Consider the following 72089-nt stretch of genomic DNA (forward strand, 5'->3'; position numbering starts at 1 on the left):
AAAACAAGAGATGTATTAGATGCCGTATGTATGTATGTATGTATGTATGTATGTATGTATGCATGTAAGTATGATATGCAATGTATGTATTTGCGTATATGGATATTTAGAGGAATACGGTATTTGCACGGTTAGGTGTCTAATAAAAATAAATGAGAAGATAACCTTAGGCCACTTACCGGTGGGGCCAATGCACCCGCTGTCTATGACAGGGAGGCCCCACGCGAGAGTTAATATAAATTATAAAAATAATGTTTTTCTTAAATAAATAAATAAATAGATATATTAGTTAAAATAATTAATTAACATAATTAGAGTATGACACGTGGGTCCCTTGTTGAATTAATCTGATTAATAAATAATTAATCTTAATAAAAACTTGTGCCTATGACCTTCGGGACCCGCTGGTCAGTTGACCGGTCAAAGGTTGATGTCAGCCTCACATCGCGATGATGTCATAATGGGATTTTATTAAATATTTTAAATCTGTTTTTAATTCCTAAATAATTAATAAAACTTTGAAAATTAATATAAAATAATCCGTAAGTCAGATCGAAATATTTTCAACATGAAAGTTGATCAGCAAAGCTAGACGAACCCGGATACAAGGCCCGTTCGTCTGTCACGCGTCCCTAGCATAGCAAACATGGAACTTTTCCATCGTTTCCAGTATAACCGGTAGTAGCCCGAGACCCGGAAAATATCGTCAGGTATTCTTCCGACCCGTCTATGACGGATGTTGCTGCGTTAGTTCATGTCTAGCCTGCATCTTTCCATGTCATGCTTTGTGTTGCCTCGGTGCTATTACTTATTGTTTCTTCCCCCTCTTCTTACCGGTAGACCCCGAGACTGACGCTGCTGCCGGGTACATCTACGACCCTGCCGATCAGTCCTTTGCCGCAGAGCAGCAAGGCAAGCGAATTCCCCTTGATCATTCCTATATCGCCTATGTCTTTCTTCCTACTGCTTGCATTAGTATTTTGCTACTGTTGTAGTTAGCTCCTATATCTGATGCATAGCCTGTTTTTGATGAACTGCTACTTTCAGTCCTGTACCTTTAATATGCTTAGTATAGGTGGAGCAGTCATCCCCTTTGACCCCATAGCTCAGTTTCCCCGCTTGTTTTCAAATCTCGATCACTGATCGACGAGCCAGACCCGACACAGCACGTTCACCCCCTTCGTTGTACGACGCTACAGGGATACTATCGGGTACCGAGGGTGACACCTCGCAAAGTACTCCTGATGATATCTCTGTAGTATAGCTAGTCGGTCGTGGTTATCGAGGGTGATTCCTCTTTCACCATTCCCGATGACGCCTCTGTCGTGCAACCCCGCGAGTGTGGGACCCCCGAGGGTGATTCCTCTAAGCCCACCTTGACAGGTACATCGTTCGGAATCCAACGAGGGTGATACCTCGGATTCCCCGGATGTTACAACCACACAGTTACTCGACCATGTTACTGGGATCTTCGGTGTTTAGTTGTAAGACGGGTGGATTCCCGCGAGACTGTGTTGTTGGCCTAATTAAAATGTTAATGGATTTGGGTATTTGATCTGGGTTGGTCGGAGACCTTTTCGCACTAACCGGCTACGCGGGAAGAATTATGGGTACTCGGCGTCGCGGTATCAGCCGAAGCTTTTCAGATGCCAGCAGTGTAGCGGCGCGCGCCCGAGTGGTCCCGAGATGCATCGCGCTTGTGATTAAGGGATGCTAGGACTGGCGTCGGCCGCCCACGCCACGTGCAGGAGCGTGAAGGGGAACTGGGCCCATGAACCCTTTGTGCTTAGGATATAGACCGGCGGGCTGGCCTCTCTGATTAGTCCTAGGTGGGGCTGCGACGTGTCGATATTCCGAGGCCGGGCAGGACCCAGAAAAGTATGTCCGGCCAGAGTGTTATCGAGCGTGACGGGACATGTGGTGCACCCCTGCAGGGATGAAAATTAACTATTCGGATAGCCGTATCCACGGTTACAGGACGACTTGGAGTTGTGCCCCGATCTTTTACAACTACAATTGTTACTTAACTGGAATTAGTTTGCCTCGGGATTGCTTCCTCGCAGGGAGTCGAGGGAGGATCTTTAGGCGTGACCTCACTTTAATATTGTTGCAACAATATGACTATTAATGTGTTACCCCCCTTGTTCTACTCTCGTCTATTGCTGCAAGACCCTGAAGATGCTAGTCTTCGATAGGACTTGGCCTTCTCTCTCTATTATCGCATTGCTGCAGTCAGTCCACATATAACCCCCTTCTTTGACACTGGTGCATAATTAGAATAGTTCTAATGTAAGACTTGCGAGTACTTTGGATGAGTACTCACCGCTGCTTTGCTCCCCCCTGGTTCCCTTGATCCGTTTGCTGCGACCAGATGATGGAGCCCATGAGATGGAGGTCCCCGCCGCCGACGACTGCTACCCCGACGGTGCCTACTACTACGTGGAGGCCGCTGATGATCAGGAGTAGTTAGGAGGTTCCCAGGAAGGAGGCCTCGCCTCGTTCGATCGTTGTATCTTTTGTGCTAGCCTTCTCTAAGGCACCCCATGTTGTTTTATGTCTGTACTCAGATATTTGTTGCTTCCGCTGACTCGTGTGTTTATCGAGCTTTCGTATTCTAGCCCTCGAGGCCCCTGGCTTGTAATATGAAGCTGATGTTATTTTTTTTTGTGTCTAGTGTTGTGTTGTGATATCCTCCCGTGAGTCCTTGGGTTTGATCGTACGCAATTGCGTGTTTGGTTAGCGTACGATTAAGCCGAGGGCGTCACAGGCAATTTCATGCGTGGCACGTCAGGAGCCGCACGTTCCAGGCTGTCGACCTGGTGCTCCAATTGGATCAACAGAGACCACACAAGTTGGCTCCCGCCTGGGAACGACCGTTCATCATTTCTAAGGTGTTGAACGACAGAGCATATCGACTCTACAACCTCGACAGGGAAATGGACGACCCGCGAGCATGGAATGGAGATCTACTGAAGCGCTTCTACACATAACCGCCGACGGAGACAATGTAAAGAACAAATATCATCGAAGTAATACAAAGCAGATTGATTTCTTGCCAATTCCAAAATTCTTCCGCGTTTGCAGACTCCGGTCTAAAAAACTAACTCCGAGTGCGCACTAAAAGTCACACTCGGGGACTTAGCTGCGACCCAGAGTCGACTAAGTAACAACTCGCTCCGAGTGTGCCCGAAAAGTCACACTCGGAGACTTAGCTGTGACCCAGAGTCGCCTAAGTACAAACTCGCTCCGAGTGTGCACTAAAAGTCACACTTGGGGACTTAGCTGCGACCCAGAGTCGCCTCACTACAAACTCGCTCCAAGTGTGCACTAAAAGTCACACTCGGAGACTTAGCTCCGACCCAGAGTCGCCTAAGTACAAACTCGTTCCGAGTGTGCACTAAAAGTCACACTCGTGGACTTAGCTGCGACCCAGAGTCGCCTAAGTACAAACTCGCTCCGAGTGTGCACTAAAAGTCACACTCGGGGACTTAGCTGCAACCCAAAGTCGCCTAAGTAAAAACTCGCTCAGAGTGTGCACTAAAAGTCACACTCGGGGACTTAACTGCGACCCAGAGTCGCCTAAGTACAAACTCGCTCCGAGTGTGCATTAAAAGTCACACTTGGAGGCTTAGATGCAACCCAGAGTCGCCTAAGTACAAACTCGCTCCGAGTGTGCATTAAAAGTCACACTCGGAGACTTAGCTGCGACCCAGAGTCGCCTAAGTACAAACTCGCTCCAAGTGTGCACTAAAAGTCACACTCGGAGACTAGGCTGCGACCCAGAGTCGCCTAAGTACAAACTCGCGCCAAGTGTGCACTAAAATTCACACTCGGAGACTTAGCTGCGACCCAGAGTCTCCTAAGTACAAACTCACTCCGAGTGTGCATTCAAAGTCACACTCGGAGACTTAGCTGCGACCCAGAATCGCCTAAGTAAACAACTCACTCTGAGTGTGCACGAAAAGTCACACTCGGGGACTTAGCTGCGACTCAGAGTCGCCTAAGCAAAAAGCTTCCTCCAAGTGTATACTCGAGATTCACTCGGAGGCTTAGCAGACCCTCATTGAGGCTCATGTGGATGTGAAGACAACTGACAACTACATGAGTAACAACTCGCTCCGAGTGTGCACGAAAAGTCACACTCGGGGACTTAGCTGCGACCAAGAGACGCCTAAGTAAACAACTCGCTCCGAGTGCGCACTAACAGTCATACAAGGAGACTTAGCTGCGACCCAGAATCGCCTAAGTAAAAAATCGCTACGAGTGTGCACCAAAAGTCACACTCGGAGACTTAGCTGCGAACCAGAGTCGCCTAAGTAAAAAGCTTCCTCCGAGTGGGCACTCGAGATACACTCGGAGGCTTAGCAGACCCTCATTGAGGCTCATGTGGATGTGAAGACAACTGACAACTACATGCTCCGCATGTTTGCCATTGGCTTCACCAAGAGACGCCCAAACAAAAACCACGAGCCAAAATCGTGTAAAAAAAACTCAGCGAAAGAAGAGCAAAAGATCCTATTCGAATTCAAGTTGGATCTATGATCAGTCGGCTCGGTGTGAATCAAGCTTATGCACACCGAACCACGAATGTACCGTCCAACAGCAGTGGCCAACGTTTAATACAGATTCCACTCGGCATACCGAGGTAAATGTGCATTCAGCATAAAGTTTATCAAGCGTCGCAGGGACTGGCAGGCTCCACAAAGGTGTCGAGGTCGATTCCGTCTGCCATCCGAGCAGCCGTGTCGAGGAAGGTCTCCATGAAATCTTTGAATCGAAGCTTCTTGGTGTTGGCGACCTGCAACGTCTTCAGCTTGTCTTCGCGGGCTTCCTTGCAGTGCACTCGGACCACAGACAACGCCACGTTTGCACCACACCGAGCGACAGACTTCTTCCATGCCTGCACTCTGCTTGGGACGTCCTCCAGTCGCGTCATCAACCCCTCTATCTCGTTCCGGGAGTCATCTTCAGGCCACAGCTCCTTGTCGATTCGGCCGACAACTCTTCTCAGGCGACCAATGAAAGGGCCCACCCTGTTCAGGCGAGAATGCGCTCGGAGCATGTCCCGGTTAACTTCATCGCCGAGTGGAACATTCGGAACAAGCGACCGTTCAATTTCGGCCGTTTCAGCCTCAATGTCCCGACAGAAATCTGCAAAGAAAAGACAAGCAGGAAATAAGCGCGGAGTGAACTCCAAAGTCAAAAAGCACTCGGCAAGAACTTACCACCAAGCAGTGCGACCATCTTCTTCGCCCAGTCACTGACGTAGTTCTCCTGCGCTCTGCACCGAGTGTTCATCACCTTCAGCTGGCCCATCCATTCAGAACTCTCCCTCTTCATTTTTTCTACCTCGGCTAGCAGTGCCTTGTTAGCCAACCGAGATTCCTCCAAAGATTTCTCTCGGTCAACAAGAGCCTTCTTCACGCCAGCCATGTCATTTACAGCCACCTCCAAGTCCGCAGCAAGTTGAGTCTTCTTAGCCTTCAGAGCATTGTATGCCGATCCCATTTCACAAGTCCTCTGTCAAAGAGACATAAAGGGAGGATCAGCCACATTCAACAAGGAAAAAGTCTCCACAGATATGACAAAACAATCAAAGCCCAAAATTCTTCAGACCCCTGCCGATGAAAGCAATCGACAGCGGTTTCGGGGACTACACCCAGTGGGTTCACTAAGAGTGACCCCACTGGCATGAAGCTCGAACATGTCGGGCCTATTGAGCTCCATAGAAAACCAACAACAGTATGAGATTACTTTCTCCCGACCCGAGTAACACTACTCTCGGGGACTACACCCAGTGGGTGCACTCGGCATGCCCCCACTGGTACCATTCGGGCAGATCAGCTCTGATCTGTTCAGATTACGGAAAATACATGTAAAGATAACTGCCAGTGCAAGCACTAGGCAGAAGTCTCGGGGACTACACCCACTGGGTTCACTCGGAGTGAACCGACTGCAAAACCAACCTATTGCATCCGAGTACCTCGCTGAAACCCCAGTGGGTACCAAGAGGAATGTAAACACTTACTAGCGCACTTACTCAGATATCGTCCCGAAGCCCCAAGCTCTTCTTGTACAGGGACGCGATGGAGTCATACGCTCCCTTGGCGTCGCCCACCATTAGCTCCACCTGCACCATGGCGTCCTTGGCGGCTCCTACCTTATCTTCCGGGAGGCGTCGGGCATCATATTGAACAGCCGACGGACCCGGCGCGGCAGAAGGCTCCCTGGGCATCCCGAGCTCCGCTCCAGTCGGTTCCGCCGTGAGGGCCACCGTCTCAGTCGGCGGCACGTTCATGGAGGGATTGGCAGCAAGTTGGATAACCCCAGGGACAGGCGCCAAAACTGTCTCCGACCTCCTTTGGTCGTCGTAGTCCAGATGGATCACCTCCGAAGGAAGCCCGACTGAACAAATAAAATTACAGAAAAAGATCAAGATCAAAGACAGCACTCACGAAACAGTAATACAGCTCTCGGAGTCATGACAACGTACCTTTCTGGGACGTGGCGGCGTTATCCGTGTCCATGGGATCATCGTCCTGGTGCGGTAGAGAGGTGGCGGAGGTAGCAGCTCTGTTGAGTGAAATCCACTCGACGGATAAACATGAGTTCCCAAAAAGAGGACTTCAATCGGATACTGAAGGAAGATGAAGGAGTAAAGATACTTACGCTGAGGCGACCGGAACAGCGATCCTCATCCGGGGCAAGGCTTTCCGAGGTTTAGGCCCACTAGGTTTGGCCACCTTGGACGGCTGGTTCATGGGCTCGGCAGAAGCACCCCTGGTTCTCTTCACACTCCAAGCACTCGGAGCCACGGGAGGAGCTGGCGGAGCACTCGGGGCCACGGGAGGAGCTGACGGAGCAGCGAGGTCATGACGGCGCTTAGTCCGGTGCTCAGGCGGTGAGGGTGACGAGCTCTGCTCTCCACTCTCCTCCTCCTCCTCTTCCGTCTCCTCCTCCGTCTCCCCACTGTCAGAGACATATTTGGCGCTATCCGCGCTGCCCTCCTGGCTGCCCTCCTCTTCCTTGGCTGTATTCCCGTTCGAGACTTCAGAATGCCAGTTTGTCCACTCCTGCGCAAAACACAGTCGGCGATGTCAGTCAGCGAGACAAGAAAAGCAATAAAGTTGAGAAGGTTAAAAACACTCGACAACATGTACTCACCTCATTCGGAGGAGGATTTTCGGCGCGGAAGGGCTTCAGCCGCCGGGCTCCCACGGGGTTATCACACCTGCCTGTGATGCTGTGGACCCACGCACTCACAGTCTCCCTGCTCACGTCCTCTGGATGAGACCGAGTGGAATCCGAAGGCCCCGTTTAATGCCACATGGCGTGGTCTCGGGCCTACAGCGGCTGGATGCGCCGACCCAAAAAAGTCTCCAGCAGGTCCATGCCGGTTACTCCCCTCTAGACGACGGCTATCAGCGCATCGACCAAAGGCTGGATCTGGGTTCTTTCTCCCTTAGAGAGCGCAAGCTTCCTGGGAGGGCCCGGACGGTCTAAACTGAAAGGTGGCAACCCACTCGAAGCATTCAGACAAGCAATGTCCTAGCAATAGAACCAGGACGATTCCCAGTTCCTAACTGACTCGGATAGCTGGAGGGAGGGATAGCTACTCTTTGTTTTCTTCTGGAAGCCTAAACCCCCGCAGAGCTGGAGGATGTGCGTCTTATCATCTAACTGGCTAAGCTTCAGTTTGGGATCTAGCAGAGAAGACATATTTAAAGAGCCCCTAGTGGGGAGGACATCCTATGTAGCACTCATAGAGGGTGACGAATGCAGAAAGGTGAGCTATCGCGTTCGGAGGAAAGTGATGGAGCTGCGCCCCGAAGTAATTCATGATACCTCAGAAGAAAGGATGGGGAGGCAAGGAGAAGCCTCTGGCCACATGGCTGAGCAGCAGAACGCGCTCCCCCTCCTTTGGCACCGGCTCCGTCTCCCCTTCCGGCAGCCTCTAGGACTTGTTGGCAACCATGCCGTGCTCCACCATCTCCAGGACGTCGTTCTCCGTCACCGAGGGGGGGAGGAAGTCCCCCTGGATCCAGCCCGCCGGCAGCGCCCGCTGCCGCCTCGAGCTTGCTGGTCTGCCCCTTCGTCATGGCGAGGGCGATGGATCCGCAGAGGAGGAGGGGAAGGAGGTGGCTTGAGGTGTGCAGAGAGCTGCGGGAGGAGTGAGATTAATGGGAGGAGGATGGGCACCACAACAGGAAATCCCGTCGGGGAGGCTTTAATAGGCTTCCGACTGGGTCACTAGCAGGTGGGCCCAGGATCTTATCCCCCAACCGGCCGCTGCAAGATTAGTGGAGAAGATAACATCATGGTAATCGAGGAGGCAAAACCTACTCGATGGCGATGTCGTTATCCCCGCTGAGCGCGCGGCAACTAAAATTTGAGGATCCCGGAAAATCCGGCGCTGTCAGTTTGACCAGTCACGTCGAAAGATTCCGCGGAAGCACTCGGTCCCTGACGGTTCGTTTCACTCGCATATTCACTCGGATCGCTGGCTGAAAGGATAAAATGGATCGAGGCAAACAACACTAAAGTCATCTCGATACCAGTCGGTTCCAAACTCCAGACATCACTTCATCGTTCCAACCCCGATCCATTAGTGGACTAATGATAGGGTTATAGTCCCAGGGTAGGGTCATAGGTCTGCCCTATAGGTCCTACCCAAGGACTACCCTTCATATAAGACAAGGCCCTTAGACAGTTCGGACTGAACTAAGGACGCCCCATCATCCAGTCGGCGACTATCCACTCGGAGCATATCTAACGTACTGATTGGAATCCACTCTGTACATCGTAACCTCCCAGGAGGGCAATGGTCATACGTTTTCATACACCATTATTAGCATTTAAAGCTTACGTTACTTGTAACGTAAGCATTTACTCGACACTATTCCACCCGTGCCCACTAGGCCATTATGAAGGGCAGCGCACTCTATATAAGCCGCCCTTCCCCACCGGTGCAAGGGTTGGCACATGCTGTAATCCTACAATCCACTCGACACAAATCTCCCAAGAGCACTGAGACGTAGGGCTTTTACCTCCACCGCAGAGGGGCCTAAACTCATACATCCTCGCCGTAGCTAAGGCTCTGCCCATACTTTCGTACCCCATACTTCTACTGTCAGACTTATACCCACGACAGTGGTGTCGGGTGTCGGGGGTCGGGAGTCGGGTGTTAGTGGCGTCGGGGGTCGGTGGTCGAGGGTCGGGGGTTGGTGGCGTCGGGCCTTAGGTGTTGGTGGCGTCGGGTGTCGGGGGTCGGGGTCCTTTTGTTTCTTCTTCTCCTCTCTCCTCTTTTTCTTCTTCTTCTTCTTCTTCTTCTTCTTCTTTCTCCTTCTGCTCCTCTTCTTCTTCTTCTTCTTCTTCTTCTTCTTCTTTTCTCTCTTCTTCTTCTTCTTCTTCTTCTTCTTCTTCTTCTTCTTTTTCTTCTTCTTCTTCTTCTTCTTCTTTCTCCTCCTCCTCCTCCTCCTCTTCTAACAATAACCTAATTCACACTAAACTAATAGTAACATAATTAACCTAAACTAACAATAACCTAATTAACGTTAAACTAATAGTAACCTAATTAACCTAAAGTAACATTAACCTAATTAACACTGAGAGTAACCTAAACTAACAGATGCACTGAAATGAAAAAAATAAAAAAAAAGAAAGAAAATGAACTCACCAGGGAAGTTGCCACGGGAGGGGTGTTGCCGCGGGGAGGGGGTGGCCGCAGGGAGGGGTCGCCGCGGGGAGGGGTGTGGTCGCGGGGAGGGGGTGGCCGCGGGGAGGGGCCGTGTGGTCGCGGGGAGGGGGTTGCCGCGGGGAGGGGAGCGCCGCGGGGAGGGGTCGCTGGTGGGAGCAAGGCGGGGCGGCGGCGGTGGCGAGTGACAGTGAGCGCGAGGGGGAGAGAGAGACAATACTGTGGGGGGGGGGAGAGAGACAGTGAGCGCGAGGGGGAGAAGACGACCGTTACATGGTCGACCCCTTTGCCGTCTGCCCCCCGACGGAAAAGGGCCCCACGGCAGACGGCAAAGGCCGACACATGGCAAAGTTAGCCTTCTGTCGGACACGGCAGGCATGGGACCCACCCGTGCTCTTTGCCATCTGCCCTTGGTCCCTTTGCCGTCCGTTGGCAGACGACAAAGGGCCGACACATGGCAAATAGTATTTTTTGCATCACTGAGTCCTTTGTCGTCCGCCTTGTATCAACTGACGGCAAAGAGGTTCTTTGCCATCAGCCAGCAGACGGCAAAGAACCGGATTCCAGTAGTGATAGTCACCCTGTAATGTTGCGACGTTTCATATACAAAAGGCATTCCTCCAGTGTCAGTGATTTACAAGATCTCATCGTCATAGGAATGTATGCTTGACATCCAGAAAACAATAGCAACAAAATGACACGATCATAGGCTACGTTTATAGTTTGGGTCTTGTCCATCACATCATTCTCCTAATGATGTGATCCCGTCATCAAGTGACAACACATGTCTATCTCTAGGAAACCTTAACCATCCTTGACCAACAGGCTATTCAACTAGAGGCTCACTAGGGACATTGTTTTGTGTATATATCCACACATGCATTTATGTTTTCATTCAATACAATTATACCATGGATAAAAAATGATTATCTTGAAATAGGAAATATAATAATAACTATTTTATTATTGCCTCTAGGGCATATTTCAGTCTCCCATTTGCACTAGAGTGAATAATCTAGCTTCACATCTCTATGTGATTTACAATGTATTGAATCTAACACCCATACAGTTCTGGTGTTGATCATGCTTTGCTCGTGGAAGAGGTATAGTCAGCGGATCTGCAACATTCAGATCCGTGTGCACTTTGCAAATATTTATGTCCTCCTCCTTGATGTAATCGAGGATGGCATTGAAGCGCTCATTATGTGTATAGTCCTCTTGTGAAACCTTGGTTCCTTGGCTAGAGCAATGGCACCAGTGTTGTCACAGAACATATTGATTGGGTCCAGTGCACTTGGCACTACTCTAAGAGCTGACATGAACTGCTTCATCGAGACACCCTCCTTACCCACCTCTGAGGCAGCTATGTCCTCCTTTTCACATGTAGAATTAGCTACGACGCTTTGCTTGGAACTACACCAGCTTACCGTACCCCCATTAAGAATAATTACGTATCCGGTTCGAGACTTAGAGTCATCCGGATCAGTGTCAAAGCTTGCATCAAGATAACCCTTTATGACGAGTTCTTCGTCACCTCCATAAACGAGAAACATTTCCTTAGTCCTTTTAAGGTACTTCAAAATATTCTTGACCGCCGCCCAGTGTTCCACTCCTGGATCACTTTGAAACCTACCTGTCATACTTATGGCCAGGCTGACATACTGTCTTATGCACAGCATTGCATACATGATAGACCCTATGGCTGAAGCATAGGTGTAACATCCCAGATGCTTTCTTTCCAAATTTGTAACCCTTTCCAATTGTGGAGACCTTGTTGAACCTTTCTTATGGAAGTGATGAAGTGGTTATCATTTCATGTGTTGTCATTTCATGTGCATCTCATGCATCATATCATTGTTTTTGTGTTAGCCTTCTTCTTGGCTACCTTGGTGTGGAGAATTCATGTGGCTTGTGTGGTATTGTGGAGTGTGGTGTGGGTTCAACAATGACTTCAATCATTAAGTTGCACCATAGCCCAAAACCACTCTATTTTTATATTTTTGAGGCATAATTATGTTGTTGTTTTGGGGTTTTAAAAATGTTCCTCTTCTTTGGAGATTCTTTCAAATATTTGTGGATGACAAACCTCACCGATTTGAAATTATCTTCCTTGTTGTTTTAATTCAAAACAGTGGCTGATTTAATAAAAAAATTGTTTTGCTCTAAAATGCCTCTTCTATTTTTATAAATAGGAGCAGCATTTCAGAGACTTATATTTGTTTTCCTTTTCCTTTCTTTTATTCTGTTTTAACTTCTCTCTTATTTCCAAAGTCTGATTTGAATAAATTGATTAGAGAGAACCCTTTTTTGTTTAAAAGAGAGAGGGAGGAAGTTGAATGGTTTTGGCCCATTGCTTCTATGGCGCGCAGGAGCCCATCTCCTTTCCTTTCTTCCTCCTCCTCACGTCGTTCCTTTTTCTCCTTTCCGTCAAACAGAGGGGTGCGAGGGCGCGTGAAAGGGCTCGTCCACGTCGATGCCATGAAGTTCACGGACGTCAAGGGGCCCTATTTAGCCTCGTCAGCTGTGCCTTCCTCCTCCTAGGGTTCCGCATCCTCCCTCCTCGCCCTCGCCACTTTTACTTCTTCCCCTGTTCTTCTCTGAAGTTAGATCCGAGAGAATGAGAGGTGAGTTTCAGAGAGGGAGCAGGAGGTGCCTCACCATCGTCGTCGTCGTCCTCGTCAACGTCGATGCCTCCCGCTCAGGCAATGGTGTCCGCGACGCCCCCGGAGATGCCCTCGTCCCATTCCCGTCACTGGTAAGGCTGGAGCGCATCCACAGCGACGGCCTCGACCTTGTCTCCGGCGAGTTCCCGAAGCCCCGAAGCCCCTACAGCAGCGCCATCTTCTTCCTCCTCCTCGCCCCGATCTTCTCTCTGATTCCTTCGGTGAGCATCCCCCCGTCTTCGTGTGTCGTGTCCCTCGTTTAGTCGCCGTGATAGTCGCTGCTGTAGATGCTGCTGCTGTCGCCGCCGTAGTAGTAGGGAGCCGCACCGTCGAGCCGCTGTTGTGGGTCTCCTCCCAGGGAGTTGACGTCGAGAATGGAACCCCCGTGGCTCCATCTCCCTCGTGCATAGGATAGGAGGCTTGATTCGTCGCCGGAGAACGAGATGTCGCCGTCCCCTGTTCCAACGACGAGCTGGCCTATGGTGGTTGAACCCCCTCCTCGGTCAGGTTCCCCCTCCTAGCCTGACTGGTTTGAGAGCTGTCTTATTTCACCTATGGTCTCGGGGGCGAATCCCCCTAGCGCCCCCCTTTTATTGTTCGATTTTTTTCCTATGCAGCATCAGCAGAGGATGCTTACCTCCTTTGTTGCTCCCTTTAGAGAAATAATGAGATGCTAGCCCAATGGTGGAGCATGGTAGATCCACCAGGGAGGTGGTGGGTTTGAACCCCCCTTTTGACACCATTTCTTTTATTTCTGTTTTCCATGTGTATGTGCATGTGTGTATGTAGCAGGTATAGGTAGTGTGTGTGGATGACAGTGGGTCCAGAGGACCCACATAACTGTTGCATTGTATATTTTCGTGCCCTGTTTAGAGCTTCATATTAGGTGGAGTTTTGATCAATTGGTGGTGATTCCTTTATGGAATGGTAGTGGTTGAACCCCTCTACAGCGTAGGACATTAATTTTGTTCTTAGGTATTTGCATGTACTTATTACAACTTGTCAAAGTGGGCACTTGACTGATATGACGGATTTGTGAAAACCTGAGAATTTCACGAAGTCTGGGAATCTAGAGTTATTTGATTCCCCTGTTGATTTGTTTATATTTGCTCCTGTGTTGGGAATTAGCCCAAGCAACAAACTAATGTTTGTTTGATGGTATGTTGGCCTAGCTCTCTTTATAATTTCATGCTTAGACACCTCCTGTAGATATCATTTTGACGGTTGTCAAAATGCTTCAGATCGTAAGCAGCTGGTGAAAATCTGTGATTTCACTAAGTCCCAATCTGTGATATTTTGTCCAAGTTAGAGGATGTACATCTTCTCATGGGTGATTCCTTTGGTTTAGATACTTGTTATAGGTTGTAATGCAGTTCGATGGCTTCAGTTTCATGTCTTGTTGGAATTATTTAGAGGGTTGTAGCTGTTGTAGATCTTGTAGTCGAAGTGCTATGTTGCTGTTAAAAACAAATTGTGTGTCTAGATGATTTTTGAGCTTGTGTGAGCTATTGTTGATGGTGTGGTGTGTTCTCAATCCCCATTCCACTTGTATTTTGATGCTTGATCACTTGGCATCCTGGTTACACCAGTGAGTGCCCATTTAAGTGAGTTTGTGGCTCTTTTGAACCCGTAGACCTTCGTAACTTGTTTTGTAGTTTCCAGTTGATCCGAGACTCCGTTCACGACGTTCTTCATATGGTTTTTGCATTGTTTTCTCGTGATGCATATGATTATGCCATGTTCATGAATGTCAAGATAACTTAACATCAGGTTCTATCCAGAATATAAACAACTCAACTAATGCATGGGAAAGTGACTAGAATTGTGGTGCATGCTTTCTTCTTCACACATGCATCATGTTGGTTGTTGCATTATGTTTTTCTAGTGTTTATTTGCTGTTATCTTATCTTTGGGTAGCATCAGGAATGGAGAGCGCGTACGTGGATTCTGGAGAGTTCATGCAGGAAGAACAAGAGCAGTTCCAGGCTGAAGAAATCACAGGCAAAATAACCATGACCTTGACACCGTTTCTAGCTTTGTTATGCTTAGAATCGTGTTTCCATCGTTACATGCCCGCTGCCTACAACAAGTTATATATGCCATCTGTCTTTGCCATGAAACATCAAACACTTCCCTGTCCTAGCAAATATTGTTTGGCTAAGTAGGCTTGCTCAACCTCTAATGGATAGCATTGCTAGTTGCAGGTGCCAGCTGGTCCATGTGATAACATGGGCACATTGATATAATTATGTTTAAACTTCTATTTAATTAATGCACCTATATACTTGGTACATAACGGAAGGCCTAGCCTTTTGCCAGGTGATTTGTTCCGTTGTTGCCGCCTTAGTTTCGACTAACGGTGTTTTATTCCAAAAGTGAGCAGTACTAACACGTTCGGGGTTGTTATGGGGACCCCCTTGATGAATCGTATAGTGCTAAGACTCGTCTGACAGAACCCAACTTTGGTTTTAATCTGCTAATAACTTAATAACGACATGCATAGGGAATAGCTACCCCGAGGAATCTAATCAACCCCCCGGGCCAGTGCTCCTCATGAGTGTTGGTCCAAACTAGAGCACCGTGCGGGGCCAATCCGGGGCAACTCGGGTGATCTCTATTAGGCCAGCGTACGCTTCGCTTATCCAGCGTGTCCAGAGAATGAGATACGTGGCTCTTATCGGGGTCGTCAACACGTCGGGAGATCTTGCCACATTTGTCTTACCTTAGCGATATATCTTGCGCATTGGGATTCCGCTGAAACTTTGGGTCTCCTCAAAGTTGAGGTTTTCCTCTCAGGAATCCGATGAGATCACGAGTTCCGTGATAGAGGATTTCTTTGCGGCCTGTGGTAATTCATGATGGACTAGTTGGAGCACCCCTGCAGGGTTTAATCTTTTGGAAAGCCGTGCCCGTGGTTATGTGGCAAATATGGATATTTTGTTAACATCCGGTTCTAGACAACTTAAAGTAATTCTAATAAAACTGCCAACTGAGTGCGTAACCATTACTGTCTCTTTTGGGGATCCTTCTCTGATCGAGAACACGTTGGGGTTATGTCTGACGTAAGTAGGTGCTCAGGATCACTTAGTGATCAATCTAGTATTCGACCAACTTGCATAGACCACCATATGGTTACTCTGATCATCGTAAGGTAGCCACCATATATGCTTAGGTTGCTGCAAACTCATACACTTAACCTTCATTACCCAATAACTCGGCTAGATTCGATACCAAGGTCATTCGATTGATGAGTCCTCGTGTCTCACGGTTTACTACAAACACCCAGAGGTACAGGTACGCCTGATGCAGGAGATCCTGATGACAGCCAGCTGAAGTGGGAGTTTGATGAGGACTCTGGCAGACTGTACGTGACTTATCCGGAGGACTAGAGGCCGTGGTCGTGATTGTGGGGCCAGCATGCCGGATTTCATAGCTTTATCTGTTTTCATCTTGTCCGTAGCTGGACTAAACCATGTTCTAAATAATTGTGCATGTATGACTATATAACTATGTTCTTATCAGATGGAAAGTGTATGCCCTACTTGTCACTCTTTCAGTTATGTAATGATATGGTTATCTCGCTTGCGAAACGTGTAGATGCGCCCCTTTCCCTTTTGAGGCCTCGCCCCCAAATAAGGAAAGGGCCGCATCTCAGAGGCTTACGACCATAGGAGCCTTTGTGTGATCGAACTTGGCCGAGTCGAGTCTACCAAAACTATTTGAGTCTTAGTTATATCGAGGGGTAAGTTTCTTTTTTCTCCTCTTCTATGCTCTGGTGAGGTTCACAACTTAGGAAATCTTAATTCTACTCTTATTCTCGCTCAAATTTTTTTAGGATCATGCGGATATTTTGGAATCTATATGATGTCGATTTGACGGAGTTCTCTCTTGGTGCCTCCTGTCTAACTTGATTTCTTCCGGGGAGTTGAGCTCCAGGGGATCCTTGAGCACATCGCTATCATTGAGATTTCTTAGTATCTCAGGACGGAGGATGTTCGTAATTGCTTCAATTTTAGTAGTGACGAGAGGAGCCCGACTTCCCCAGTACTGGTGCAGAGAGTTCCGGATGTATCGCCACACTTAGTATCATTGCGGTTACGAGGATCTGTGTTAGATGAAGCTCCGAGATTCTGGTTATGTGTTGACGGATGTGATACACTGGAAGGGTTAGTATAGGAGTTGAGTGATATATTACTCCTTGTATCCGTGGACCATATTGCATGACCAGATATTTTGGGAGTTCAAAGGAGGGATATCAGGTAGTGACTTATAGGGCAATCTTCCTACAGATGCATGATTTGAGGTAGGGATTCGACATTCAGTGGGTCAATTTCTTGACGGTCGTCTTGTAGTGGTTCTTGTTGTGTCTTATGAGTCCTTGTAGCTCGCTACAACTCGGGGACGCTTCGTATGTCGTGTGCATTGCCTTCGATAGGATGTCTACCGTAAGTTCGAGCCCGTGCGATCATATCCACGAAGATATCTGATGGAATCTCCGTCATACTTTTGTTCCGAGCTGTTCTAGCTCATACTTGGTTTGTGAGTGGTCTTTAATCAGATGTTGTCGACGGTCACTTTGAGGAAGCATTCTTACTAATTTTTGTTCGAATGCAATTGCTAAGTATTCTTGTTCGGATATTTCTGCCTATTGATTCAGCTTTACATTGAATGTTATTGTCTGGTCTAACGTGTTGTCCGTCTTTAGGATGGCTCCACCAACTCGCCAGAATCCGAGGTACGAGGGTGCTGATGCTCCGCCACCGCCTCGTCCACCTCCTCCGCCGCCTCCTCCTCCTCCTCCAGAGGCATGGAAAGCAGTGATGGTTGCAACAAATGCTAAAACCCAGATGTGAATTCAGCTGTTGCAAGAGAGGAACAATCAGCAATAGGGCAATTTCAACCATGGTGGTAATCAGTTTGCATCTCTGAATCAATTCCTGGCAAACCACCCGAAGTCCTTCACGTCTTGGGACCAGCCATTTGACGCCGAGGACTGGATTCAGGACATGAACAAACACTTTGAGTGCAGCAATTCGTCTAGAGGACTTCGTCAAGTTTGCAACATTTCAGCTCAATGGGCAGGCAACAGTTTGGTGGCAGCAGTTGAAGGACTCCAGGGGAGGCAGAATGATTAGTTGGGACGATTTCTGCAAAGATTTCAGGTCTCACTATATCCCATCTAGCTTTGTGGAAGAGATGCGTGAGAAGTTGAGATGCTTGAAGCAAAGAGGATCATGTGTGTACAAGTACAACGTCGAGTTCCATGAGCTGGCTCGATATGCTTTACAGGACATTCTAGATGAGAAAAGCAAGATCTATCAGTTCAGAGGTGGTCTGAGAGAGGACTTGCAGTTGGCCCTTGCCTTGCAAGATCCCAATGAGTTTCATAAGTTCTATACCTTGGCTCTCAGTGCTGAAGCAACTTTGCTCAAAGTGGAGAATTCGAGGAGTTGCAGAGACTCCAGTTCCTCGCCCTCAACTAAGGTGGTCCAGAAGCAGCAGAAATATTGGGTGTCTCCTCCTCCTCGGCAGTCTTAGCAGTTCAAGGAGTCAGGTGGTTGTGGTTCTTCCCACCCACCCAACCCAGCTTTCCAGCAGAGGTTTCAGCAGCAGAAGCAAGGGAATCCTCAAGTGCAATTCCGTCCGCTGTCCGATGTCACTTGTCACAAGTGTGGGCAGAAGGGTCACTACTCCAACAGTGCACCTCTCAGCAGCGTCTTCTGTACCCTCCTTTGGGGAAGGCTCCAAGCAATGCCATGGTGAAGTTCAATTCTAGGTCTACGAGAGTCAATATGGTGAATGCAGCTGAAGCAGATAACTCCTCAGACGTGATAATGGGTAATCTCTTGATTAATGATTTTCCTGCAAAAGTCTTGTTTGATACTGGTGCTTGGCATTGCTTTATGTCCAAATCATTTTCATCAAGCATGATTTCCCCGCTGCAAATTTGGATAGACCATTGGGTGTTTTTTCTCCGGGTGCGCAAATGAGAACAAATTATGTGGTTCCTGATGTCTATGTCAAGATGGGCGATTATGCCTTTCTGGCATCTCCTTATGTCCTTGGCAACTCTGATATTGATTTGATCCTTGGGATAGATTGGTTGGCTGTGAACAAGGCGTCTATTGATTGTGAAGCTAACTCATCCTTCAGAGGACGTGATTATCATCACGGCACATGATGACATGGTCCGTCTGTTTTCCTTGAATGACAAGGGTGAGATATGTCCAGTTTCTCAAGTCCCAGTGGTCTGCGAGTATGAAGATGTCTTTCCAGAAGAACTGCCAGGAATGCCTCCGCACCGGGCAGTTGAGTTCGTAATTGAGCTTGAATCACGTACTGAACCAGTATGCAAGCGGTCGTATAAACTAGATACAGAAGAGCTGAAGGAGGTGAAGAAACAACTTGATGAGCAAGAGCATCTGGGTCTGATCAGACCAAGCTCATCTCCTTGGGGTTGTGGAGTTCTTTTCGTCAAGAAGGATGGCACGGACCGACTCTATGTCGATTACTACCCATTGAATAAGAAGACGATCGAAAACCAGTATCCACTTCCCAACATCAATGAGTTGTTCCAGCAATTAAAAGGGGCTAAGATTTTCTCGAAGCTAGATCTCAGGATGGGCTTTCATCAGATTTGCATTCGCAAAGAGGACATTCCCAAGACTGCCTTCAGGACAAGCTTTGGCTCGTATGAGTACAAAGTGATGTCTTTCGGTCTCGCCAATGCTCCACCGACCTTCTGTCGGATGATGAATTATATCGTCTCCCCATTCTAGAATGAATTTGTCTTGTTGTATCTTGATGACATTTTGGTCTTTACAGAAACTGAGCAAGAGCACGAAGAACATCTCCGGCTTGTGCTTGATAAGCTAAGAGAGCATAAGTTCTATGCTAAGTTTTCCAAATGTGACTTCTGGTTGAAGGAAGTTGTGTATCTTGGGCAGATCATCTCTGCCGAGAGCATCAAAGTTGATCCTTCAAAGGTGCAGGCCATTGTTGAGTGGGCACCTCCGCAGAATGTGAAGCAGCTTCGAAGCTTTCTCGGGCTTGCAAGCTATTGTAGAAGATACGTTGAGAATTTCTCCAAAATTGTAAGCCTCTCTCAAGTCTTCTTCGAAAGGGTTTGAAGTTTGTCTATTCTCCAGAGTGTCAGTTGGCCTTGGACACACTCAAAGAGAAGCTCACTTCTACTGCAGTCTTGATTCCTCCTGATGATTCCCAACCTTATCAAGTGTTTTGCAATGCTTCTCTTCAAGGTCTTGGTGCAGTTCTGATGCAAGAGAAGAAAGTGTTAGTTTATACCTCGAGGCAGTTGAAGCCAAGTGAGAAGAATAACCCACTCATGATCTTGAGTTGGCGGCAGTGGTATATGCTCTGATGACTTGGAGACATCTCTTGTTGGGCACACGAGTTGAGGTCTACACTGATCACAAGAGTCTCAAATACATCTTCACCCAGCCTAACCTCAATCTTCGGCAAATCGTTGGGTGGAAATGCTCCAAGACTACAATCTGAGCATTGACTACACTCCAGGCAAAGCTAATGTCATTGTAGATGCTTTGAGCAGAAAGGCTTACTGCAACAGTCTCATTCCGAAGCCTCTCTAGCCTGATCTTTGTGAATCTTTCAGGAAGCTCAACCTTCAATTATTACCTCAGGAATTTCTTGCTAATCTCCAGAATTATCCTACCTTGGAAGACCAAGTCCGGCAAGCTAAACTTCTTGATGCAATGGTGAAGAAAGTTAAGATTGGCTTGGCCAAGAGCATTCCCAAATATAAGTGCTTCCATTTTGATTACAGAGATACCTTGTTCTTCGAGGATCGCCTTGTCGTTCCGAAAGGGGACCTCGGGAAGGTTATCATGGAAGAAGCCCATAATTCCCTTCTCTCGATAAATCCAGGAAGTTCCAAAATGTATGAGGATCTAAAGCAGACTTTCTGGCGGACTCGCATGAAGCGCGAATTGCTGAGTTCGTGAATGAATGTGATGTTTGTCGCAGAGTGAAAGAAGAGCATCAACGTCCAGCAGGTCTCTTGCATACCTTTCCCATTCCCAAGTGGAAATTCGATCATGTTGAGATGGATTCCGTCACTAGGTTTCCGAAGTCCAAGAAAGGCAACGATGCCATCTTCGTCGTCATCGACAAGTTGAGCAAAGTTGCTCATTTCCTTCCAGTCAAGGAGTCTATCTCGGCATCTCAACTTGCAGAGTTGTATACGTCAAGGTTAGTCTCACTGCATGGTGCTCCAATGTGGATATCCTCGGATCGCGGAAGCATCTTTACTCCCAAGTTTTGGGATTCATTCCAGTCTGCGATGGGTACTAAGATTCGATTCAGTACAGCCTTCCATCCTTAAACTAGTGGGCAAGTTGAGAGACTCAATCAGGTCCTCGAGGATATGCTAAGAGCTTGTGTGATTTCGTTTGCCATGAAGTGGGAAGACTACCTACCTTTTGTTGAGTTTTCATACAACAACAGCTATCAGGCAAGCTCAGGCAAGGCTCCATTCGAGATTCTTCATGCCAGAAAGTGTCGTACCTCGCTCAATTGGTCAGAGACTGGTGAGCGTCAGATTAATGGAATGACATGATTGCTGAAGCAGAAGAAATGTGCCGTGTCATTCGGGATAATCTCAAAGCAGCGCAGTCCCGTCAGAAGAGCTACTACGATAGCAAGCATCATGACATGACTTTTTAGCTCGATGATTTCGTGTATCTCAAAGTGTCTCCCATGAAGGGCACTCAACGCTTCGGCATCAAAGGAAAGCTTGCTCCTCATTTTGTTGGGCCTTGCAAAATTGTTGGCAAGAGAGGCGATCTTGCATATCAGTTAGAGATCCCTTCCAACTTCTCAAATGTGCATGACGTGTTTCATGTCTCTCACCTCCGGAGGTGATTTAAGACTCCCGAGCGCACATTTGATCTCCAGGATATCGACCTCCAGCCCGATCTATCCTACCATGAGCATACCGTTGCAGTTCTTGAAGTGACTGAGTGCAAGACATGCAATATGTAGATCAAGTCTCTCAAAGTGTAGTGGTCACATCATTCCGACATAGAGGCCACTTGGGAGCGCGAGGATCACCTCCGTTCCAAATTTCCAGAGTTCTTCCAGTCCTAGATCTCGGGTCGAGATCCTCTTGTAGTGTGGGAGAGTTGTAATAGCCTAGATGCTTTCTTTCCTTATTTGTAACCCTTTCCAATTGTCGAGACCTTGTTGAACCTTTGTTATGGAAGTGATGAAGTGGTTATCATTTCATGTGTTGTCATTTCATGTGCATCTCATGCATCATATGATTATTTTTGTGTTAGCCTTCTTCTTGGCTACCTTGGTGTGGTGAATTCATGTGGCTTGTGCGGTATTGTGGAGTGTGGTGTGGGTGCAACAATGACCTCAAACATTAAGTTGCACCATAGCCCCAAACACCTATCTTTATATATGTTTGAGGCATAATTATGTTGTTGTTTTGGAGTTTTAAAGATGTTCCTCTTCTTTGGAGATTCTTTCAAATATTTGTGGATGACAAACCTCACTGATTTGAAATTATCTTCCTTGTTGTTTTAATTCAAAACAGGGGCTGATTTAATAAAAAAAACAATTAATTTGCTTTGCTCTAAAATGCCTCTTCTATTTTTATAAATAAGAGAAGCATTTTAGAAACTTATATTTATTTTCCTTTTCCTTTCTTTTATTCTATTTTAACTCTCTTATTTCCAAAGTCTGATTTGAATTAATTGATTAGAGACAACCCTATTTTGTTTAAAAGAGAGAGGGAGGCGGTTGAATGGGCTTTGGCCCATTGCTTCTCTTGAGCTTGCGTTGGTTTTTCCCTTGAAGAGGAAAGGGTGATCCAACACAGTAGCAGTAATTATTTCCCTCAGTTTGAGAACCAAGGTATCAATCCAGTAGGAGTATCAAGACAAGTCACCAACGTACGTGCGCGAAAACAAACAAACTTGCACCAAACGCTATAAAGGGGTTGACACTCCCTTCATGATTAATTACAATCTGAGATGTGAAGGTGGAAAGTGCAACAAAGTAAAAGTGTAGAGCTGAAAATATGATGTGAAGTAGATCCAGGGCCATAGTGTTCACTAGAGGCTTCTATCTTGATAGCAAGTATTACGGTGCGTGAACGAATTACTGTCGAGCAATTGATAGAACCGTGCAAAGTCATGATGATATCTAAGGCAATGATCATACATATAGGCATCACGTCCGAGACAAGTAGACCGATACTGTCTGCATCTACTACTATTACTCCACACATCGACTGCTATCCAGCATGCATCTAGTGTATTGAGTTCATAACAAACAGAGTAACGCCTTAAGCAAGATGACATGATGTAGAGGGATATCCCATCTTTTTACCCTTGATGGCAACAACGCGATGCGTGCCTCGCTACCCATTCTGTCACTAGTGAGGACAACGCACGGTAAGAACCCAAAACCAAGCACTTCTCCCATTGCAAGAATTATAGATCAAGTTGTCCAAACGAAACCCACAACTGGAACAGAATTACAAGGATACGAAATCATGCACATAAGAGATCAGAGGAGACTCAAATAATATTCATAGATAATCTGATCATAAATCCACAATTCATCGGATCTCGACAAACACACCTCGAAAGAAGATTACATCGGATAGATCTCCATGAAGATCATGGAGAACGTTGTATTGAAGATCCAAGAGAGAGAAGAAGCCATCTAGCTACTAGCTATGGACCCGAAGGTCTCTGGTGAACTACTCACGCATCATCGGAGAGGCAATGGTGTTGATGAAGAAGCCCTCCGTGTCCGAATCCCCCTCTGGCAGGGCACCAGAATGTGCCCCAGATGGAATCTTGCGGAGACAGAAGCTTGCGGCGGCGGAAAAGTATTTTCGTGGCTCTCTCTGGCAGTTTTGGATTTTTAGAGAATTTATAGGCGGAAGAAGTAGGGAAAAGAAGCCACGGGGGGCCCACAAGCCTGCTAGGCACGCGTCCAGGCCGCGGCTAGGGGGCTTGTGACCTCCCCCGGGGTCCTTTGCCTTGGTTCTCAAGTCCCATGTGTATCCTCTATTTCAGAAAAAAATCATTCTGCAGGTTTTATTCCGTTTGGACTCCGTTTAATATTCTCCTCTGAAAAAGGTCAACAACAAGGAAAAAACAGAAACTAAAAGTTGGCACTGAGTTAATAGGTTAGTCCCAAAAAAGATATAAAATAGCATATTCATGCATACAAAACATCCAAAGTTGACAAGATAATAGCATGGAACCATGAAAAATTATAGATACGTTGGAGACGTATCAGCGTGCAGGAGCCCTTCTCCTTTCCTTTCTTCCTCCTCCTCACGCTGTTCCTTTTTTTATTTCCGTCAAACAGAGGGGTGAGAGGGCGCGTGAGAGGGCTTGTCCACATCGACGTCGTGAAGTTCACGAACGTCGAGGGGCCCTATTTAGCCTCGTCAGCCGTACCTTCCTCCTCCTAGGGTTCCGCATCCTCCCTCCTCGCCGCCGCCACTTTTCCTTCTTCCCCTTGTCTTCTCTGAAGTTAGATCTGAGAGAGCGAGAGAGAGAGATGTGGGTTTCAGAGAGGGAGTAGGAGGTGCCTCACCATCGTCGCCGTCGTCCTCGTCAACACCGACGCCTGCCGGTCGAGCAAGGGTGTCCGCGACGCCCCCGGAGATGCCCTCCTCCCATTCCCGTCGCTGGTAAGGCTGGAGCGTGTCCACAGCGACGGCCTCGACCTCGTCTCGAGTGATTTCCCGAAGCCCGTGTAGCAGCGCCATTTTCTTCCTCCTCCTCTCCCCGATCTCCTCTGTGATTCCTTCGGTAAGCATCCCTCGTATCCGTGCATCGTGTCCCGCGTTTAGTTGCCGTCGTAGTCGCCGGTAGATGCTGCTGATGTCACTGCCGTAGTAGTAGGGAGCCGCGCCGTCAAGCCGCTGTTGTGGGTCTCCTCCGAGGGAGTTTACCCTGGGAATGGAACGCCCGTGGCTCGATTCATATGATAGGAGGCTCGATTCATCGCCGGAGAGCGAGATCTCGCCGTCCCCTGTACTGGCGATGAGCTGCCCTGCGGTGGTTGCAGTGGCGACAGGTTCAAGGAAGCTGAATCCCCTCCTGGGCCAGGTTTCCCCTCCTAGCCCAACTGGTTTGAGCGTTGTGCTATTTCTCCTGTGGTCTTGGGTTCGAATCCCCCTGGCGCCCCCTTTTATTGTTCGATTGTTTTCCTATGCAGCATCAGTAGAGGATGCTTACCTCCTGTGTTGCTCCCTATAGAGCAATAATCAGATGCTAGCCCAGTGGTGGAGCAGGGTATAGATCTACCAGGGAGGTGGTAGGTTTGACCCCCCCACTTTTGACACCTTTTCTTTTATTTTTGTTTTCCATGTGTATGTGCATGTGTGTGTAGTTGTGTGTATGTAGCAGCTATACGTAGTGTGTGTGGATGACAGTGGGTCCAGAGGTCCCACATGTCATCCTAAGAGAGAGCCATTGCCAATTGGACCCCTCACCATGTATATTTCTTTTCCCTAAGTGTTGCATTGTATATTTTCATGCCCTGTTTAGAGCTTCATATTAGGTGGAGCTTTGATCCATTGTTGGTGATTCCTTGATGGAATGGTAGTGGATGAACCCCTCTACAACATGGAGCATTAATTTTGTTCTTAGGTTTTTGCATGTACTTATTACACCTTGTCAAAGTGGGCACTTGATTGATATGACAGATTTGTGAAAACCTGAGAATTTCACTAAGTCTGGGAACCTGGAGTTATTTTATTCCCCTGTTGTTTTGTTTATATTTGCTCCTCTGTTAGTAATTAGCCCAAGCAACAAACTAATGTTTATTCGATGGTATGTTGGTCTAGATCTATGTAAACCTTCATGCTTAGACACCTCGTGTAGATATCATTTGGAGGATGCCAAAATGCTTCAGAGCATAAGCAGCTTGTGAAAATCTGTTATTTTCATTAAGTCCCAATTTGTGATATTTTGTCCAAGTTAGAGGTTGTACATCTGCTCATGGGTGATTCCTTTTCTTTAGCTACTTGTTAGAGGTTGTAATGCAGTCGGATAGCTTCAGTTTCATGTCTTGTTGGAATTATTTAGAGGGTTGTAGCTACTGTAGATCTTGTAGTCAATGTGCTATGTTGCTGTTAAAAATAAATTGTGTGTCTAGATTGTTTTTGAGCTTGTGAGAGCTATGGTTGATGGTGTGGTGTTTTCTCAAGAACCATTCCACTTGTATTTTGACGCTTGATCACTTGGCATCCTGGTTACACCAGTGAGTGTCCATTTAAGTGAGTTTGTGGCTGTTTTGAACCCGTAGACCTTCGTAAATTGTTTTGTAGTTTCCGGTTGATCCGAGACTCCGTTCACGACGTTCTTCATATGTTTTTGCATCGTTTTCTCGTGATGCATATGAATATGTCATGTCCATGCATGTCAAGATAAATTAACATGAGGTTCTATCCAGAATATAAAACAACTGAACTAATGCATGTGAAAATGACTAGAATAGTGGTGCATGCTTTCTTCTTCACACATGCATCATGTTGGTTGTTGCATTATTTTTTGCTGTTGTTTATTTGTTGTTATCTTATCTTTGGGTAACATCAAGAAAGGAGAGCGAGTACGTGGATTCTGGAGAGTTCGGGCAGGAAGAACAAGAGCAGTTCCAGGCTGAAGAAATCAGAAGCAAGATGACCATGACCTTGACACCGTTTCTAGCTTTGTTATGCTTAGAATCACGTTTCCATCATTACATGCCCGCTGCCTACCACAAGATATATATGCCATCTATCTGTGCCATGAAACCTCAAACACTTCCCTGTCCTAGGAAATATTGTTTGGCCAAGTAGCCTTGCTCAACCTCTAACGGATAGCATTGCTAGTTGCAGGTGCCAGCTGGTCCATGTGATAACATGATCACATTGATATCATTATGTTTAAAATTCTCTTTAATTAACGCACCTATGTACTTGGTAAATATCGGAAGGCCTATCCTTTTGCCGGGTGATTTGTTCCGTTGTTGCCGCCTTAGTTTTGGCTACCTGTGGTTTATTCCATAACTGAGCGCTCCTAACACGTTCTGGGTTTTATGGGGACCCCCTTGATAAATCGTATAGTGCTCAGACTCATCTAGAAGAACCCAACTTTTTTAATCTGCTAATAACTTAATAATGAACCCCCTGGGCCAGTGCTCCTCGGGTGATCTCTATCAGGCCAGCATACGCTTCGCTTATCCGGCTTCTCCTAAGACTGAGATACGCGGCTCTAATCGGGGTCGTCGACACGTCGGGAGGTCTTGCCAGACTTGTCTTACCTTAGGGATATATCTTGCGCATTGGAATTCCGGTGAAACTTTGGGTCTTCCCAAAGTTGTGGTTTTCCTCTAAGGAATCCGACGAGATATCGAGTTTCGTGATAGAGGATTACTTTGCGGCCTGTGGTAATTTGTGATGGACTAGTTGGAGCACCCCTACAGGGTTTAATCTTTCGGAGAGCCGTGCCGACGGTTATGTGGCAAATTTGGATATTTTGTTAACATCCAGTTCTAGACAACTTAAAGTAATTCTAATAAAACTGCCAACTCGTTACGTAACCATGACTGTCTCTTTCGGAGATCCTTCCCTGATCGAGAACACGATGGGGTTATGTCTGACGTAAGTAGGTGCTCAGGATCACTTAGTGATCAATCTAGTATTCGCCCGACTTGCGTAGACCATCATATGGTTATCCTGATCATCGTAAGCTAGCCACCATATATGCTTAGGTTGCTGCAAACTCATACACTTAACCTTCCTTACCCAATAACTCGGCTAGATTCGATACCAAGGTCATTCGATTGTTGAGTCCTCGTGGCTCATAGTTTACTACAAACACCCACAGGTACAGGTACGCCTGATGAAGGAGATTCTGATGACAGCCAGCTGAAGTGGGAGTTCGATGAGAACTCTGGCAGACTGTACGTGACTTATCCGGGGGAATAGAGGCCGTGGTTGCGATCGTGGGGCGAGCATGCGGGATTTCATAGCTTTATCTGTTTTCATCTTGTCCGTAGCTGGACTAAACCATGTTCTGAATAATTGTGCATGTATGACTATATGACTGTGTTCTTATCAGATGGCAAGTGTATGCGCTACTTGTCACTCTTTCAGTTATGTAATGTTATGATTATCTCGCTTACGAATTGTGTAGATGCGCCCCTTTCCCTTTTGATGCCTCGCCCCCAAATAATGAAAGGGCCGCATCTTAGTCATTACAATAGGGGACGACACTCATCTTTTCTCTATCTTCTGCAGTTACTGGCCATTGATTCTTACTCAACTTTATACCTTGTAACACAGGCAAGGACCCCTTCTTGGATTGTTCCATTTTAGACGTCTTCAAAACTTTATCAAGGTATGTGCTTTGTGAAAGAGATATTAGGCGCCTTGACCTATCTCTATAGATCTATATGCCCAATATGTAAGCAACTTCTCCTAGGTCCTTCATTGAAAAAAAATTATTCAAGTAATCCCTTATGCTTTCTAGTAACTTTACATTGTTTCCAATCAGCAATATGTCATCCACATACAATATTAGAAAAGTTATTGATCTCCCAGTCACTTTCTTGTAAATACAAGCTTCTCCAAAAACTTGTATAAACCCAAAGGCCTTGCTCACCTCATCAAAGCGTTGATTTCAACTCCAAGATGCTTGCACCATTCCATAAATGGATCGCTGGAGCTTGCACACTTTGTCAGCATTCTCTGGATCGACAAAACCTTCGGGTTGCATCATATACAACTCTTCCTTAAAAAACCCGTTAAGGAACACCGTTTTGACATCCATCTGCCAGATTTCATAATCAAAAAATGTAGCTAATGCTAACATGATTCAGACGGACTTAAGCATCGCTACGTGTGAGAATGAATCATCATAGTCAACTCCTTGAACTTGTGAAGAACCCTTTTACACAAGTCGAGCTTTATAAATAGTCACATCACCGTCTGCGTTCGTCTTCTTCTTAAAGATCCATTTCTTCTGAATAGCCTTGCGACCTTCAGGTAATAATTCCAAAGTCCAAACTTTGTTTTCATACATAGATCCTATCTCGGATTTCATGGCTTCTAACCATCTGTTAGAATCTGGTCCCACCATTGCTTATCCATAACTCACAGGATCATTCTTGTCCAACAACATGATTAAGAAGACAGGATTCCCGTACCACTCTAGAGCAGTACGTGCTCTTGCCGACCAGCGAGGTCCGGCAGTAACTTGATCTGAAGCTTCATAATCATCATCATTAGCTTCCTCTTCAACTGGTGTTGCCTCGACAGAAATTTCTTTCTAGCCTGCGCCACCATCTTGTTGAAGCAGAGGTTCCGCAAGCTCATCAAGTTCTATCTTCCTCCCACTCAATTCTTTCGAGAGAAAATGTTTCTCAAGAAAAGCTCCATTCTTAGCGACAAACACTTTTCTCTCGGGTGTGAGATAGAAGGTGTACCCAACTATCTCTTTTGGGTAACCTATGAAGACGCACTTTTCCGCTTTGGGTTCCAACTTTTCAGGCTGAAGCTTTTCGACATAACCATCACATCCCCAAACTTTAAGAAATGACAACTTTGGCTTCTTGCCATGCATAGCTCATATGGTGTCGTCTCAACGGATTTTGATGATGCCCTATTTAAAGTGAATGCAGTTGTCTCCTATGCATAGCCCCAAATTGATAATGGCAAATTGGTAAGAGACATCATAGAACGCACCATATCTAATAAAGTACGATTACGAAGTTCGGACACACCATTACGCTGTGGTGTTCCAGGACGTGTCAACTGTGAAACAATCCCACATTCTCTTAAGTGAGCAGCAAACTCATAACTTAGATATTAACCTCCTCGATCCGATCGTAGGAACTTGATCTTCTTGCTACGATAATTTTCAACTTCACTCTGAAATTGTTGGAAGTTTTCAAACATTTCAGACTTGTGCTTCATCAAGTAGATATAGCTATACCTACTCAAATCATTAGTGAAGGTGAAAGAATAATGATATCCGCCGCACGCCTCTATGCTCATTGGTCCGCACACATCAGTATGTATAATCTCCAACAAGTCACTTGCACGCTCCATTGTTCTAGAGAACGGAGTCTTAGTCATCTTGCCCAAGATACATGGTTCGCATGTGTCAAGTGCTTCAAAATCAAGTGACTCCAAAAGTCGATTAACGGGGATTTTCTTCATGCGCTTAACACCAATATGACCTAAGCGGCAGTGCCACAAGAAAGTGGCGCTATCATTGTTAACTCTACATCTTTTGGTCTCAATGTTATGGATATGAGTGTCTTCACAATCGAGGTTCAATATGAACAAACCCCCCACATTGGATGCATTAATATAAAAGATATTACTCATATAAATATAAGAACCATTATTCTCTGACTTATATGAGTAACTCTCTCGCAATAAACAAGGTCCAGATATAATGTTCATGCTCAACGCAGGCACTAAATAACAATTACTTAAGTTTATCACTAATCTCAATGGTAACTGAAGTGAGACCGTGCCGACGATGATCGCATCAACCTCGGAACCATTTCCCACGCGCATCGTCACTTCATCCTTCGCCAGCCTTCGTTTATTCTGCAGTTCCTGTTTCGAGTTGCAAATGTGAGCAACAGAACCGGTATCAAATACCCATGCACTACTACGAGAGCTGGTCAAGTACACATCAATAACATGTATATCATATATACCTTGTTTGGCGTTGGCCGCCTTCTTATCGGCCAAATACTTGGGGCAGTTCCGCTTGTAATGACCAATATCGTTGCAATAATAGCACTCAGTATCCGGCTTAGGTCCAGCCTGGGGTTTCTTCGTCGGAGGGGCAATAGCTTTGCCACTCTTCTTGGAGTTACCCTTCTTGCCCTTCCCGTTTTTCTTGAAACTAGTGGTCCTATTGACCATCAACACTTGATGTTCTTTCTAGATATTTGACTCAGCGACTTTCAGCATCGCAAATAACTCGCCGGGTGACTTATTCATCCCTTGCATGTTATAGTTAAACACAAAGCTCTTATAGCTAGGTGGCAGTGACTGAAGAATTCTATCAGTCATAGCTTCTTGCGGGAGTTCAATCCCCAGCTCAGCTAGACAGCTAATGTACCCAGACATTCTGAGCACGTGTTCACTGACAAACGAAATCTCCTCCATTTTGCAAGCATATAACTTAATGGAGGTCTCATACCTCTCGATCCGGGCAGTCTTCTCAAACATAAACTTCAACTACTGGAACATCTCATATGCTCCATGACGTTCAAAACGTCTTTGAAGTCCCAGTTCTAAGCCATACAAAACTTCACATTGAACTAGGGAATAGTCATCCTTACGTGCTTGTCAAGCACTCAAAACATCTTGGTATGCCGTAGCGGGTGGTGCATTACCTAGCGCAACATCAAGCACATGTTGCTTTTGGCTAGTCTAGAGGATAAGCCTCAGATCTCGAGCCCAGTCAACAAAGTTGCTTCCATCATTTTTCAGCTTAGATTTCTCTAGGAACGTATTAAAATTCAGGGTTGCTACTGCGCGAGGCATTTATCTACAACATAAAATTTTGCAAAGATTACTTACAGTATGTTCAAGACAATTGAGTTTTGCTAATCATATTACTAATAAACTCCCACTCAAATAGACATCCCTCTAGTCATTCGAGTGTCGCATGATCTAAAACTCAAGTCCGATCATCAGTGAGTTGGGTATAGTTTCAGTGGTGAACATCTCCATGTTGCTCATATCAACTATATGATTCATGATCGATCTTGCGCCCTCTTGCATTCTGAGGCCATGTATGTACATGATAGGCTCGTAAAGTATAACCTGAGTGTTCCGCGTGTGCAACTGTTTTGCACCCGTTGTATGTGAATGTTGAGTCTATCACATTCGATCATCATGTGGTGTCACAAAACGATGAACTGTCGCATTGGTGCACAATCGGGGAGAACACAATTTTATCTTGAAATTTTAGTGATGGATGACCTTATAATGCTATGGTCGTTCTAAGAAAAATGAGGCGCGTAAAAGGATTAACATCACATGCAAATCATAAGTGATATGATATGGCCATGAACTTGTGCTTCTTCATCTCCATCACCAAAGCACCGGTATGATCTCCATCGTCACCGGCGCTGCACCATGATCTCCATCATCGTGGACCATCGAGGTTGTCGCGCTATCTATGCTATTACTACTAAAGCTAGAACCTAGCGATATAGTAAAATCATATGCAAGCACAAATGTTAGTTTGAACACAACCCTATGGCTCCTGCCTGTTGCCGTTGCATCGACGTGCAAGTCTATATTTATGTATTACAACATGATCATCTCATACATCCAATATATCATATCATGTCTTTGGCCATATCACATCACATGCATATCCTGCAAAAACAAGTTAGACGTCCTCTAATTTGTTGTTGCATGTTTTACGTGGCTGCTATGGGTATCAAGCATGATCGCATCTTACTTACGCAAAGCCACAACGGTGATATGCAAATTTCTATTTAACCTTCTCCAAGGACTGCCTCGGTCAAATCTGATTCAACTAAAGTTGAAGAAACAGACACGTGCCAGTCATCTTTATGCAACAAGTTGCATGTCACTCGATGAAACCGGTCTCTCGCAAGCGTACGAGTAAAGTTGGTCCGGGCTGCTTCAATCCAACAATACCGCCGAATGAAGAAAATACTAAGGAGGGCATCAAATTGAACATCAACGCCCACAAACTCTTTTGTGTTCTGCTTGATATATCATCTACACATGAACCTAGCTCATGATGCCACTGTTGGGGAACGTTGCACGGGAAACAAAAAAATTCCTACGCACACGAAGACCTAGCATGGTGATGATCATCTACGAGAGGGAGATTGGTTCCACATACCCTTGTAGATCGCTAAGCGGCAAGCATTAAGAAACGCGGTTGATGTAGTGGAACGTCTCCGTGATCCAAATCGTCGCCGTCCCACGATCCGTCCCGATCTAGCACCAAACGGACGACACCTCCGTGTTCATCACACATACAACTCAAATGACGAGTTCCGCCTTCTTGATCCAACAAGAGAGACGAAGATGTTGCTGAATTCTCAGGCAGCACAACCGCGTGGCGGTGATGATGGTGGAGCTACTCCAGCACGGCTTCGTCGTGCCGTACCGATCTAGCTATGAGGTGTCATGAAATAGTGGAGGGAGAGAGGGCTGCACAAATGCTTGAAGTGCAGAAACCCTCTCAAACCTCCACTATATATAGGAGGAACCAAAGGGAGGGTTCCTTGCCTCCTACTCCAAGGAGGAGGCTTCGGCCAAAGCAAGGAGGGAGGATTCGTCCTCCAATTAGGTTAGGTGGAGGACTCCTTCTATCTTATCCACCTCTTTCCTTTTTTTTGCTTTTTCCTCTTTATTTTTGCCTTGGCCAAAACAGGCTTATTGGGCTGGCCTCACCAGCCCACTCTAGGTTGGTGCGCCACCCATGGGCTTATTAGATCCACTCCTAGGTGGGTGGCCCCTCACGGTAAAACCCCAGAGCCCATTCGTCACTCCCGGTACTTTACCGGTAATGCCCAAAATCTTTTTGGAAGCCAAAAATGAAACAATCCTATATATCAATCTTCATTTCCTGATTATTCCAGAGACAATCGTAACGTCCGGGTTCTCATCCGGGACACCAAACAACATTCAGTTACCAACATCAATAATTCAACTATACAGAAAACGTCACCGAACCTTAAGTGTGTAGACCATGTGGGTTCGAGAACTATGTAGACATGACCGAGACACTCTCCGGCAAATATCCAATAGCCGGACCTGGACGTCCATATTGGATCCTACAAATTCTATGAAAATCTTATTGATTGAACCTCTATGTCAAGGATTCACACAATCCCGTATATCATTCACTTTGTCCGTCGGTATGTTACTTCCCGAGATTTGATCGTCGGTATTGCCATACCTATTTTAACCTCGTAACCGGCAAGTCTCTTTACTCGTTCCGTAATACAAGATCCCGTGGCTAACTCTTTAGTCACATTGCTTGCAAGGCTTGTTTGTGATGTTGTAGTATCGAGTGGGCTAGAGATACCTTTCCATCACACGGAGTGACAAATCCCAGTTTAGATCCATGCTAACTCAATTTATTCCTTCGGAGATGCCTGTAGAGTACCTATATAGTCACCCAGTACCGTTGCGACGTTTAATACACACAAGGCATTCCTCCGATGTCAGTGAGTTGCATGATCTCATGGTCATAGGAATGTATACTTCACATGAAGAAAACAATAGCAACAAAATGACACGATCAGATGCTACGTTTATAGTTTGGGTCTTGTCCATCACATCGTTCTCCTAATGATGTGATCCCGTCATCAAGTGACAACACTTGCCTACGGCTAGCAAACCTTAACCATCCTTGACCAATAGGTTAATCAACTAGAGGCTCACTAGGGACATTGTTTGGTCTATATATCCACACATGCATTTATGTTTCCAATCAATAGAATTATAGCGTGGATAATAAACGATTATCTTAAAATAGGAAATATAATAATAACTGTTTTATTTTTGCCTCTAGGGCATATTTCCAATAGTGCTCCCATCGGAGCTCCCCTCGAGTGCGTTCCTGGCCCACTGGATGTCTTCTGGCCCAAAAAAATTGCACAAAACGTTTCGTTGCGTTTGGACTCCGTTTGCTTTTGATTTCCCGCGATGTAAAAACATGCAGAAAACATCAACTAGCACGGGGAACTATGTCAGTAGGTTAATACCAAAATGATATAAAATGACTATAAAATGATTGTAAAACATCCAAGAATGATAATATAACAGCATGGAACAATCACAAATTATAGATACGTTGGAGACGTATCAGCTTCCCCAAGCTTAATTCATGCTCGTCCTCGAGTAGGCAAATGATAAAAACAAAATTTTTGATGTGGAATATTGCCTAACATGTTCGTCACATTTCTTTTCTTTATAGCATGGACATTTGTACTTTTATATGGTTCAAAGAAATAGTCAAGTTTTGACATGAAGACTTTAATACTCAAGCATGCCAACAAGCAACCATGTCTTTCAAAATATCAACATTGAAGCAATTTATCCCTAGGCCGTTATGCTCAAACATTGATCCATTCATGAAACACACTCGAATATTAGCTACACCCAATGCTCAAATACAATCATAGTGCCCCTTAGTTGGTGCTTTATGAGAGAAGATGGAGACTCAAATTCAAAATAAAAATTGCATAAGTAAAAGAAAGGCCCTTCGCAGAGGGAAGTAGGGGTTTGTAGAGGTGCCAGAGCTCAAAGCGAAAATTGAGAGATAAAAACATTTTGGGAGGCATACTTTTCCCATCAAAGAAAACGACTTAGAGCTCCCAACACTTTCCATGCTAGATACATCATAGGCGGTTCCCAAACAGAAAATAAAGTTTATTCCTTTTTCCACCATTACTTTCACTTTCCATGGCTTGTCCGTATCCATGGGTACCCCTCCTTACCAATACTTTCCAAGGAATTTATTATTTGACAACAAAAATTAAATTCATTTTTTTCATCTCGGGACTGGGCATCCCTAATACCTTTGTCGTACTCTCGTGCAATGACAAGTGGATAAACACTCATCGTGAGAATAACACATCTAGCATGGAAAATATTGGCCACCCCTCACAGCCTCGCCAGCGGTAGAGCACACAAAAGAGAAATTTATTTTGAAAATTAGAGATGGCACATGCAAATTTGCTTAGGACGACATGGAAATACCACATATAGGTAGGTATAGTGGACTCATATGTCAAAACTGGTTTAAAGGGGTTTGGATGCACAAGTAGTGATCATACTTAGTGCAAAATGAAGGCTAGCAAAAATATTCACAAGTGACCAAGCAAGAAATGAAGAATCTCGTACCCAAGCATTAAGTATAAGTAACACCGAATAATGCACCACAAGTAAGATATAAATTTCATTGCATAACTATTGACTTTCGTGCTTTCATAGGGAATCACAAACCTTAACATCAATATTCCTACTAAAGCACAATTACTCATGAACATGACTCACATATAATATCGTCATATTTCAAAACCATTACTAAGAATCAAGTTTAGTTTGTCCAATGATCTTCATGAAAGTTCTTATTATATCCTCCTTCGATATCTATCACTTTGGGACTATTTTCATATGCTGCTTTTGATAAGCTCAAACAAATTTATGTGAAGAACATGAGCATAATTTTTCTTTCTCACAAAATAATCTAAGTGAACCAAGAGATAATTTCTTAAAATTTATACTAACTCCAAAATAAATCTAAGTGAATCATGAGAGCATTTATTCAAAAATAACAACGCACATCATGCTCAAAAAGATATAAGTGAAGTACTAGAGCAAATCCATGGCTCTAAAAATTGAAGTGAAGCATAGGAGAAAGCATAGCATAATTTTTGGCTCTGTCAAAAAGGTGAGTCCAGCAAGGATTCAAGCCTTGAAACACAAAGAAAAACAAGCAAAGACTCATATCATACAAGACGGTCCAAGCAAAACTCATAATATGTGACGAATAAAAATATAGTTTCAAGTAAGATACCGATGGATGTTAGAAGAAAGAGGGGATCCCACCCGGGGGCATCCCCAAGCTTAGTTGCTTGCTACTTCTTGAATATTATCTTGGAGTGCATCGGGCATCCCCAAGCTTAGCCTTTTGCTAATCCTCATTCCTTCATCCATCGGAAGATCACCCAAAACTTCAAAACTTCAATCACACAAAACTCAACAAAACCTTCGTGAGATCCGTTAGTATAAGAAAGCAATACACTACTATAAGTATTGTTTCTTTGGATTATATATACTGTATTCCAACTTTTCTATGGCAAGAACTCATCAAATAAAACAATATAATCATCAAAACAAGAACACAACACAAAGAAAATAAAATCTATCAAAAACATAACAGTCTGTAGCGATCTAACTACATAGAATACTTATGTAACTCCAAACATTCTGAAACATTAGGAAGACGTGAATAATTTGTTTATTAATCTTCTACAAAAAGAATCAACTCAAAATCTCTATCCTGTTAAAAATTAGAAATTATTCCGTGAGTGCAAAACTTTCTGTTTTCAGCAAAATCAAATCAACTTTCAACCAAATCATCCCAAATGCCTTGCTTGGCACAAACACTAATTTAAACCGCAAAAACACATCTAACCAGAGGCATAATTCTGTATTTTATTGAAAAAAACAAGAAAACCAAAAAGCAAAAAGATACATGTTGGGTTGCCTCCCAAAAAGCGCCATCGTTTTACGCCCCTAGCTAGGCATAACTTGTAGGATATAAGTGTTGTCCTCGATAATATTTACGACTTCAGTAAGGGTCTTTTCAAATCCGGGAGGCTCTTTGGGATTACATCAATTTTCTGGAAAATAAACCATCTTGAGATCTAAAATATCCAACCGTTTATTGCAAAGGTTAATCAAAGTGTTCATACGATTGATACTACAATTGAGATGTTTGAGAGGTTCATTATATTTTTGCTATTCAACCATACGTTTATGCAAATCACCAAGTTTGTCCAAAATTTGGACTCCCTCCGAAGTGAAAGAGAACCCTTTATTTCGTGGTGGAACTCCCAAAATCCCTTCTAAAATTTCATAGGCATCACTAACGTCAAGCTCAATAAAATCCCCTTTCGCGGCAAAATCCACGAGTTGTCTATAATGGAAAGACAATCCTACGTAAAACTTTCTAAGCAAAATTTTTGCATCTCCATTTATATTGCAAACACGGTAAGTCTCCATAAGCCTATACCAAGCATCTTTCAAGTTTTCTCCTTGTCTTCGTTTCAAGTATAGAACTTCAAAATCTGGTAGAACTATGTCGGTATTTCCCCAAAGAAGAAGGGATGATGGAGTATAGCGATGGTAGGTATTTCCCTCAGTGACGAGTCCAACATTATCAAACCAGTAGGAGAACCTCCTCACACCATTTAAACAACACCTGCACACAAATAAAAAATACTCGCAACTCGACATCCTAAAGGGGTTGTCAATCCCTTTCGGGTACGGCGCCTCAAGATAGGAAAATAACGTGAGGTAAAAGTGGTAGCTAGGATAAATAGAACGTGGAACCAATAAATTGCAGCAAGGTAATTTTGTATTTCTGGTTTTATAGATCTGAAAATAGATCGCAAAGGCAAATATGATGAAAAGACACCCAAGGGTCGTAGGTTTCACTAGTAGCTTCTCTCGAGAAAAATAGCAAACGGTGGGAAAACAATTACCATTGGGCAATTCATAGAACTTCAAATAATCATGACGATATCTAGGCAATGATCATTATATAGGCATCACGTCCAAGATTAGTAGGCCGACTCCTACCTGCATCCAATACTATTACTCCACACATCGACCGCTATCCAGCATGCATCTACTGTATTATGTTCATGGGAAAACGGAGTAATGCAATAAGAACGATGACATGATGTAGACAAGATCTATTTATGTAGAAATAGACCCCATCTCGTTATCCTTAATAGCAACGATACATACCTACCGTTTCCTTTTGTGTCACTGGGATCAAGCACAGTAAGATCGAACCCAGCACAAAGCACCTCTTCCCATTGCAAGATCAATAAAAAATTTGGCCAAACAAAACCCAAATATTTGAGAAGAAATACGAGGCTATAATCAATCACGCATATAAGAGATCAAAGAAGACTCTAATAACTTTCATGGGTAAAACATAGATCTGGTCATAAACTTGAAGTTCATCGGATCCCAACGAACACACCGCAAAAAGAATTACGTCATATGGATCTCCAAAAGACCATTGTATTGATAGTAAAGAGAGAGAAAGAGAGAGAGAGAGAGAGAGAGAGACAGAGAGAGAGAGAGAGAGAGAAAGGAAGCCATCTAGCTACTAAATGCGGACCCGTAGGTCTACAAAGAACTACTCACGCATCATCGGAGAGGCACCAATGGACATGATGAACCCCACAGTGATGGTGTCTAGATTGGATATGTTGTTTCTGGACTCTGCGAAGGCTGGAATTGATTTTCGTCCCCCCTCCTAGGGTTTCTGGAATATTGTGGTATTTATAGAGCTAATAGGTGGTGCGGGAGGCCAACGAGGGGGGCAAAACCCACAGGGGCGCGTCTGGAGGCCCAGGCGCGCCCTAGTGGGTTGCGCTCCCATCAGAGCAACCCTTACGTGCATTCCTGGCCCACTGGATGTGTTCTAGCCCAAAACAAATCCACAAAAAAATTCGTTGCGTTTGGACTCCGTTTGGTATTGATTTCCTACGATGTAAAAAACATGCAGAAAACAACAATTGGCACTGGGCACTATGACAATAGGTTAGTACCAAAAAATGATATAAAATGACTATAAAATTATTGTAAAACATCCCAGAATGATAATATAACAGCAGGGAACAATAAAAAAAATTATAGATACGTTGGAGACGTATCATATACCGCGAGTTGTGGCTGACACGGAAGTTTCCCGGATCTCGTGGGTACAACGGACAACCTCGACAGAGCGTTAAACTATTCGAATAGCCCTGTAAAAGGTCAAGGAAAGTTTGGTAATCCTACTTATACTACGTCCAGTCGTTGTCGCATAAACCATGTCTGTGTGTGTAGAAATTTGTTATTTGAGTAAGATGATATGACAAGTCTAGTGACTTGGCATATAGGGTGAATCTATGGTGTTCAACCCTGAGGAGATATGTTGATATTTGTGACCTATTCTTATGAATACCATCTAGCTTATGATGCATGCCATATAGGGTGAATCTGGGGGGATAACCTGTTCTATTCATGTCCAAGAAGGATGAGACTATCAGGCTCTATGTCGATTACCGTTCCCCCGATGAAGTCACAATTTAGAACAAGTATCCACTCCCCAAGATTGAAGACCTATTCGACCAGTTAAATGGTGCCAAGGTATTGTCCAAGATCGATCTCAGATCTTGGTATTACAACCTGAAGATTCGGTCCAAATGACATACGTAAGACGACATTTTTGACCAGGTACGGTCTATATGATTTCACAGTCATCTTGTTTGGGTTGACCAATTCCTCAGCATACTTCATGTACCTCATGAACAAGGTCTTCATGGAATACCTCGACAAGTTTGTTGTTGTCTTCATCAATGACATATTAATCTTCTCCAAATCTGAAGAAGAGCATGAGCAACACTTGAGACTGGTGTTAGAAAAACTTTGAGAGCACCAACTTGATGCCAAGTTTAGCAAATGCGAATTCTGACTGCACAAAGTTGGATTCCTGGGTCATACCATGATGGCAGATGGATGGACAGTCTATCCCGCCAAGATTACGACGGTAACCAACTAGGAGTCGCCAATCGATGTGAAGGAAGTTATAAGCTTCCGCGGACTCATGGGATACGACCGTAAGTTTGTGGAAGGGTTCTCCCGCATCGCCCGACCAATGACTCAGCTCTTGAAGAAGGGAAAAAACTTGAATGGACGCCAAGTGCGAAGAAAGCTTCCAGGAACTAAAGAAGTGATTGCCCACCGCCCCAGTACTGTCCACTCCAGATATCAACAAGGACTTTGTGATATAATGTGATGCCTCGAGAATCGGGCTCGGTGACGTTCTAATGCAAGATGGCAGAGTCGTGGCATATCTGTCACAGCAACTGCGCCTGCACGAAGAGAATTACACCACTCATGTCCTCGAGTTGGCAGCTGTAGTTCATGCCTTGAAGACATGGCAGCATTATCTCCTCGGGAAGCAGTGCGAAATATACATCGACCCCAAGAGTCTTAAGTATATCTTTACACAAAAGGAGTTGAATATGAGGCAGCAAAGAGGTGGTTGTAATTGATTAAGGACTATGACCTCAACATTCAATACCACCCCGGTAAGGCCGATGTGGTGGTCGGCGCCTTGAGCCGTAAGGCTTGCACTTTAAATGCTATGATTAAGGAAAGGCTACCCGCCCTGTATGATGGGCTGGAGAGCTTCAGGTTAGAGCGGGTCGAACAAGGATTCCTGGCTAATATCAAAGTCAAGCCCACTCAGGCAGACGAAATTAAAGACGCTCATAAGGGACACGAGAGCATTGAAGGCATCAAGAAAAAGATCAAGGAGTTGTGTGGTTTGGGAAGCGTTTATGCATACCGAACAAAGCTGAACTCAAGAACTTAATCTTGCAAGAGGCCCACGACACTCTCTACTCAATCCAACCTGGTGGGACCAAGATGTATCAAGACCTCAGAGTAAGATTCTGGTGGCATGGCATGAAGAGGGAAATAGCTTCACATGTCGCCAAACGCGACGTATGCGAGCGTGTCAAAGCTAAGCACCAGCGACTTGCTGGGCTGCTATCACCTCTCCAGGTGCCCAAATGGAAGTGGGATAAAGTCGGTATGGACTTCATCACTGGTCTACCAAGATCCAGCAGAGGTCATGACTCCATATGGGTCATTGTGGATCACCTGACCGAGGTCTCACACTTCATTCCTGTCAGCACCACTTATGCTGGCGACAAGCTAGCCAGTCTCTACATTGAGCGTATTGTGAGCCTCCATGGAGTTCCCAAGGAGATTGTGTCCGACTGAAGCACGCAGTTCACCTCAAGATTCTTGAAGTAGTTCCAAGAAGCTCTAAGAACTAAGCTCTCCTTCAGCACCGCCTTCCACCCACTTACGGTCGGACATACGGAGGGAATAAATCAGACACCGGAGGATATGCTCCGCGCTTGTGTCTTGGCACACGGAACCAAATGGGAAGACTGTCTGCCTTTCGTTGAGTTCTCTTCCAACAAAAGCTATCAGTCCAGTCTCCAAATGGCCCCATTCGAAGTGCTATATGGATGTAGGTGCAACACTCCTTTCAAATGGTCCGAAACTGGTGAAGCGTTGATTTTCAGGGCAGACATCCTCCGTGAAGCTGATGATAAGGTGCAACTTTTCAGGGAGCACCTAAGGGCTGCCAAGTCACGGCAGAAAAGCTATGTAGATTCCCACTTCAGGGAAGTGGAGCTCAACCCCGGAGACCAGGTGTACCTCCGCATCACACCTCTCAAGGGACCTAAGCGTTTCCACGTCAAGGGGAAACTTGCTCCAGGGTACATTGGACCTTTTAAAATCACGACAAGGCGTGGAGAAGTAGCATGCCAGATGGAGCTACCTCCGAAACATTCAGGTGTGCACAACACCTTCCACGTGTCACAACTTCGGAAGTGCCTTCAAGCGCCAAACCGTACAGATCTTTGTAAGGACATAGACCATCAAGCCGTTGACCTTCAGTCTGATCTCACCTACCCCGAGAGACAGATCCGCATCCTGGACAAAGCCGAGCATTGTACTAGAATCCGCACCATCAAGTACTTCAAGGTCCAGTGGAGCAACCACACCGAAGCAGAACCAACATGGGAACGTGAAAACTATCTCAGATCCGAATTTCCATACCTTTTCAGCACCTAGCTTAAGAAAGTCGGGTACGAGATTCTTGTAAGGGGGATAGGTCTGTCACAACCTGTTTTCACTTGCCTCAATTGTAATCTTTTCAAATTTGGATTTAATTAAAACTTTTTAAGCAAATGCTATGAGTGCCATGATTATCATTGATTGTATGTATGCTTGAGTGTGTGGATCTAAAAATAATTTTTATAACATAATATTTCCATGAAAATCCATTTTCTCATTTTTGTTAATTCAAAACCTTGTTTTGGAGTGTGCACTACAAGTCCCTAATTTCAGGGGGGTGCCTTCACCCTAAGATTGTATTATGATTCTAGCAATATTACAACTCTCCAAGATCATAAAATAATTATTTTATAAAATATTTTTCTATTTTATTTGCATGTCCTTTTCTAAGGCCACAAGTGATATTTCTGAGTGGAAAATTATTTCCCTACCTTAGAAAAATCTCAGAAAATTTGCAGATACTCACACGGCATATATTTACCTATATATGATTTTCAACCCCTATTTATTTTCAAAATATTTGAGCAAACCTTTGAAAACCTATTCTATCTGTTTTCACCTTTTGAAATATTTCCAAAGGAAATATTCTCAATAATATCCCAGAAAATTATAGCATGTTCCCCAAGCTATATTTGCTGATCAATCCAAGTTTCACTTCATTCCAAGGTGGTTTTGTTCACCAAATAATCTTAAACCCTTCTTGTCCAGATTCAATTTGAAACAACTCTACATAGCAAAGTTTGTCCAAATGGACTAAAACTTTGCAGGAGTGCTCAATATGCCAAATGAGGAGACCCTACCAAGAATTGGATCTGTGGGGATTAATTTGCTCACATTTTCTCCTAATAAGGCAAAACTTTCCATTTGGGGGTGTTTTCAAGTTTACATTGCCAAACTTGTCCAATGGAGCTCAAATTTGGCAGAGCATCCTAATCTTTCCTAAAACACAGTCATGTTAACTTTCACCCTCATTGGTAAAGTTTAGCTGCCCCAAACCCAGATCAAACACCTTCAGCCAGATTGGTCAAACATGATCTAGCAATCTGTCCATCCACCCCCACGGACATGCTAAACAAGGCATGAGCACGCCAGCATGCCGTGGCATGCCAAAGATGCACTCAGGACACGCTACAGAGCACACCCGAGGCTAGGGAGGCCATCCTCGGCTGGTTCTCACCTCCCCTTGATGTCTCACCTTTCCCCCGACAACAACCCGACTCAGGGCAGCCTCCGGGCCCCTTTCTGCCCCTCACACTTACTCAGGCGACGCGTGCCCGCGCACGCCCGACTCGATTAGGAGGACGCGACCCCGCAGCACGCCTGCACAACTGCCCCCGCTCCTCCCGTTGTGTCCTCGGAAGTCCTAAACCACGTCTGCAAACCGTGGTTTCGGCTCGGAGCCCTCTCTCCCTTTCCTTCAGCCGCGGCAAAAACCACCGGCGCTCCCCCGCTTGGTGCCCCTTCGACAGCCTATAAATAGGGTTCCCCCATCGTTCTAGCAGCTCACCCCTCTCTTCCCAACCGCCAATCGATCCCATAGTATCCCAACTTGAGCAAGGAGAATCCTGGTGCTCGAGATCGACCGAGGCACCTCCACGTCGAAGCTCCGTCGATCTCGGTCTATAGGCTCGATCTCCTTGTGACCACAACAAGCTCAGGAACCTTCTCCATCACTCCCCCGAGCTTCTTCCTGCTCGGAACCCCCTTCTCCACCACAACTGTCATGGTTTTCTCACGACAGATGTCTTCATGAAAGGACTTCAAGATGGAGCCATCGCACCTTGGTGGCGACCCAAAGGGGGTGAGCGAAAGCGAGACTCAGATTTACCCAGGTTCGGCCCCATGTGTGGAGGTAAAATCCTACATCCTGCTTTGTGTAGATTGGCGATGGTTTCGATTACAAGGGGGGCGTAACTCGCCTGACCTGGCTCTCGATGATTTCTAACCTGCCCTATCTTCCCTAGGGACTCGCCTTTATATATAGGTCGAGAACCTGGGGTTTACAAGAGTCCTAGCCATGCTACAAATCTTAGCTTTCCCTATCTTTAAGTCGCCGTGTCTTCCAAGACTGGGAACTCCCTTGGCGGTCTATCTTCTGTATAGCTACTTGAACCGCCATCTGGCTCTTGGGCCAAGGGCCACACTTCCAATGTCGAGTCGCCCCTTTGATGACCCGGCCCACCTAGGGCAGGTTATACTGCAGGTAATATCCCCAACATTAGGCCCCAGATTGTCTTGAATTCATTCACGGCAATAAGCCGTCACCCACTTGGGGCAACATATACCATCTTTGCTTTTCGATGAATGATAAGCCGCCATTCGTTTTGAATTTGTTTGACCCGCCAGGTAATATTTGATGACATCACCCTATCCCCTTAATTCCGGGGTTTGTAATGCCATAACTACCCAATGTATCGTTTGCTCCATATTTACTTATCCCGAAAACCCAGGCGCCATCACTGTAGATTCCCGACTTGTCGCCTCGATCCCCGCTCTGTCCGCCTCGATTCCCGCTCTGCTCGCCTCGATTCCCGCTCTAGCCGCCTTGATTAATGTTCTGGCTCTTTAAATAGCCGTAGGGGGAATAGGAGGCACCGTCACCTACCCCCACTTCGGCCTCCTCGCGACCTTCATGAAAACAAAGGTAAAAGCAAAAGATATAAAGGTGATACGATACCAGGGCAACTCCCCCAAGCTTGGCAGAAGCCAAGGGGATTGCCCATACCAATGCTTAGTTGTTTTCCTTCGGTGGTGATGGTGGTGTTGTTGGAGCAGTCTGATCCTTTGTCTTCCAAGGCATAGGTGCTCCATCATGGCAGGATGAACGAGTCGCCGGAATCCTCAAATCTGCAGCCAACCTTATTGATTTAAATCTCTACTCATACTCACAGTTTTGGTTCTGTAGGTCATAGATCTGGCCCTGAAGTTGATCAACCCTATCATAGAGCCTGGAGAGGTGTTTCCCAATATCAATGGCATCCATCTTGTGATTGCTAGTGAACTCTGTGATCATCGTGTGGTTGGCGTTGAGTCCACGCTCCACCATCCCTTGGCACTTGAAGATTGTTGCTCTATTGCTTTGAGCCTCGTCTCCACGCTTCCCGTCTTCTTAGGCCCCTCAACATCACAGATGTGCAACATCCCCTCGCACATCTTGATAGATTGAGGGTGTTTTAGCACTTCCGTGAGGTAAGGATTGATGACCTTCTCGAAGATCTTGTCCTTAGGAGCGTTTGGGGAAGTCACGATGATCTAGATCTATAACAGGAACAGGCTCGAAAGGAAAACAGAGGAAAACTACGCGATACGGAGATCAAAACCTTCGAACGACTATATATTGATTTTTTCTGGGCTAGAAGGAGTCCTCCCCAAGAAAACGGAGTCCGGGAGGCACACAAGGTGCCCACAAGCTTGCCCTTCGCCACCAGGGGGTAGGGGTCGTGGAAGGGCTTGTGGCTGCCTCTTTCGCTCTCCGGACTGCTTTTTATTTTTCTAATTTTCCAAAAATTCCAAAACGGAAGAAATTTCGTATTGGAAAAGTCTCGGAGTCCAATTTCTTACCGAAACTGATAAACATCCCTTATGTACTCATCTTGAGTTATGACATTGAAGATATTGGTCTCGACATTTATGGGAGTACCAGAGATGTAATGCTTGATTCTTTGCCCATATACCACTCTAGGAAAATTTCCTTCCGTGTTATTGATTTTGATGGCACCGGAACGATATACTTCCTCGATAAGATAGTGACCTTCCCATTTAGAGAGAAGCTTGCCTGCAAAGAATCTCAAACGAGAATCGTATAGCAGGACATAATCACCGACATTGAACTCTCATTTCTGTATTCGTTTGTCGTACCATCTCTTAACCTTTTCATTGAACAACATGGCATTCTCATATGCCTCTGGGCTCTCCATTCATATAACGAGCTGATATCAAACAACTGCTTCTCACCGGCAAGTTTGAAATCAAAGTTGAGCTCTTTGATTGCCCAATAAGCTTTGTGTTCCAGCTCAAGAGGTAAATGACAGGCCTTACCGTAAACCATTTTAGACGGTGACATGCCCATAGGATTCTTATAAGCAATCGTATAAGCCCATAGTGCATTGTTAAGTTTGCTAGACCAGTTCTTTCGATATCTATTGACGGTCTTTTGTAGGATCAACTTGATCTCCCTATTACTCAACTCTACTAGACCACTAGACTGAGGATGATAAGGAGATGAAACTCTTTGGTTGACATCATACTCAGCTAGCATCTTGCGGAAAACACCATGAATGAAGTGTGAACCGCAATCAGTAATCAAGTATCTAGGGACTCCAAATCTTGGGAATATGACTTCTTTAAGCATCTTAATAGAGGTGTGGTGATCAGCATTTTTAGTGGGGATAGCTTCTACCCACTTAGTGACGTAATCCACAGCAACTAAGATGTGAATATACCCATTGGAACTTGGGAAGGGTCCCATATAATCAAAACCCCAGACATCAAATGGTTCAATGACAAGTGAATAGTTCATAGGCATTTCCTGACGCTTACTGATATTCCCTATTCTTTGGCATTTGTCGCAAGACAAGACAAACTTACGGGTATCCTTGAAGAGAGTGGGCCAATAGAAACGTGACTGCAATACCTTGTGGACAGTTCTATCTCCAGCGTGGTGTCCTCCGTAGGCTTCGGAATGACACTTCTGCAAGATCTGTCCCTGTTCATGTTCAGGCACACAACATCTAAAAACACCGTCTACTCCTTCCTTATAAAGGTGAGGATCATCCCAAAAGTAGTGTCTCAAATCAAAGAAGAATTTCTTCTTTTGCTGATAGGTGAAACTGGGTGGTATGTATTTGGCTACGATATAGTTTGCATAATCGGCATACCACAGTGCACTATGTGAAGTGCGGATGACATTTAATTGCTCATCAGGAAAGCTATCATCAATAGGTAGTGGGTCATCAAGGACATTCTCTAGCCTAGACAAGTTATCTGCTACAGGGTTATCAGCACCGTTTCGGTGAACGACGTGCAAATCAAATTCTTGTAGCAGGAGAACCCATCTGATCAGTCTAGGCTTAGCGTCCTTCTTCTCCATAACGTACTTAATAGCAGCATGATTAGAGTGAATAGTGATTTTGGAGTCAACTATATAAGATCTGAACTTTTCACATGCGAACACGAATGCTAAAAATTCCTTCTCTGTAGTGGCATAGTTTCTTTGGGCACTGTCTAGAGTTTTACTAGCGTAGTGAATGACATTCAACTTCTTGTCAACACTTTGTCCTAGAACAACACCAACAACATAATCACTAGCGTCACACATGATTTCAAAGGGCAAGTTCCAGTCAGGTGGTTGAACAGTAGGTGCGGTTATCAAAGCCTTCTTAAGTATTTCGAAGGCTTCCTCACAATCCTCATCAAAAACGAAAGGAACATCCTTCTCCAAGAGGTTGGTAAGAGGCCTAGAAATTTTAGTGGAGTCTTTAATGAACCTTCTACAGAAACCAGCATGACCTAGGAAACTTCGTATACCTCTGATATATGTGGGGCAAGGCATTTTCTCAATTGCATCAACCTTAGCCTTATCAACTTCAATGCCCCTTTCAGAGATTTTGTGTCCTAAGACGATACCTTCATTAACCATAAAGTGTCACTTCTCCCAATTCAAGACGAGGTTGGTTTCTTCGCATCTCTGTAAGACTCGATCAAGGTTGCTGAGGCAATCATCAAAGGAAGACCCGTAAACGGAGAAGTCATCCATGAAAACCTCGACAATCTTTTCACGAAAGTGAGAGAATATAGCCATCATACATCTTTGAAAGGTGGCAGGTGCGTTACATAAGCCAAAAGGCATACGTCTATAGACAAAGGTACCGAAGGGGTAGGTGAAAGTGGTTTTCTCTTGATCAGATTGTGCAATAGGTATTTGCGAGAAACCTGAATAACCATCTAGAAAGCAGAAGTGTGTGTGTTTTGATAGCCTTTCTAGCATTTGGTCGATAAACGGCAAAGGATAACGATCTTTCCTGGTTGCCTTGTTCAGTTTCCGGAAGTCTATCACCATTCTATAGCCGGTAATAATCCTTTGTGGGATTAGTTCATCCTTATCATTAGGAACTACAGTGATACCTCCCTTCTTAGGTACGCAATGTACTGGACTTACCCAATCACTATGAGCAACAGGATAAATGATTCCTGCTTCTAGGAACTTTAATATTTCTTTTCTAACGACCTCTTTCATCTTAGGATTTAATCTCCTTTGATGATCAGCAACTGGTTTAAAGTCAGGAACTGTTTTAATCTTTTGCTGACATAGAGTAGGACTAATACCCTTAAGATCATCAAGAGTATATCCAATAGCAGCGCGGTGCTTCCTCAGAGTCCTTAGTAACTTCTTCTCTTCGTGCTCTGAGAGGAGAGCACTAATAATGACAGGATATATCTCCTTCTCGTCAAGATAGGCATACTTAAGAGTATCAGGCAACTGTTTAAGCTCGAAAACAGGATCACCCTTTGGTGGGGGAGGATCCCCAAGCAGTTCAACATGTAGATTATTCTTGAGAATAGGATATTGTTCTAAGACAATTTTATCTATCTCATCTCTCTCATCCATACGCATATCATTTTCATGCTCAAGCAAATTTCTCTAAAGGATCCGTAGGAGGTACGGCAATAGAGGCAAGAGCAATGATTTCATCCCTACCAGACGACTCTCTTTCATGGGGTTGTCTTCCAAACTTGAAGTTAAATTCATGAGACACACCCCCGAAACTTACTGTGACAGTCTGCTTAATGCAATCAATGTGAGCATTGACAGTGTTGAGAAAGGGTCTACCAAATATGATGGGACAAAAGCTATCTTGTGCAGTACCAAGGACAAGGAAATCAGTAGGATACTTCGTATTTCCACAGAAGACTTCTACATCTCTCACAATTCCCAGAGGGTAGATAGTGTCTCTATTAGCTAGCGTGATAGTGACATCAATGTGTTCTATTAGCTAGAGAATGGGGTATTGCACTAACACTAGCTCCCATATCACATAAAACATGGCAACAGTGATCTCCTATCTTAACAGAAACAACGGGCAGGCCAACTACAGGTCTGTGTTTGTCTTTCGCGTGAGGTTTAGCAATTCTCGTGGAGTCCTCACAGAATTTGATAACATGCCCGTCTACGTCTTCGGCTAAGAGATCTTTGATAATAGCAACACTAGGCTCAACTCTAATCTCTTCAGGGGGTGCAAGTGGTCTAATGTAACCCCTACGTATCACAGTTGGAGCTTCAGAATAATCCTTTATTCTAGTAGGGTATGAGTGTTTCTCAGTGTAAGCACAAGGAACAATAGGATCACTAAAATCAATGACTTTCTCCTCAACTAGATTGGTTTTGGCTATGTTGTTTTCTACAGGAGGATGATATTTAAACCACTTCTCTTTGGGAAGATCAACATCAGCAGCAAAAGATTCACATAGAGAAGCTACTATCTCAGAGTCAAGTCCATACTTAGTGCTAAAATCTCTAGAAGTGTTTGTCTCAACAAAAGATTTAACGCAATCAAACTGGAAATTCATACCTGACTCCTTACCTTCCTCCAGCTCCCAATCTTCAGAGTTGTGTTTGGTTCTCTCCAATAACTTCCATTTGTGATCAATATCCTTCTTCATAAAAGAACCGGTACAAGAAGTGTCAAGCATGGTACGATCTTCATGAGAAAGCCGAGCATAAAAGTTTTGAGTGATGATTTCTCTCGAGAACTCATGATTGGGGCTTGAATATAGCATTGATTTAAGCCTCCCCCAAGCTTGAGCTAGGCTTTACCTGTCACGAGGCCAAAAGTTATAAATAAAGTTCTGATCACGATGTACTAAATGCATAGGATAGAACTTTTGATGAAATTCCAATTTCAACCGATTGTAGCCCCATGATCCAGTATCATCACATAGCCTATACCATGTCAACGCCTTATCCTTCAAAGATAAAGGAAAGACTTTCTTATTTACCTCATCCTTGGGCAAACCTGCAAGCTTAAATAAACCACAAACTTCATCTACATAGATTAGATGCAAGTCTAGATGTGAAGATCCATCTCCTCTCAAAGGATTAGCCAACAGTTTCTCAAGCATACCCGAAGGAATTTCATAAAAGATATTTTCAGTAGGTACCTCAGGTTGAGGAACAACTCCTCTTCCTTCCGTTCATGGTGAAGATACCCCGAACAAACTCCTCAAAGGAACAGTTTCCATAGTGACAAGTGACAATAAATTTCAGCACAGTATATAAATGTTTCCTTACCAATTTCCACTTACCAAAGGCGCTTCAGTCCCCGGCAATGGCGCCAGAAAAGAGTCTGATGACCCACAAGTATAAGGGATCAATCGTAGTCCTTTCGATAAGTAAGTGTGTCGAACCCAACGAGGAGCAGAAGGCTCTGATAAACGCAATTCAGCAAGGTAATAATTGCAAGCACTGAAAGTAGCGGTAACAAGTGATTGTGTAGCGAGGTGAATCGTAGCAAGCAAAGAGTAACAAGTAACAAGTAGTAGCAACGGTGCAGCAAGTGGTCCAATCCCTTTTGCAGCAAGGGACAAGCCTGAACAAAGTCTTCTAGGAGGAAAAACGCTCCCGAGGACACACGGGAATTTCTGTCATGCTAGTTTCATCATGTTCATATGATTCGCGTTCGTTACTTTGATAGTTTGATATGTGGGTGGACCGGCGCTTGGGTACTTCCCTTACTTGGACAAGCATCCCACTTATGATTAACCTCTCTCGCAAGCATCCGCAACTACAAAAGAAGAATTAAGACAGAGTCTAACCATATCATTAAACTAGTGGATACAAATCAGACCCTCACGAAGCAACTCATAGACTGGGGTTTAAGCTTCTGTCACTCCAGCAACCCATCATCTACTTACTACTTCCCAATGCCTTCCTCTAGGCCCAAATATGATGAAGTGTTATGTAGTCGACGTTCACATAACACAACTAGAGGAAAAACAACATACAACATATCAAAATACCGAACGAATATCAAATTCACATGACTATTATTAACATGACTTATCCCATGTCGTCACGAACAAAAGTAACTACTCACAAAACATAATCATAATCATGATCAGAGGTGTAATGAATAGCATCAAGGATCTGAACATAAACTCTTCCATCAAGTAATCCAACTAGCATCAACTACAAAGAGTAATCAACACTACTAGCACCCTTACAAGTACCAATCGGAGTTGCAAGACGAAGATTGGTTACAAGAGATGAACTAGGGATTGGAGAGGAGATGGTGTTGATGAAGATGTTGATTAAGATGCCTCCCCTCCGACAAGAGGAGTGTTGGTGATGACGATGGCGACGATCTCCCCCTTTGGGAGGGAAGTTTCCCCGGCAGGATCGTCCTACCGGAGCTCTAGATTGGATCTGCTCAAGTTCCACCTCGTGGCGGTGGGGAAACCACGAAAAAGCTCCATCCAGACTTTTTCTGGACCAGGACGCTTCATATAGCAAAAGAGGGGGGCTAGTGGGCCGTCAGGGATCCCACAAGCCCCCACTCCGACACCAGGGGGTGGCGGTGTCAGGGCTTGTGGCGCCCTGGCAGCCCCTCTTCGGTAGTTCTTTCGCCCAGTATTTTTTATATAATCCCAAAAAAATCCACGTAACTTTTCAGGGCATTTGGAGATGTGTAGAATAGTGGACTAGGATTTGCTCCTTTTCCAGTCCAGAATTCCAGCTGCCTGAATTCTCCCTCTTCAAATAAACCTTGCAAAATAAGAGAGAAAAGGCATAAATATGGTACCACAAGTAATATAACAGCCCAAAAAGCAATAAATATCAACATGAAAGCATGATGCAAAATGGACGTATCAAGTGTCACCGCTCAGCTCCTTCCACCACAGTGACTTAGACTTGTCACCATAGCTACGCCCCTTTTTCCCGGTTGAAGGGCGAGTCGCAATACCTTAAAGATGTTTTCATAAATCGCCCAACTAGCGAGTTATAATGCCTTCACATCCATATTTTGTCACCTATTGGCGAGTCACAAAGTCCTTCTCAGACACATCGTAGATCCAACTGGCGAGTTACCGTACTTCATGGTCCTCACGGAACCGTCTTATTTCCTCTGTCTCATTTTTTTGTAGTCATGGTTGTTGTTTCGAAATGCAATTGGTTACCTACCAAGATTGATGATGCTATTCTCGAGAAATTCGTTAAGTCGGGTCACCTCGACAGTAAGGAAGTTATTGGTTGGCGAACCTCCCCGGGCGAGTTGATCCCCAACCGTGCCGACGGAGAAATAGTCATTTTCACCGATTATCTGGACGAGGTTTTCAGCCGCCTAGGTCAAAGTTTTTCCGAGAAGTTCTGCATTTCCTTAACGTTCATCCTCAAGACCTGGTACCCAACTCCATCAGCAATTTCTGCCAGTTTCAAGTGTTTTGTGAGGTATACTTACAAAGCGAGCCCACAGTTTCTTTGTTTTGGAACTTATTTCATTTGAATCGCCAGACTGAATTTACCAATGGGCCCAATCATGAACTTGGAGGAGTCAACATCCAGAGACGCCGTGAGCGTGTATTTCCATCAGCCCTCCTGCCCAGCCATCCCAAAGGTTAGGCCGAGTCATAGTTTTATTGTCGCGACACCTCTCCACCTGGCGAGAACCCACTTCCGGGTTTCAGAGAGGATCGTCTGCCCATGGATTTCAAACTGACCGAGAAGCTCACAGAAGAAGAAGAATCTGAATTCATCCCCATTTTCTCCGAGTTACGGTCCTTGACCAATAACGGGCTCATTGGGATTAATCTTTTCCGTTGCTGGGTGGAATGGAACATTATTCCCATGAGTCGCCGAGACGGGTTAATGTATGAATACGATGGTAGCGTGGACGATCCGCAATGCTTCCACTACAAAAAACTCGCAGAGAGGGACATTGTTGGTGTAATTAAGAAGCTAACCGGTGAGTCTTTGGAAGAATGCGCCAAAATCGGGCTCAAGGCCTTGTGCCGCTCCAATCCGGGTCCGCCAGTAAGAATCTATGCCGCCCTCCTTTACCAATGCTCTGGGTTTGAAATTTTATTCTGTTCACCAGAAAGATGATCCCTTTTGGCGAAGGGGTCCAAAAGTGACAGCCCAGAAGAACACCAAACCACCACCAAAGAAGAAGAAGAAAGCAGGCAAAGGCAAAGCCGCCGCCAAGGATTCATCTATTGTCGGCGAGTCACGACCTGTCGAAGAACAGTCAGAGGTAAAACTTCCCCTTTACTTCTCATCTTTATGTTCCGACTCATGCTTATACCATGTGTCTTTACGTGTAGGGTGATGACAACGAGAGCCAAGATGATGCGGTTGAGGTAATTTCTATTTCTTCCGACTCACCTTCCCCTTCCCCTAGGCCAGCCACACGGATCTTTTGGAAAGTCCCCATGTCTCACCCATATGCTTATATGGACCTTGATTTCCTTTTTAAGAAGGCAAGATATACTCCCAAGCGCAAAACCCGGAGCCACTCTAGCGACTTAATTTCCAGGCTGCCTGAGAAGACAACCTGTCGGAAGCGCACAAGCGAGGTACACTTTTGTTTAAACACACTCTTCCTTGTGGAAAATACAATTCTCAACTTCCTTAATCTTCAAAATTTTATTCTGTCAGACTTCTCCCCCTTCATCTCGCGACTCAGCAATGTCAGCTCTCCCCCCAATGATTCTGTGCAAGGGTGAGTTCCTTTGTTAAGTCTCTTTCTTTTTAATAATGATATTTGCCCTAATCTTGGTGCCCTTATCTCAGAGCACAAGCGAAGAAAAGAAAGACTGGCTACTTATCTTCTGCTCCTAGGACGACTGAAGTCTTAGGCACGAGCGCCTCTGTCCCACAGGTTGATGAGGACCAAGTGGCAGCTCATGATGTTCCTGTGGATGATATCCCCGACGTCCGGGATGACTCGCCCGTCATTTTGAAGGAAACTGCTGACAAGGTTAACCCGCCGAGCCCTCTCAAGGTGACTGAAGACCCAGATGTCGTCATAATCACTGGCGCTTGCTACTCCACACCTTTGGCAGCGGTGCTATCCAAGCACACCTCAAAGGAATCTCATCCATCCACCGAACAAGACGTCAGTAAGTTGAAGTTCCCTAGTATGAAAAGCTGGAATTTGATCAACTCTGCTCTGGCTTCGCAAGTCACCTAGAGACGACTTATGAAATGAACAAAAGCTTGATTCACGTGGTGAAATTTAACCATGAGGTACGTCTATTATGTATTCTCTTCCACCCATTAGCCTTCCAATATACTCGTCTTTGCTTGATGGAAGTATTGTTGTTGCAATGTCTATCAGACTCATATCTGTCCATAGCCCCCAAGGGTTGGGTCATCTTTTGAAAGATGCGTCGGGTCTTGTATATAATTAAAATCTTTAATCTGTATCCCCCAATGGTCGGGTCATCTTCTGAAAGATGAGTCGGGTCTTGTATTTAGTTAAAAATCTTCAACCTGTAGCCCCCAAGGGCCGGGTCATATTTTGAAAGATGAGCTGGGTCTTGTATTTAGTTAAAAATCTTCAACCTGTATCCCCCAAGGGCCGGTTCATCTTTTGAAAGATGAGTCGGGTCTTGTATTTAGTTAAAAATCTTCAACCTCTAGCCCCCAAGGGTCGGGTCATCTTTTGAAAGATGAGCCGGGTCTTGTATTTAGTTAAAAATCTTCAACCTGTAGCCCCCAAGGGCTGGGTCATCTTTTGAAAGATGAGCCGGGTCTTGTATTTAGTGAAAAATCTTCAACCTGTAGCCCCCACGGGCCGGTTCATCTTTTGGAAGATAAGCCTAGTCTTGTATTTAGTTCAAAATCTTCAACTTGTAGCCCCCAAGGGCCAGGTCATCTTTTGAAAGATGAGCTGGGTCTTGAATATTGTATGACTTCGAATAGAATCATACATTAGCCCCCAAGTGTCAGGACTATTGCTTGCAATAATTTTGAAACTTGTCTCCCCAAATTTTGATTTGCAGGAATATATGACCCAGACTGAGTCAGCTTTAGCCGACTTAAGGAAGAATCTAGCCGAACAACAAAATGCACGGTCTGAGTCGGAGAGGAGATATCACTTGGTTCTGGCTGAACTTGAAAGAATGAAAGATGATCACCAGAAACTAGAGAGGAATGCCAAAGCCGACCAAGTCGCTATCCTGAAACGGGCTCAGCAAGCCGAGGGAAAACTAGAGGCCGCCCACCAAGAGCTTTCCGACTTGAAAAAGCACATCTCCAACATGACTCTTGCCATTATTGGTAAGTATTAAACCTTCTTTATTGAAAAAAATTAGTCTAATCTCCCAAGACTATCAAACACTGATGTGTCCTTTGTAGGTTCATGAGCCGCCAATCTCCATGATGACTGCATGCTGAAGCTAAAGGCTATGTATACCTTCATCGAGCAGTTATATATAGGGGGCATGCTGACAATTAAAGAAGTGATGGGCAGCAAAGAGCCAGTTAAATCCGTCAAGCACATGCTCAGCTACCTGTCCACGTTGCCTCCTCAAATAGAGGAGCTGAAGAGATCAGCCGCCCTGAAGGGAGTCCTGAACACCCTAAGCCGGTGTTTGGCCTATGCTCCGGAGCTGAAACCAGAAGAGGTAGCTGCTGGATATCCTGAACTGAAAGACGATAGGTCGGACTTCACCGAGGAGGACTACCACCGAGTAATCAAGGAATCCCCCTTCGCGGCGACTCAACTGGCAGCCGGTTTGGATTTAAGAAAATACCAAGCTGCATATGATGATAAGAACAAGAAGGTGACTCCTCCCATGTACGGAATTACTAGCTTGGCATCCTCGCCGGCCCAAGAATCCTTTTGACCTTGACGTGGATCTATCTCTCTTCCTTGATGATGAAGATGAGTTGGTCGCCTTATCCAAGTGTAACTGGGAGCTAGGCGACTTACAAATTGAAGTTGGAGAGAGCTCGGGACAAGGTGACCCGAAGGCGGCTTGAGTCTTCTCAAGATGTAATGTTTGCCTTTAAAAGACAATCTGATCATTTCTTCATCGGGGGATGACGCTCGACTTGGCCATGCGAGCTATGTAATAGGTTGTTAGATTTTGTAGGGAAACAATCGGTCACTCGTGCCTTTTGATTGACCTTCCTGAATAACTTATTCCTTTAGTCTATTCATGAATCACCTTTTTAAAAATATTTGGCTTTGATAAGCAAGGAAGTGTCACAGTTCGACAAAAAAGCCTTCAACCTGTGTGTCAGTAAAACATAAACTGACTCAATGAGTTATGGTAGAGGATAAACCAGCCCCCTGGGTTATGGCAAAAATAAACCAACCCTTTGGGTTATGGCGAATAGTAGTTAAAAACTGGCCCAATGAGTCGTGGCGAGTTGTAAACAAAAGCCGACTCAAAGATATTATGAAACCTTGTGGTCATTACATCAAGAAATAAAATTAGTCAGCTCAATGAGCTACGACAGGACAAGACGAGTTTGCAAAGCTATAGTGTTACCCCTAGAAGGCATTTGCAGCAGCCTATATTGTTTAGACCGGCTGATCAGGCGCGAGTCATGCTTCAGTGAAGCAGGTTCAGTGAACCAATGGTTTCTCTATTCTACATGTGTGGCTCTGGCCGGTACCTTTAATGTTTTAACCAAGGCGAGTTCAGGGTCCAAATGATGGATTGACTCGCCCAGAGTACATAGGTCCCTGTGGCGACTTGTCCAACACATAGTCCAGTATAACCATTTGTAATGCGGTAATTTTTCGCTAGCCAAGAGGGTATTCAGGCTTAACTCAGTGAGTGGAAGCCCCCAAGTGACCTATGATTTAGGAAAAGGCGGGCATAGGATCGCAGAAGCGTGTACGCTCTTACTGCAAAACGACTTGGGAACTGGTAGCTCCTAAGTAAGCCGGCTTAATTCTCAAAATCATATAAGGCGCCTATGTTTGAACCGTGCTACATGGCGACTGGTCTTCTTTAGCTTATCAAGGCCCAGTTTTGAAATAAGTGCAGCATGGCAGCTTATGCTCTTTGGCCTTGATAGCGTCCATGTTTGGACGACTTATAGAACAATAAGGACTCATGCCTTTAGAAGATGAAATGGCAAAGGACCCCGAAGTTCGTGGGTGCCGGCTTTATTGCTTCCATAAATAACGGATTACAATTTCTGAAATTTGGAAAAAAGAAAGGAGCCCATGGCTCTAAGTGTAGTAAGACCGCAAGTGGGCTATATGCCAGGGGCGAGTTGTGTCAACCTCTATACTTGGCCGATCTGGGCGAAGATCCACCAAGTAGTTTGAGCCGTTTCGAAGATTATTGCTGATCACAAACGGTCCTTCCCACGGAGGTGATAGTTTGTGCATACAATGTGATCTTGAATGAAACGGAGCACTAAGTAGCCCTCTTGAAAAGTCCGGCTCTTGACACGGCGGCTGTGGTAGCGTTGCAAGTCTTGTTGGTAGATCGCCGATCATGACGCGGCCGAGTCACACTCTTCCTCCAAAGCATCCAACTAGTCTTGTCGTGCCAGCTCGTTGTCCTGTTCCACATAGCCGGCGACTCGCGGTGAATCGTGTCTGATGTCGCTTGGTAAAACCGCTTGTGCCCGTAGACTAGAAAGAAAGGAGTAAAACCCGTGGAGCGATTTGGAGTTGTCCTGATGCTCCATAATACTGAGAGTTCTTCTTCCACCCAACACCATATAGTACATTCCAAAGGTACCATGAGCCGAGGCTTAATTCCCCGCAATATTTCCTGATTCGCCCTTTCTGCCTGCCCATTAGACTGGGGATGTGCGACCGCAGAGACGTCAAGCCGGATTTGTTCTCGTGAGCAAAACTCTTGCATTGCACCTTTGGATAAATTAGTACCATTGTTAGTAATGATACTATGAGGGTATCCAAACCTAAAAATCAAAATTTTCATGAATTTGACAGTCGTATCTGCATCACAGCTACTACCGGGCTCTGCCTCAACCCACTTAGTAAACTTGTCAACCGCCACCAATAGGTGAGTCTTTTTATTGGATGACATCTTGAAAGGGTCAACCATGTCAAGCCCCCAGACTGGAAACGGCCAAGTGATTGGTATCATCCGCAATTCCTGAGCGGGCACGTGCATATGACGTCCAAATTTCTGGCAGCCATCACATCGGCGAACTATCTCCTCTACGTCTGCATGAGCCGTCAGCCAATAGAACCCAGGTCTGAAGGCCTTAGAAACCAAAGATCGTGACCCACCATGATGACCAGAGTCGCCTGCATGAATCTTATTGAGGATCATACATCCTTCTTCACGAGAGATACACCTTTGAAATACCCCTGAGGTGCTTCGTTTGTGCAACTCGCCGTTGTGTATGACCATGGATCTACACCGATGGACGATTTGGTGAGCCAATAATTCATCTGTGGGTAACTTGCCTCGGGTGAGATACGCCACATAGGGAGCCGCCCAATCCAGAGTAGCATGAAGAGCCGCCACGAGTTGAGCCTCGGGATCCGGCACCGCCATGTCTTCTTCTGATGGCAGTATCACCGACGGGTTATGTAATACATCCATAAAGACATTGGGAGGAACCGGCCTAGGTTGTGAACCCAGATGGGAAAGAGCGTCCGCTGCTGCATTAAGTTGCCGGTCGATGTGATCCACTTGATAACCATGGAAATGACCCACTACATCTGACACAGCTCGTCTGTAAGCCGCCATTAAGGGATCTCTTGAATCCCAGGTGCAAGAAACCTGGTGCGCCACCAAATCTGAGTCGCCCAAACATCTGACTCGCGTGAGGTTCATCTCTTTGGCGAGTCGCAATCCATGGAGCAAGGCTTCATACTCTGCTGCATTGTTGGTACATATGAACATGAGCCAAAGGACATAGCAAAATTTGTCACCTTGAGGCGAAGTTATCACCACGCCAGCCCCCGAGCGTTCCTGTTGCCTAGATCCATTGAAATAGATGGTCCAATAAGTATGATCGGCCCTATCCTCTGGAATTTGCAACTCCGTCCAATCATTGATGAAGTCCACTAGTGCTTCAGATTTAATGGCCGTCCGGGGTGTATACCGCACATGATTGGGCCCTAACTCGATGGCCCTCTTAGCAATCTGTCTGGTTGATTCTCGATTTTGTATGATGTCGCCAAGGGGGGCAGAACTGACGACCGTGATGGATTGTTCCTGGAAGTAGTGCTTCAGCTTCCGACTTGCCATGAACACCCCACAGACTAGCTTCTACCAATGCGGGTAGCGTTGCTTGGAGAGGGTCAGGACCTCGTTGATAAAATACACTGGTCGTTGGACCTGATACTCCTTTCCTTCTTCCTTGTCCGTCGGAGCCGCCAATACTGGCGGGTTAACTAATTGTAGCTTCAAGGCTTCAAAGGCTTCGTTGGCTTCATTTGTCCATACGAATCGATCAGTTTTCTTGAGCAGCTAATAGAGAGGGATGGCATTCTCCCCGAGGCGACTTATAAAGCGGCTCAAAGATGTGATACAACCTGCCATGCGCTGGACTTGGTTAATGTTAGTCATTTTCCCCAGCAAAGTAATTGCTTCAATTTTTTCCGGGTTAGCTTCAATGCCACGTTCCGACACCAAAAAGCCAAATAACTTCTCTGCAGGAACACCACACACACACTTGGTGGGATTAAGCATCATTTGGTGACGTGCAAGTTGTCAAAAGTCTCCTTGAGATCCTCCAAGAGGGACTCCTTCTTTTGAGATCTGACCATGATGCCGTCCACATAAGCATGGACATTACGACCGATCTGGTTATGCAAACAATTTTGGATGCAACGCTGGTAAGTCGCCCCCGCGCTCTTGAGCCCGAACGACATAGACACGTAAGAGAAACCTCCGAAGGGGATTATGAAGGATGTCTTCTCCTGGTCCGCCACCGCTATCTTGATCTGCTGGTACCCTGAATAAGCATCCAAGAAACACAAACACTCACAACCCGCCGTTGAATCAATAATTTGATCAATGCGGGGAAGGGCGAAGGGATCCTTCAAACAGGCTCTGTTGAGGTCAGTGTAGTCGATGCACATGTGGAAAGTGTCGTTCTTTTTTAGCACCAAGACTGGGTTAGCCAGCCATTCAGGATGGAAAACCTCGATGATAAACCCGGCAGCCAAAAGCCGGGCGACATCCTCTCCGATCGCCTTACGACGCTCTTGATTAAACCTGCAAAGGTACAACCGAATTGGCTTGACTTTTGGGTCAGTATTAAGATGGTGCTCAGCGAATTCTCTCGGTACACCTGGCATGTCAGAAGGTTTCCATGCAAAGATGTCCCGATTATGACAGATGAATTCGATGAGCGCGCTTTCCTATTTGGGATCCAGACCCGCCCCAATAGTGCACTGCTTGGAACAGTCGCCAGGCGTGAAGTCTATGACCTTGGTATGGTCCGTCGGTTTAAACTTGAGGGGCGGCTCAGAGTCGATGGTTGGTAAAACTTGAGCAGCGTCATGTCTTCCGGATCAACATTAGCTTGGTGAAACTTGAGCTCTTCAATCACGCAAGCCGACTCGGCGTAAGCTCCGTCTCCCTCTTCGCATTCTTGGGCTATCTTCCTGTCTCCACCGATGGTAGTATGTCCCTTAGGGCCAGGCATCTTGAGTTTGAGATAAACATAACATGGGCGGGCCATGAATCGGGCGTAAGCCGGCCTTCCAAACAACGCATGGTAGGGGCTCTTGATTTTGACCACCTCGAACATCAGAGACTCGCTCCTGTAATTGGACTCTATGCCAAAGGCCACATTAAGTTTAATCCGCCCAATTGGATATGCTGACTTACCGGGGACAATGTCGTGGAAGACCGTGGACGATGGCATCAAATCTTTCTCCAAGAGATTCATCCATCACAAAGTATCAAAGTATAAGATGTTAATTCTGCTACCTCTATCCACGAGGACCTTGGAAAGGGTGTAACCACCAACTTGGGGAGCCACGACCAAAGCCAAGTCGCCAGGGTTATCCACTCGGGGCGGGTGATCCTCCCTGCTCCAGGTTATTGACTGTTCAGACCAGTGAAGGTACCGGCGAGCGCCGGCTCGACCACGCTGAAGGTTCTATGTTTCACCTTCTGATCCCGCTTGCACGTGCTGGTGGTGAACACGTGATACTGCCCATTGTTTAGTTGCATAGGCTTATTCTAAAAACCGCCAGGATCGTCCTGTCGCTGGAGATCCTCTTGTGGGGGTTGTTTCTGAAACACTCCAGGCCGGTTGTACCGCTGGTTGTGAACTTGGTATTCTCCAGCGTTGGGTTGCGACCCGCCCTGTGGTCCCGGTTTAGGAAAGCCGCCGAACGGGCTCTGACGTGACCAGGGCGCGCCGGGCTGCTCCTCTCCCTGGACCTGATCACCGCCCTGACAACTTCTGATCGCCTCGGCCTGGAATTCCTGCATCACGTAGCAATCCTCCCAAGAGTGAGTCGCCGGTCCATCCGCCGTGGCATACTGCGGACAAGGGCCTTTGAGCATCTCGTGATAATTGCGCGGCTTCTTCCCATTGAAGCCCCGCTTCTTCTAGCGCTGGTTTCCGTTGCCGGTATTGGTATAAGCGACGAAATCTGTAGGACCTTCCGGTTGTCTCCTTTTGCCTTGCCCACCATGATGGTGGTTGCCCCAGCCCTGAAACTGAGAATGGCCTTTCGACGACTCCCCCTTTCTGGCGGTGCTAGCTTTGTCGTCGTCCTCTCCAGGATCTTTGGTGTCATCCGACTCAACATATCTAGTGAGGGTATCCATCAACTCGCCCATGTCCTGTACTTTTCGCTTAAGTCGCCCCAGCTTCAGAACCAGAGGTTCGTAATGACAGTTTTTGTCCAGGATCAATACTGCCTAAGCCGCCGAGATGCCCTCTGATGAATGAATAACCTCTGCGACTCACCGAGTCCAATGATGGGTCGACACATCCGGCCGCTGAACGCAATGGTTCAGGTCGACAATGGTCATCGAGCGTTTGCAAGTCCCTCTGGAATTCTTGATGAAGCGCTCTTTCAGCTCTGCCCAGGTGTTGATGGAGTTAGGCGGTAAGTTTTTGAACCACGCATGCGCTGTTCCTTCAAGCATCATAGTGAAATACTTGGCGCAAACCGCCTCATTTACGTCGAGCATGTCCATCGTGAGTTTGTAACTCTCGATCCATGACCCTGGTTCGAGATCTGCCGAGTAATAAGGAACCTTCCTGGGTCCTTTGAAGTCCTTCGCCATCCGCTCATTGCGCAGAGCTGGCGCAAGACTTGACACTCCAATGTGCTTACCTCCGGCGTCGAGAGGCGCGGGAGGTGTCGAGGTGTAAGCCGGATAAACCTTGTTTCTATCTGACGCGCAGCTCGCGCCGCGTCCAGGATGTCTTGGGCTTGTGTGTTGGGCATCCCAAGTGGGTCGCTTTGAGGAAGGCGCCATTTCCCACTGGTTACTGCGGGTAAGTCCTTGTGGCGACTTCTGGTGTGACTCGCCTGAGGCGTGGAGTGTAGCTGGTCGAGGCTATGAGAATACTGCGCGTGCTGGACCACGGTCGTATTTAGCATCTCGATGGCATTTCTCACCTGTATCTCGTCCGGGGAGTTTCCGTAAATTAGGAGGGACTCCAGTGGCGAGTTCCCGCCAGCACATTATCCACGGGATTGGGGAAGTGACCTCGTGGTGTTTGGAAATGTGTCGCATGGGCATCCATTGGTTGAGGCGCCGCACGGTTAGGTGGTTGAACCGGACCTCCCCTCGGAACAGTTTGTAAAGGTTGATCAGGACCGGCCCAGGGGTGCGCGGGGTGTCGAAGAGGCGAGTCAGATGTAAGTCGTCCGGGATACGTCTGTGGTGTCTTCTGTGGTGAACGCCATCGGACGCATGTTGCTGTCTCTCAAGACGCGATCGTAGCCTCCTGCGTCTCTACCCTGGTGGCTTCTGCTTCCATGTCCCGCTGAGCTTTGGCCATCGCCTCCCGTAGCTTCACCAGCTTGGCGTTGACAGACTCCAGATTCTCGGGCGTGACGGCGGTCGCCATGAGACTGGCGACCTCCGCTGCTAACTCCGCCATGAGCTGGGGTTTTCGACGTCCCGCCGGTTTTGTTGTTGTCGGGCGGTTTTTGCTGGGGTTGTGCCACCCCTGCCATATAGATGGCGATTTCTCGATGGGATCTCTCAAGGATCTCGGGGTCCATTGCCAGTGACAACCCTCCGAGTTGTCCTTCGTGAAGAGGGTGGATTGAATCTGTCTCGCCCACGGATGACTCACCGTCAGAATTAACGGGGGTGACCTGTTGGGTCGCCGGTTCGTCTTGTACATCGTTTCCCTGCGTAAAACCGATGAAGGCGCGACGACTCCTGTCCTATCATGTGATGGGGAGGACGCATCTGGCCGGCTCGACGATGTCGGTGGAGGTGACCGGCTCAGGCACGGGTGTCCCAATCATGCCAATGAAGATGTTGATCTTGCTGAAGGGGACTCTGTAACCAGATTCGACTGAATCGACTTCTGCCCCCGACAGCGAGTTGTCGATGTAGTACCTTCCGCAGTGGCTCTTCGTCATGATACCGACCGCATAGCTTTCTGACCCTGGTAGGGCTCCCTTTGAGAACTCAACTCCACCGTGTGCTAGCCCCACGGTGGGCGCCAACTGTCATGGTTTTGTCAAGGCAGATGTCCTCGTGACGGGACTTAAAGATGGAGCCATCGCACCTTGGTGGTTACTCAAAGGGGGTGAGCAAAAGCGAGACTCAGATTTACCCAGGTTCGGCCCCTCGTGTGGAGGTAAAAGCCTACGTCCTGCTTTGTGTAGATTGATGATGGTTTCAATTACAAGGGGGGGGGGGGTAACTCGCCTGACCTGGCTCTCGATGATTCCTAACCTGCCCTATCTTCCCTAGGGACTCGCCTTTATATACAGGTTGAGACCCTAGGGTTTACAAGAGTCATGGCCATGGTACAAATCTTAGCTTTCCCTATCTTGAAGTCGCCGTGTCTTCCAAAACTGGGAACTCCCTTGGTAGTCTATCTTCTGTATAGCTTCTTGAACCGCCATCCGGCTCCTGGGCCAAGGGCCGCACTTCCAATGTTGATTAGCCCCTTTGATGACCCGGCCGACCTAGGCGGGTTATACCACACGTAATATCCCCAACAACAACCCAAAACTCCTCCCCGTGGTCTCGTAGTCGCCGGTGACGCATGCCTTCCCCGTCGGTCCCTCGACCCCTACCAGGTAGGCGGAGATGCCACGAGCCCGTTTTTGTGCTCACTTGGCAACGAGGACGTCAGAGCTACCGCCGACATGCCTCCCCTCCTCTCTTTCTGGAGATGGAAGACGACCCTGACAGGAGGGTCCCACCTGTCGGTGGCCAGTCTCTCCCCCTCTGTCCCCTCTTTGTCGCTGACCACACGGGCCTCCGCGTCAGGTCTAAACCTGATGGCGCGTGCGCTAAGGTTGGCTGGTTGGCTAGCTAGCCGGTTGGCCAGTTGGGTCGGACCAGCTACTACCGGACCCAGTCGTAGGGCTTAGCCCTTTTTCTTTTCTTTTAAACCAGATCCTTAGATTATTTCTACAGGATAAAATATTTATTTAAATCCAAATATTTTTCCACCATAATTCTTCTAAAAATATGTTGGGTTTATTAGTGTTGTTGTGTAAATTTTTGTAAAGACTTTTATCCACAACTTTAATTAAAATACCTAGTTTGGGTATTTTTAGCTTGTGTTAAAAAGAATTTAAAAATACCTTTTTACTTCAAAAACAGTAACAAACATTTTTAAAACTAAAGATATAATTTCTTAGAATAGGTCATCATTTTTAAAATGAGTTTGTGCTCTATTTTTGACTGTGCTTCTTATCATTATTACTACTACGACGATAGATCGCACGTTTGATGAAGGACATGGACCCGGAGACCTCGAAGACCCCGGATACCTAGCTGACCAAGGCAAGCAGCCGTTTAACCATGTCTGAGAAAATGTTTTATGCATGACATGTTGATTATTCTATTCTGATGCATATAGTCAAGATTAATCGGTACACCCCGGCATGGTGTTACCGATGGCTCCTCCGGAGCACTTGCATTGAGCATTACCTTACCATCTATAAGGGTCACGTTGACAAAATTTTGACAAGTAGCCACTAGTGCTACGCATAGGTATAGCATATGCATAGTTATGGTAACACAAAGATGAAATCAAAGGTTTTTCAAAAACCCCGTCGGGTGCCACTATTGCCCGAGGGTGATGGTGTTGAGCTCGATGTCCACTTCAGAAAGAAGTGGTGTACCAGAAATGTTTTATGTTAGTGGTTTTAGAAATGGGATTAGATTTATGATGTGTCGAGCATCAAAACCTTACATGTGCTACCATGATAGCCCTTTATGGGACGATGCTTTGTTGATTACTTTGGTCGGTGCTAGCAAAGAGCCAGCATTATTAGTGGCGGGAGTGATATGGTCACTCTCGTGACGGGGCCGTACCAGGTAATTCGACTATGCCATTTTTACGTGTTCCGGGCACACCGTTGGTCCCTGCATGGATAATACGGTCTAGAGTTGGTGCTCGTAAGACGTACATCATGTGGGCTGGGTACCAATCGAGTGGACTCTTTGTCTAGTGTTGTTAGGGGAAAGGCAATGATCGGGTACTTAGCTCGGGTATGTTATATATCGCGAGTCGTGGATGACACGGAAGTTTCCCAGATCTCGTGGATAGAGCGTAGAACTTGTGCAGAGTGTTCAACTATTGAAATATCCATGTACACGACAAAGGACAGTTGGGTAATCCTACTTAAATATGTCAAGTCGTTTCCGCATAAACCATGTGTGTGTGTCTAAAGTTGTTATCTGTGTAAGATGATATGACAAGTCTGGTGACTTGTCATGTAGGGTAAATCTATGGTGTTTAATCCTTTGTCGATATGTTGATATCTGTGTCCTGTTCTTACGATACCATCTAGCTTATGATGCATATCCATATAAGTAATTGAGCATGCTCATTTTCAATTAAAACTTGCTTTCCGCAAAGGCTACATATTACTTTATTATCGTACCAACTGCATTATCCATATCATGGGCTGTTTGTGAGTACATTCAATGTACTCATTCGCTTGCCACTGGTTATTTTATTGACCAAACATGGAGGAACCAACGTATGAAGAAGAATTCGTCGTCGAAGATGGACATGCGAACTAGAACTCTTCCTAGTCAGAATGCGTGTTGGTTAAGGCTGATGGCATGGGTTCCCATTTACTACCAAGTATTCCGCTAGTAGTTGTGTTGGTGTGATTAGCCTTCTTCACCCTATCTATGTAAGACTTGACCGTGATGGTCCTTTATTGTATTAGACATTAACTTCGGATGTAAGACTCTTGTTATTTAGTATTTGTGTGTTCAGTGAGCATTGATCTCTCGGATCACTGTATACGTGCATTCGGCGATCTCGACACGTAAGTCGGGGTCCCCACACATTCTTATATCTCGGGGCGAGAACTCTTGTAAGTGTAGGAGAGATGTAATAGTACAAGACCGACGCTCCAGAAGATTCCCTTTTATTCCGTTGCCGTCATGTGATTAGATTGCTTGTCGCATTCATCATCGCATGATGCTCATCATCCGCATTGCATCAACACTTCGTTGCCGCCAGTTTTCAAAACTTGCCTCCATTCTTAGATGCCGGTTATTCATTTTTGTCGTTGTCCGTTTCGAGACCGACCACACAAGCACTCGCCTAAGGCATCGTTAAAAATATTGTTTTAAAAGTGTGTATGAAACTTTCTCAGATTGGGTTGAAACTTGGCGTGCGGTCTTAATATAGTGTAGGTAGGCCGGGCGCAAAATTTCGTTGCAATCGGAGTCGGTTTGATACCCGAACGGTTGACCATAGAGGCACCATCATCGGTTTCTCGTAGGACGTTTTTTGGTGTTTTAAAATGTTGTGTCGGGTCGCAAATCTTCCTCTCATCTCAGCCCAACACCCCCTCTACATAGCCACTAAGCCCACCTAGCTTAAGCTCGTGACCTGAGCCGTCCGATCGCGATCGTGCGGTCGAAATCGGATGAAAATCCCCCTAACCTAGCCCATTTTTTCTATAAATAGACAGCAACCTACCCCTCCTCGGGATCCGCCCCACCAAAACCCTAGCCGCCAGCCTCCCACCACTCAGCTCCTCCTCCCTCCAGCCGCCGTCCCGCCACGATCGAAGTCGGCCCTCCCCGGGCCCGGGGCGCGCCGCCGTAACCCTCACCCAATCAGGATCGGGAGAGCGATCTCCTCTGCTCCCCTTCGCCCGTCACTAGCCACCGAGTATCGTCGCTCGTCCCCACGCTGGAGCTCCCTCGCCCACAGCCAGCCGCTCCATTAGAGTGTCGCCGCTGACAAACTTCTCCCCCAGGCCAGATTGCCGCCCCCTCCTCTCTGTTGCCTTCCTACTTCCTCCCCTCACCCCCTGTGCCCTCTTCTTCGCAGAGATGTCATGGTCGCCCTCTGTGCCCGGAAGTTCCCGGGGACGATGGGATTTGGTCCTCAGTGACCAGATTCGGCCACCCCAACTCCCCTCTACCTCCTCGCCGGCAGGGTTCACCTTCCGCCCCCGGCGGCGGCGGTTGCCTCGTCCCCGATCCGCTTCGGGAGGCAGAAGCATCGCTGCCGCTTGCTCGCCAAGTGGGCCACAAGCCATGGCACAATAGTTGACCGGCCTAGTCGAAGCCTCCCCATGGCCCAGCTTCGCTCCGCTGTCCAGCAGTGCCCCGGCCTGTTCCACTCCTTCGAAGCCAGCCAGAGAGGCCCGAAGTGAGCCCCCTCAGCCCCTCTATATTGCGCCATGGGCGACATTTAGCTATCCGGTGCTAGTAGATTCAGCCCGCTAACGTATTTTCTTTTCTGTTGTGAATTTATTATTTTTCCAAAAAATTGCCGAATGAGTAAAACGCATATATCTTTTAAACTGTTCGTCCGATAAAAATAATTTGTATGCGAAAAACATGTAGAATTTCGTATAGATTAATATTTTCCAACTTGCATGCATATTTAAAACTGTTTGACCTGTTGTTTGCGTAGAATTGTGTGTTGTTATATTAAGGTGAATTATTTCGTAGCTATTTAAGCGTGCGTTCGAATTCTTAAACCTAGTAGGTAAAATGTTCATGTTTTTTGCAACACCTTGCCATGAATATTAGATATATTGTTTTGCTGTTTTTCATGTAGGTGGCATAAATAGTTTGTTAGAGCGGGTTTATTTCATGTCTCGATAAATGTTTTTTTTCCTTTGTTTTATTTTAAAACCCCACATATTATATATATATATATATAGCACGGGTCGAAAATCCATAGAATTTAACTGTGCATTTAGTTTTTTCTTTTGAGTAAGTTAGCGTGGAAGATATTTTGCCATGAGATATGCTCTTGGACATGTATGCTAGCCCCTAGTAATTTTGGTTGCTATAGAAATCTATGTTTATGTGTTCTTTTCTTGTTGCCAACATGCTAGAAAATAGTGCTGATTTGAGATACTGAAATATTTCTATGTCTGAAATCTGTAATACTTTGTTGCTGTCTTGCCATGTGTTTTGCTAGTGATCTACACCCCCTTTGGGGTTTGTGCAATGGAGTTAGTTGTAGTGATTAAGATTCTCTAGCATGCTATTAAGTTTCATGTCATTCTATGCCCTGTAGCATATAGTCTTACTGCTACCCATATGCCATCTGGTTAAGACTGTACTGTCAAAACTGTTATTTTCACTAAGTGTGAAACTGTGTGCAACTTGCCATTTGGTGAGCTCAGTTACTAGTGATCCATGCTTCCATGCTGCTTGAAATTGGTAGAGGGTTATCGTGGATCTTGACCACTACTGCCTCATGCTTTCTTTGAGCATTTTAGAATCATGTTGCTGTAAATTTTGGTGTGTAGAAAAGGCCATGTTGCTGTTTTTTGGCAGATTGTAGTTATTTCTTGTGTTGCTTGTAATTGTTGAACCGTTGCTCCGTTTTGAGCGTGCCATATATGGATCTTATTTAGAATCTCGTGTAGTTTCATAATATCTTGCTGCCTTCATGGTTTGGAATTCTTGTGGTTGTCATTTGCATACATATTGCATTCACGCATATAATCTTGCGATGATCATACCTTTTGAACCGTAACTCCGTTGGAGATGATCCATATATATAAATTGACTAGAATGACATGTAGAATCACGTGAACCACTTTATTCTTTTGTTTAACAAATATTAAAATGTGTTAGTTCAGATCTGGACAGATTTCTAATTAACATATGGGGTCATTTCGGGGATGCTATATGTTGTTTCCGACCTCATTTGAAATGCCTAGATAGGTAGTTTAATTATGCTTCACCACGTGCAATGTCTTACAAAATTTAACATTGACGTGTACCTAAACGGGAGTGAACTAAGTAATTGAATTGTGGAGCTTCGTAAATATCCATCTCGTTGCTTATTGAGCTTCACTTAATGTGTAGTATTAGTTTGTTGTGAATTGTTGTGTCGTGCCTTGCATAATTCAATCGGACATGGATCAAATGTACATATCTCGAATATGTGGTGGTGTTACCGTATGTTGATTGATGTTCCGGATTATTTCTTCTCGATAGAGTTCCACAAGCGTGTCCGAATGTGAGGATCCATTCGGCTACGTCGGTTCGACTGCTTCACGGATTTGTTCTTCTTCCAAGCGGGATCAGAGGCAAGATGACCATTTCCCTAGATACCATTACTATCATTGTGATGCCAATTGTGTCATTTCTTCGATATTTCTTGCTGCCTACCACCTGTTAAATGTCAACCTCCAAACATTGCCATCAAAACCTCTAACCTTTTTCACAACCCAGCAAACCATTATTTGGCTATGTTACCGTTTGCTCAGCCTTCTTATAGCATTGCATGTTGCAGGTGCAGTTGCTTCCATGTGAAAACATAGTTTCTTGTTATATCACCATATTATTTCTAATTAATTAATCTACCTATATACTTGGTAAAAGGTGGAAGGCTTGGCCTTCTAGCCTGGTGTTTTGTTCCATCCTTGCCACCTTAGTTTTGGTTACTGGTGTTATGTTCCATAAGTGAGCACTCCTAACATGCTTGGGGTTGTTATGGGGACTCCCTAGATTTTTGTTTTGGGATAAAACTCATCTGGCAAGGACCAACATAGGTACTATATTTGCCCAACATAATAATACTGAACACCGTTAAAAGCATAGGGCATCATGAAACCGAGGATTAATTCAACATAGAGGGGGCGAGTGTTGTTGGTGCTGGTCCAAAATAGAGCCACATGCGGGGCCACCCGAGGCAACTCGGGGTATCTCTATCTGGCCACCGTACATAGTGCTTATCCGTCGTGTCCTGAGAGTGAGATGCGCGGCTCCTATCGGGATCGTCGACACGCAGGGCGCCCTTGATGGACTTGTTTTTCGTTTCTCCAGCGTCTCGTGCGTGAGATTCCGAGGATACTTTGGGCTATCTCGAGGTTGATATCTTCCAATAGGAACCCGCGGAGATAACAGGTATTACCTGATCGAGGTGATTCTGGCCCAGCCTGTGGTAGTTTGTGATGGACTAGTTGGAGCACCCTGTAGGGTTAAATCTTTTAGAAAGCCATGCCCACGGTTATGTGGCAACCTGGAAATTTTGTTTAACATCCGGTTCTAGATAACTTGAAGTAAGCTTAATTAAAATGTGCCAACTGAGTGTGTAACCGTGACTATCTCTTTCTTGAGCTCCTTCTCCGATCGACGACACGATGGGGTTATGCCTAACGTAAGTATGGTTCAGAATCATTCATTAGATCATTATTAGGTCACATCCAATATGCATAGATCATCCCCCTCTCATTCTTGTAGTCGTAAGTTAGCCACCTCAAATAAATGATTAGTCGCTTGCTGCAGCCTCACTACTTAACCATACATCACCCATTAAGCTTTGCTAGTCTTGATACATTTGGAAATGATATTGCCGAGTCCGTGTGGCTCACAGATTACTACAACAACAGTTGCAGGTACAGGTAAAGGGTTACTTTGACATGAGCGTGATGATTGTTCTATTTGGAGTTTCTTCTTCTTCTTCTTATTCTTCTTCATCTATATAGGATGTGTTCCATGCCGGCAGCCCGGGATACCAAGGATGGATGTCGTTCTTGTATCGTTTGTTTTCGTCCATAGTCAGAGCCTACTCTTCCACATGATGACTGTATATTGTTGTACTGATGTGATCCTGATGTAGATTGTGGCGAGTGTAAGTCAACTCCTTATACTCATATTTTCATTACATGTAATTGTAATGATATCGATTCTGGCGAAACGACGAGATGCGTTTCTATAACTGTCGAGACCCCCGCACAAAAATAAGGATAATCTCGCATCATGGGCGTTACATAAAGACCCATAAGAGCGAACATGGTGTTATATTACAAAGAGGGGACACATGATGCAAGCCTGAAGTCATACTAGCAACAAGCGGAAGCACAACATGTTTGAGTATAGACATCTACTAAAAGTGGCTCGAGGATCCTGAAAATCTACAACGACCCTCCCAAATGAGATAGACTTCTGTCTCGGATTACCAAGCTAAATCGGTCAACATCAAACTCCGCATAGAAAACCAATGGTGAGACTGAAGTCTCCTCCGTAGAGAAATAATTAAGCAACTGTGAGTACAAAGGTACTCGGCAAGAATTACATCAGAACTATCTACATATGCATCATTTTCAACAACGGGGGTTGTGGAGTTTATTGTAGCAAGCCAGCTTTGACTCTTGGCTAACTTGAACTATGACTAAAAGTACTTAGTTTGAGGTGGGATACCGCACATGAGTCCACATATTCACCACATCAATAGACCTTTATGGATCCTCTCTTGTATCCCTACAAGAAGGCCATCGATAACACTCACTTATCTTGCGCATTCTAGAGTATCCAGTTCAAGTTTTCTATGTGTCATATAAGTTTCCAAGTAGTCCATATTAGAGGACATGGCTATTCGAATAGATGAATTAACACTATCGGGGTATACTTTTTTTACACATGCTCTCACCACTTATTACCATGTATCTCAACAACCTTCAAGTCGAAGTACTGGCGAGGGCGTCGACCATGACCTGACTAACCACACAAGATTCTAGTCCAGGTTTATCACTTATTTGATACTGAACCCGCAAGGAAGTCTGGCGGAAGTTTCCATTACGGCCCCAAACGGTGCGTACAAGGTTCCAAAGCCCACCTTGACGGATGGTTCTAAGCTTGGTACACCCGGCCACGGTGCATCTAGCGCACCACATCCTAT

Source organism: Hordeum vulgare, chromosome 3H, assembly GCF_904849725.1.
Source record: "Hordeum vulgare subsp. vulgare chromosome 3H, MorexV3_pseudomolecules_assembly, whole genome shotgun sequence".
Taxonomy (NCBI): domain Eukaryota; kingdom Viridiplantae; phylum Streptophyta; class Magnoliopsida; order Poales; family Poaceae; genus Hordeum; species Hordeum vulgare.